At 40.7% G+C, this 60,000-nt stretch overlaps 3 protein-coding genes across 3 annotated transcripts; 1 reads left to right on the top strand and 2 right to left on the bottom strand.

Annotated features, from left to right (window-relative positions):
* Positions 1-4,190: 4,190 nt before the first annotated feature.
* cckbrb (cholecystokinin B receptor b) lies at positions 4,191-19,480 on the bottom strand. Its single transcript, XM_030786969.1, has 5 exons — positions 19,312-19,480; positions 9,650-9,898; positions 7,101-7,362; positions 5,953-6,080; positions 4,191-4,723 (listed from the first exon to the last, which is right to left on the bottom strand). The coding sequence occupies exons 1-5, from the start codon at positions 19,478-19,480 to the stop codon at positions 4,191-4,193; spliced, it is 1,341 nt and encodes a 446-aa protein (XP_030642829.1).
* Positions 19,481-23,509: 4,029 nt separating this feature from the next.
* pdzk1 (PDZ domain containing 1) lies at positions 23,510-27,236 on the top strand. Its single transcript, XM_030787600.1, has 9 exons — positions 23,510-23,716; positions 23,876-24,104; positions 24,358-24,494; positions 24,688-24,883; positions 25,638-25,834; positions 26,194-26,403; positions 26,522-26,876; positions 27,071-27,075; positions 27,174-27,236. Exons 1-9 carry the CDS (start codon positions 23,510-23,512, stop codon positions 27,234-27,236), a joined length of 1,599 nt encoding a protein of 532 aa, XP_030643460.1.
* Positions 27,237-27,867: 631 nt separating this feature from the next.
* On the bottom strand, positions 27,868-34,310 carry si:ch73-390b10.2 (Golgi pH regulator). The gene is made up of 14 exons (XM_030786190.1): positions 34,158-34,310; positions 33,850-33,909; positions 33,648-33,751; positions 33,435-33,541; positions 33,191-33,292; positions 31,860-31,980; positions 31,626-31,706; positions 31,129-31,238; positions 30,897-30,985; positions 30,510-30,602; positions 30,303-30,398; positions 29,590-29,679; positions 29,333-29,398; positions 27,868-29,018 (listed from the first exon to the last, which is right to left on the bottom strand). The coding sequence occupies exons 1-14, from the start codon at positions 34,197-34,199 to the stop codon at positions 28,812-28,814; spliced, it is 1,368 nt and encodes a 455-aa protein (XP_030642050.1). The 5' UTR covers positions 34,200-34,310; the 3' UTR covers positions 27,868-28,811.
* Between the last annotated feature and the right edge of the window lie 25,690 nt (positions 34,311-60,000).

Genomic DNA, 60,000 nt, shown 5'->3' with positions numbered 1-60,000 from the left:
CCTTTTAGATATCAGCAGCACATGGTAATGGATGTTCCCGCACTTGTTTAACTTGGACTTCTAAAAAGACATTAAAAAAAAAAAACGTCTTGGCTTTGTATCCTTTCTTTGATTCTCATCAACATTTTGACGGCGCACCGTGAAAAATATCTGCCCTAACAAGCCGGTTGCTTCTACTGTCAAATTGGTAACAGTCCTCTAGCAGGCGGCAGCTGTGATAATCTTACGACCATTGATCTTAAAAACAAGACAAGGCACATTTTACATTTCGGTCTCTTGCAGCTAAACTGTAATCTTTGTTGTAAACTATTCCATACATTTGAATTTCAGAACTTCTCTGCTGTTTTTGTTCCTGTGGGATTGTAATGAGCGCTTCTTCGCCCTGGTCTCTGACTGGGCACAGAGATGTGTGGGTAGAGAGGTCAAATTGTAGATGTTGTGCACAGCTGCACAGTGAACACAGTCACATATTACAGAAAAGCAGGAAAAAGCTTTGACCGCAGGTGCACCGCATGATGAACATGAAATGACTGTAATTCTATTTCAACACATGCATGTACATAGACTACTCGATTAAATGTGCGTCTTGCAGATGGTTTGAGAACCTTGTGGGAAGTTACAACTGACAATATATGTATATGTATATGTATGTGTATATATATATATATATATATATATATTTATATATATATATGTGTGTGTGCGTGTGTGTGTGTGTGTGTGTGTGTGTGTTTATGTGTGTGCGTGTGTGTATGTGTGGATATATATATATATCTACACATATACACACACACACACACACACACATACATATATATATATAATATTGACGATATTAGTTGTCCCTGTCTCATTTTCCATCTTGTTTAGGATATGCAGATAATTATTTGAAGACTGTTAGGGTGTCCTCTGAGCGTGTGCAGAACTCTGACCTTGATCCTGGAGGTGGGGAGGAGGCTAAGCACTTGCCGCGAGGATACTGATGGTAGCAGCGGCCAGCCGAGATGTTAGAGATGCACTGGACCGTGTAATCTGATCATCTGAGACGAGGACGGGGAACTGGCTGGGCTGGTAGGGGCTTTAAGTAATGCTGTAGCAGGCCTCAGGCAGGCCCTGCTCTCCCGCCCCATTCCCTGTTAATCAGAGTAAAGCTATAGGCCATCATCAGGAAATCGCATGTTCCGTGTTCTTGTGAGACCCGGTGACATGCTTCGGACGCAAACGCCAAACATCCTCACCGATACCTTCGGGAAATCAACATTTCCTTCTGCTCCCTACTTCCAGCCGTGGCTTCTAAGCTGGGAGCGTTGACGACAGCAGACCCGCGATAATAAGGATGCAGATGCCGCCGCTGTGTGAGCTGAGTAATACAAGTGTCCCATAGCTCATTTAGAGGGGGGAGGTTTCCAAAGGGGAAGGTATTAAGAATCTTGCTGCCTTTTTTTTTTCTGGATTTTACGTAGCAGATATTACTGCGTCTTCTGAGCCAAGGATTAAGCTGTGTAGAATGAAATACTCGATTGGTAACGCATTTTACCACACAAATAGGATTCAAAACTAAGTCATCTCTGGTTTCTGGACTTGTGTTTTCTCTGGGCATACTGTTATTTGTTGTCAGACGATGGCATACGGAGCCAAGCATTGGTGGTAAGCAGATCTTGCTTTATTTCATGATTACAGGTGAGAATAACTACTCTCTAGTCCAAGTCCAACCATCAAATATTAATTGATTATTCTGTGAGAAGAACATCCTTTAATCCAAGTAGCTGCACCAGATGAGTCTACAGATGTATTGTGAAATGTATTAAATGGAGAAATGTATTACGGACAGGAGAAAAAGCGACAAAGCGAGTAAAGTGACAATATTGCCCTTCCTGTGATGGAAAAGTGTTACAAAAAAAGTAGAGACACTTTGTTTGTTCATCTCTTTCTCTCCCACATAGAAATAACCATGAGATGTCAAACATTTATCTGTTTATTTATCCTTCTGCATGTTTGTTTATGTTTCTGCATAGAAGAATGACAGATGAACGGATAAACTGCTGAAAAATGGTTAACCTATTACAGACGAGCCAGTATTTTCCCTCGTCCACAAGGACAAGTGTACGGCAAAGGCCTGGGAACCTTTCAAGGAATGATGACCTTTACTTTCCACTGAATATGACTTTAATACTTTTTAATTCCTGTTAGTGCTATGAGTGAGGTGGTGATGTGCTTCTAAATGTCAGACTGTAATGTATTCCCATCTCTCATATGATGAAAAGAAAAGTTGAACACAACTGAATGTAACAACGTAAGTCTCTGGATGTGAGCTTGAACGCGGGCCGCCGACCCGAGCTGCGAGCGGCCTATCAAGGCGAGGTGAGACGTGAGAGAGGATTTGAAAACGGAGCCTCGTGAGCCTAACAGAGGAATTTACATTTTATTTCCCACATGCTTTCTGATTACGGCGAGCAAAACCGAATTTACAGAGAGACTGCCAAAGGAGGTGCTCGGATGAGATGGTTTTTCCTATTTAATGGAGAGTAACCCAGGGAACATATGCTCATTGGTTAGAACCTCTGTCCGGAGGGTAAAGGAAAACGCATAAACCTGCCAGATAGGGGGAGGGAAAAGAAAAAAAAAACGGATGGAGATAAAGGCTTGGAGGACAAAAACGAACTGATATTGTACCAAAGCCTCCCAAGAATTAATCTGTGCACAGAGATGTTATTGTTTCGATTCAGAGACTGACATGTTCAATACCCTTTATCTCTAAACCTACATTTTTTAGACTTTGAAGCATTTCGGATCACTGTCTCCATAGACACAAGTAACAGGAATACAGGCTTTCAGAAAAATGATGATATTGCATGAGGGCGACGTGACTCTTTGTAATGGTTAGGTTAAAAGATTTTTCTATATATTAAAATAAACACTGCCTTGACTTTAGTCCAAGTACTTATCATTATGAATCTGTGCCAGTGCAGAGAGAATATCAGCCAGGCAATAACTCATCTAGTGCATTTGCTTTACCTCTTCACTCTTTTCCCCAAACAGGAAGGATATAGACAGACGTGAATTCCCCAAACAGAGGGGATACAGAGAAACATGGCACTATAGAAAACTGGCAGGTCTTTTGTGTGCCTTTTACTCTGTTTGATGGAGCTTTAAGAAGCTTAACTGTTGTAAAGTTATTATATTACTTGCAGTACCTCACAGAAGCATCTACGTATCTAAGATGACCTGAGAGACCACTTTTTTTTCTACTTTCCAACCAGTAGACCAAGTAATTACAGAAAGTGGAGTGGATAAGCCAGAGAGTAAAGCATGAAAGACAAATGTGTTGAAAAATGATTTTTCTGAGAGAAAAAAAAAATAGAAAACGATTTTGTACCATTGTGTAGCCAGCATTAAAGCAGTATGCTGTAGTGGAAGGGATTTTTTTTTTTTTTTTGGTGACAAAACTACATATTTCAAACTAAATTGTAAGCAGAGGCATATCAGTCATCACCTTCTCAGAGCTCTGATATTAACGGTGATTCTTTGTCAATACTGCACCTATCGAATGACTCTCCTCATAAGCTTTGACGTTGAGTGTTTGAGGGCCATGGAGTGGCCCCAAGGAGTGAGATCATTATCCACTCAGCATCCTATATGTATTAATAGATTTACACAGACGTTTTGAGAGTCAAGCCTACAACCACTCCCATGGAAACATTGCCACAAGCAACGAGGGATTCTGCCTCATAGGCCAACAAATGCAACACCCACCCACACACACACACACACACACACACACACACACAGAGGCGTACTACAGCAAACACTGATTAGCAGGCACTTACAGTATATTCCACAAAACAAGGACAAATGAGAATGAGATACAGACACATACTGGATCTATTAAGGGACGATGTTATCGGCCAGTCAGGAACCTCGGCCAATCAGGAACCTCAACATTGACCTCACTGTACATTTTGATGAGGGGTCACGCTGTTGGTATTGTTTGATTCACTAAATAACAGCTTTCACCCACATTCTTTCAGTCACATCCAAGCTTAGGCATGAGGGTTGTCTCTTTACCCAGACAAAGGCAGAGGGCAGCTCCAGGTTTTCACGTGGAGCTGGGCTCCTGCCTATAACTTCTCCACCAATCCATGCACATGGGACAGCCTCATATCTCAAGCCCCCTGCCCCAAGGATGGGAGTCAGCACGGCCCCATGCTGCTAACGGTGGTGTAGGTAAATTTGGACATGGACACCGCCGTTGCCGTGACATCATCGTCCCCCTCTCTGAGTCCCCTCCTCCGACAGGGCCTACAGCAGCAGGCGAAGGTCGCTAGCAGCGCCTTTCGGAAACGCTTGTTCATGAAGCAGTAGATGATGGGGTTGACGCAGGCAGAGGTGTAGGAAAGCAGGTGAATGAAGGAGATGGGAGCTCCAGACAGAGCCCGATAGGCAGAGGGCAGGTCAAACGCTTTCCAGGTGTTGACGGAGTACAGGGGCATCCAGCAGATGAAGAACATGGCCACGATGATGATCAGCATGCGTATCACGCGTTTCTTGGCCATCAGCTTGGCCTCTGACGTGTTGCTCCGAGGCCGGTCCACCTTGGCGGGTCCAGCGGAGGTCAGCGTAGACATCTCCATGGAGTTGGGTCTCTTGGACATCTGGATGTAACAGCCGTCGCCGTCGTCGCCGGAGGAGGAGGCGGCGGCGACGCTCAGGCCGTTCTTCACACCTGGACAGAGAAATTTGAAATACGGTTTTAAAAATGACATTTAAAAGATAACCTCTCTGCAGGCAGCAGGGCAAACGCAATTATGTCCGTATGTGTAGCTTGTTCAGTACAACGTTATTCTTATCATACGCAAGGGCACCATTTGATTCAATATTTTTCGCATTCAACATTAGCACAAAGATTTTTTTTCTTTTTTTTTTTTTTTTTTGTCATGAAAAACCTAGAGGTCAACTTTATGTTCAGTGTTTATGTACTGTTGTACAAAAACGAGTAAAGATTGTGGCTGAATCACTTTGTTCTAAAGATTTGTGAAACTCCTTGCAGTTGATGTTTTATATGACTGAGCGTAACCTCCATTTCCACAAACTGTTACCAATAAAGATGTCAAAGGAAATGACATTCTAAAAATACTAATTTAAAAAACAGCAGTGGCGCTTTGATAGATCTTCCGCTGACTCACTCAATAAGTGTTTTCAGGAGCTGGACCTTCGGATCCCAGGAGAAATGGGCTTATATTTATAACCATAATAGCACCGCAGTCATTAAACCAAAGCGTCGGACAATTTGGAGGACGAAGCTATGTCCACAACAGATCCGCAGATATTAAACTCATAATAATGGAGCTGACATGCCAGCTGAATGGATGAAATGCCAAACTAGTTCTTCAGTCTCCCTCCTTGAACACTCATACACACGTATGTACACTCATGCTCTCTCTCACCCTCTTGTACAAAAATACTGGTTCAAAATTTGGGTCAAAATACAAAACACGTGCACATGTGAGGAAATCCTGGGTCAAAATTTGATTACATGGAAATGAACTCTCGTTTGGTGCATTTGAGATCATGTCCTGCGAACAGATGGTCGTGTCCATAAATACTGACAATAAAAACCCATCCTGGAGGCAGAAAATCGGCACATACGGTCCCAGGGATTTGTTCACTAATCCAGTCTTTAAATGGAAGTTCACAGGTTACATCATTTTACCTCAGCCATGCCTACTAAAACAAGCCAAATGAGTTCAGTTATAGAAGATGACTGACAATATGTGACAAAAATGTTATGTTAATGTTGTTTATGATAACTTGTAATCAATAAATTAACCAAATAAATCAAACATAATGAATGAATGAATGAATGAATTAATTTATCAATCAAACAAACAAACAAACCAAACAGCTCATCGTTCAACCATTCATTCTATCAATAAATCAATCAGCCAGTCTCACCTTCTTGTTCTTTCTTTTGTTCCAGCTCAAACTGGATACCACGGTAAAGTTCTCTGGATATAAGACCATACGCTATGATCATGACCACTCCAGGAATGAAGAAGAGAACACAAAGCAAGAGGATGCACCTGAAACAGAGAAATTCAAATGACACAAAGAAACACAAGGCAAACAAAATAATGAGCATTTCATCTCCAAGAATAAAGGCCACAAAATAGCGCCTTGAGCAGGAAAAAAAAAAAATATATGAGAGAATTAATTTGATACAGCTGAAAAGAGGAACAGGAAATGGACATGGTTTAGTGACTTTAGGCAATAAAAATTTCATTCTAAAGCCAATCTGGAAATTTATTACAGAACAGGATTACGCTGCTCTCTTAGCACCAGAATAAAACACATGTTCATTTCAAATGTAGTGCACATCTTTGTCAGAAATAACATTATCTGAGGAAACATCCTTAATTTTGGCTGCCAATCCAAATCTTACATTAAGATTTGTTCAGTCAGATGTGGTGGTTTGGTTTGAGTAGATGATAATGGACAAATATAAACGACTCTGAATCTCTCGGCTGTCCTTGTAACGTGTACGGAGCTGTTTTGAGCAATCGCATAAAAATACGAAATCAAGAGGCATTCTTTACTCCAGGGATGCTAGTGAAGAAAAAAACAAAAACAAAAACCAACATGAGCACACAACAGTATGCTGTTGTTTATCTGACTTCAAAACCTCATGAGAATGAACCGAGATGGTATTGCTACACTGAATTATAAAACTGTCATTTAAAAAGTACTGTCATAAAACAGGAATGTACCATGAGAGAGATACACAGCTGACCTCATTGGATTTGTAAGCAATAAGTATCTTCCAGTGTGAATGTAACTGTTACTGCCCCCACAGTTCTGCTGGGCTTTTCAGGACACAAACACATAAACTCACAACACCTGTGAGAGCATGGGAAAGTTCACTGGAAATTTAGCGGCCAGAGAGGCCTGCGTCTTATTCTGCAAATGTTTGTTTTTTGTTTGTTTTTTTCCCCCAGACTTTCTATTAAATATGATTATAAAGTAAAGCAATTCACCGATTGTTGGTTAAACTGTTATGGTAGGGTAACGGTCGTTTTCAACGTTCAGGCGGTTGCGTGACTCACCAGGCTTGCTCCACCTGGTTCTTGGGCCATTCGTGACGACACATGTGGGCAGTGGTTTTGTTGGTTTTGTTGACCTTGACCAGGGTGCTGAAGATGGGGTATGGAATCATGAGGAGGAAGGACAGGAGCCACGTCACGGCGATGACTTTGTAGGCATGGGAACGGGTCTGCCAGGCACGTGACTTAAGAGGATTACAGATGGCGCTGTACCTCTCAATTGCTATGGCAACCAGACTAAAGGTGGATATGCTGACGGAAATTCCTGTTATCAAAAACAAAACTGTATAAGATCAAACGTCCCCCCCCCATTATGGGCCTATTGTCAGAGCAATTTGTTCAAGTGTTAAATTTCGTCTTGTTTTTTTTATTGGGTAAGGTTTACCAGAACAACTTGAAAAGATGGGTTACTTCATGAGCATGTTTAATAAGTATTGTACTCATTGTAAACAAAAAATTATAGACAATATTCATGAGAGGAAACTGTGAGAATGAGGTCCTTCTTTCAGCACTAAGTCATCGTCTCTGGGGATAGTACCATCCATAAAGTTTTAGCAAAGAAAAACTGTAACTAGTAACTGATGTATGATGAATTACTTTTGGCCAGAGATCATAAGTTGTGATCACAACGGGTCATACCCGGGAAATTAAGTCACTTTGCAAATCTGTGTAGCCTTAATTCAGACAGAAATCCAAACATTGACAGAGAAGGTAGTCAAACAGAGAGACCACAGAGCTGGGCAATGTTTTGACACACAGTATGTGCCTTGGGGCATTGAGAGAGGCAAATGTACAACAGAGGCAAACAGAAATCTCATCACATCCATTTCCCACAAGCACACGCTCCAAAGCATCTAAATTACATTATACAGCAGTGTATGTACCCTATAGATATTGAATTTTTAGAAGATTCATTCTCCATTTATTCACTCGCCGAAACCATTTTCAAAAGGCCAGTGTTGTTTGTGCATACACCTAAGCTCCAAGAACATCACAGATATATCATCATAATAAATTGTATGTTAAATTATATTCATAGTTATCAGTGGATATGTGAGTTGTATTTAAAATGGATACCGTATGAAACACAGGTCTGCAAAGTGAAAACTGTCGAATCACGTAAGGAAATCTCCACAGTTCTGAAGAATTTTATGCTTAATTGATAATGGGATTTACCAATATTAGCTCCTTGGTTAGTCCCTGTGAGAATATGTGATCAGCCACACTGCTCCCTTTGTTTTCCCCTTCAGCATTCTCTGTGTATTTTACCATGTATCCTGCATTCTTGTCTGATTTGTATAGAAGGTTTTATTAATTAATAATAATAATAATAATAATAATAATAATAATAATGATAAAGAAATAATAAAGAAATACAGGTCTGTCTTTTCCAAATGGAAACAGAAGTTGTAAAAAAATGTAATGACATATGCGTACAGTGCTTTCAGATATTTTCTCAGAGTGTAAATGTGGACCAAACATATTCTCTAAAGAAGTCTATCAGGACTGAAACACAAATTAGACAGGCCCCTGGCATTACTGTCATACTAGATGTTAAACTGAATTTAGACATCAATATCTTACGTTTCAAAAAAAATACAATAAAACCAAATTTAACGTAGATAACAATCTGGATTATGGATCATGATTAGTGAATGTATAATTTTACAAAAGACACATTTATAACATGAGCAGTTGACATGAGTTATTGAATCAGTCGCTTGACTTACTTGCCTGCTTGTCTGTTATTTTTCATTGTTAAACTTTCATACATTTTTTTTTTGTTTGTTTGTTTGTTTGTTTGTTTGGATTTCATCTTTCCGTTGGTGTGTTGGACCACCCTTCTGTTTGTATTGTGCGCCCGCGGTCTGTTTCTTCTCCATAAATTTGAATTGCCCTGCAAATTTGTCTATTAATCATCGCTTTCCTCCTCGTCTTTAATTTCATCAGCTGCAGATGCGTGGTGTCGTCTGAATTTTAATAGCGTAAAAAACTTTCCAGGCCCTTTTAGTCATCGGTCCGTTTTGGGTTTTTTTTTCAGTGTGACCTTGGAATCACATTAACTGCGGTTAGAAGAGTTCCAGCCCTCATATAGAAACGCACTGATCCTTTGAAAGAAAAGATGTACAAACTCAAACCACTCTGAAACAGATATTTCTTCAGAGAAGTCAATTTAATTTTCTCAGACTTAGAGGCTGCATCAATTTCACTTTGTGGAACAGGGCAGACAAAGCCAGCCGAGGTAAACTACTTTTAAAACCTTTTTCGTCCTGCGTTGCACAGTTGCTGTACCCAGCCTGCAGGACACAGTGGAAGGCTGTTTTTTTTCCACTAATGTGGTCATCTATCCTTTCAGTTCATGCCAAAGATAATTACACCAACCTAAATTATCTCTCTTCAATTCTGAAACCACATGCATTGCGGTCACCTATGAAAGGTACCGAAGATCCTGTGATCTATGAATTTGACTTTGCTGGTTAGACGAGCATTACAGGCTTTGAAAGAAAAACATTATCTGCTGAGACAAAATGATTGTTCTTGTACGGTCTTACCCATTAGATAGGCCACAATTTTGCACATAGCAGCCCCAAAGGTGAAGTCCTCCTGGAGGTTGGGGATCAGCGTGAAGGGCATGCAGAAAACGGCCATCATGAGGTCGCTGACGGCCAGAGAGAGCAGGAAGGAGTTGGTGACCGTCCGCATCCTCTTATTCACAGCCAGAACCACAATAATCAGCAGATTCCCAAAGACGCTGAGCAGGAATATCAGAGAGTAGAGCAGTATCCTCAGGAAATCTATTTCTGAGAAAACAGAGAGGGAGAGAGAGAGAGAGAGAGAGAGAGAGAGAGAGAGAGAGAGAGAAGGGGGGGGGCAAGAGAGGTCCTTTGATAAGTTCAAACGTAAAAATAATTATGGACTAGCACGCTCACAACAACAGCAACAAAGACCCTTTCCCTAATTTGTGTATAGTGCATTCAGATGAGGGACTGAGCAGAGGGGGATGCTAAAAAAGATAGAGCATGGAGTGAAAGAAAGAGATGTTTGACATGAGGAAAAGCCAAACAACTGGTTCTAGTGACAAATGAGCGCAATTAAAAGTATTTGATTTATACAGCACCTGACAATGTCATTTCATTATCACTGAAGGCACTGAAAACTTTGGAAAGATTCCTGTCGTAAAGACTTTTTCACGCTTTGAATCTCCCAAAAATTGCTATTAAAAGAGCAATGCCTGCACAAACACTTCTACTTTCACCTGCCCCCACAAAAAGGGTGAAATAATCCATATTCTTTGCCCATTATCAGTTTCAGAACAGAGAAACAACCATTTCACAGTAGCGCTTTGGCAGATAGATGACCAAGAGACTTGGTACAATGACTCACTCTACTTCTAACTGAGTTCAAATGATGTCACTGAAACAGCCTCCGCCACTTAGCTGATAGCTTTTTCTTCTCTCCCTCCTTTTTTTTTTTTTTAATTCAATCATATGGAAACAGCAGTAAAATAATATGTGAACGGTGAGGCATGCCAATAAAGACTTACTCATTCTGGCCTGAACGCTGTCGTTAATCAATAGTGTTAACATGCTGATGGATATCTCAGGGCTTAGGGGGGGAACCTAATGCTGATAACAGGAGTTTTCAGCTCGTACATGTGCTCCTCACACTCAAAAGCATTTAGTCCTGCAAAGAAGCCTAATGGAGGGCATTTGATGACACGCAGCCCATAAGTTTCCATAAAATATATCGAGCCGAACGATACAGAGCACCAATTTCATCACGAAAGGTGGAGCCTTGAAGGGGCATGCTGATGGATTGGAAAGCACTCGACGCATCTCCGTGGATATAAATCATATTTCTACAGGCGAGGCTGCGCTTTTTGACACGGGCCATGACCTAATGCAAAGCAGTGAGCTATCAAGTCAACGTGTCTAACTATATAACGTCGGGGTGTAATCGGAAAATAGTTTTTCGGCCATATGATAGATTGAAGTGACACTATGAAATTCAATTACAAAGACGGACATGCTTAAGTTCAGGGAAACCATTCAGTCATATTAGTGATATTAGTAACAGCGTTGAATTAAATACTGAAGAAAAAAAAGGAAAATTATATTAGGTAACACACTCTCCCCTCAGCTGAGTAAAAAGCATCCCTGAAAAGCATGTGTTATTATTATTATTATTATTATTATTATTATTATTATTATTATTATCATTACTGTTGCAGTTATTGTTGTTGTTTCTGCCATTGTTCCTTGTTGTTATCAACTGAAGTTGAACTGAAAAATGATTATTTTTATTGTTAATTTGATGCATGACATGAATGATTTGGAACCCATTCTAATTCATTCATTCTTTTTTTTTCTTTTTTCTTTTCTAAGGACAAGACTAACTTCAAGTATTTCTATAAACTTTTAACCAAATGACAGCATCTAGAAGTGTAATGATCTCCATCCTAAAAGTTACAGAAGAGAGATATTAATAAATCATTGTTACATCAACCCAGGCGAGCTTGGATTCAGTCATTTTATGGAACGCTCTTGCAGTAATAAGCAGTTGGACAGGAATTTCAGTTCCATGGTAAATACCTCGTTCATTCATTTATACTCTTAATCCGATAATAATTAGCTGATGTGCATAAAAACACAGGTGCACAACTTAGTACTTAAACCTAATTGAATGAAGTGTGAGCTAACTAGCATGTAGAATGAGAAACTAGCCCTGGTGGAGGTTACAAAGGTTACATCTTATCTGAACAAAAGCACAGCGTAACAAATGAAACATTCAAGACTGTACTGACTGATTGGTGTAGCATTACACTCCGATTTCTGATTACTGTAATCGAGGGACACGTAGGCAAACTGGGGGGATTTGATGAAAATGCCAAGGGGCTAATTTGAGAGCAGAAGATTTGAATGATTGCGCTTTGATTTTAGGAGAAGCATTTGTGACGTGCGGCGTGGTTTACACATCAAGCCGCAACGACTCCAAACACAGAAGTCAACTTCCAAAAGTTTCACTGAAAAAGTAAAGAAATGAAACTCCAACCACAAGCAGCAGTTTGTTTTCACTGAACGGGTATGTTTACCGCTCAAAGCTTCGACGGTTCTTTTTTTTTTTTTCTTCTGTGTCTGAAATGATTTACATAAGCAATGGATAATTCTCCATTTCCCTTATGCGGATGGAGGTCCAAGTCAATATGATCCAGAGCCCAAGAGAAGGAGAGAGGGGATTATGGGATCTGTATGGCCCCATCCTGTTAGTGGTTCATTCTTCCATACCAATCATCCTATGACACCTTTAGCCAGAGTTGGATCATTCATTTTTGTCTCTGGCTGGCTTACTGTGGCGACTGTCCCTCTCTCTCCCTCTCTCTCTCTCTCTCTCTCTCTCTCTCCGAGGATTTGTTCCTCCAAAATGCTGTGGACATCAGCAAATGCCTGTGGCCTAGAACGGATCAGGGGGGACAGATCCACATCGGTGGTTGGACTAAAATCAATGCTATCTCTCCCCCTCACCCTGTTTCATATTCTCAGCAACAGCAAATATTTAACGGACTTGCTCAACATAACAGATGGAGCTGGGCAGCTGGCGGGCGTTTTTTTTTTTTTTTTTTTTGCGGTGCCGTGTTGAAGGAACCCGGATGAAACGGGTTTGAAGATGGGGAGTAAATCCTGTATGAGTTGGTAAAGCCCTGGTTCCCCTTCCCAGAGGAAATACTGGAAAATTAGGATCTCCAGCAATTAGTCTAAGCTATGAGAGATGAAGTTTCTGGAAAGACCATGAACAACCCTTCAGTCTTCAAATGAATTATATTGTAATGCATCTGTTAGCCTTGGAAAGCTGTAAACACCAGAGGAAGAGTGATAGAGATAGAAAGAAAGAATGAGAGACAGAGAAAATAAAGGAAACAGGGAGCGAGCAAGAGACAAACAGAGGAAGAAAATATTTATTCATACTTGCATGTGTGTGTATGTGTGCGTGTGTGTGTGTGTCTGTGTGTGTGTGTGCGCGCGCGCTCGCACAGAAACCAGTTTCCCTCATTTTCTCATTGCCTAATGAAATATGTTACACTGTGACTATTGCAATCAAAGCCAATTATTGTCTCTGGGTATGTACAATACCCCAGGAAGCCAAATATCTCCACAAACAAATTTTCCATTGTAATCTTGATGTCTGTCATGATTGTTAGTAGATGGTGAGCCAATCTGTCCTGTCTCATCGAGGCAAGCGCTCTGCCACTCTGAATTTGGGCCCTCGAACCCCGCGTATTTACCAAATTCAGTTCACGGTCTCTCAGTCACTCCTTCGACTGCTAAGTTACTCCCACTTACTCCTAATGCTGGGGGTTCTGCCTTTTTTCTCTGGAGACTTCCCGAGAAATCGCCGGTAATAAATGATCAAAACATCCTGAAGCTTAAGGAACTTATAATTCAAGAACGGCCTGAAAGTTTCTTTAAAAATGAATGGAGTGGTTCCTTTGTGCAGAGCATTTCCGCTTAATGCTTCCTTACGACTGCGATCATTCAAATGTGTCGTCGTACACACATTGCTGTAGTATAAACCGTTACAGTTTAAACCGTCAGGTGGACAATGTCTGCGCTTTTCCTTCAGAAATGGTTTTAAGTTGAGGTAAACTGTAAAGCATTGCTTGGTTATTTAATTTAAGTGTGGGCTTATATGGTCTTATGGTCATAGTGCTAGCATGCCTCCTGGCTAGGTGTGAGCTGACTATTCACATCTCTCTCATAAAGTCCCTCAGCCTTCTGTTTCCAAATACATCCATTTATTCTTTTGTCTGTGCTATTCTTATTAAAATTATTATTACATAGGTCTACTGGGCCACAAGGCAACATGGGAGAGAATAATCCTGAAATTCATAGATAAAGAAATCCATGAATTAATGAAAAGGACTTGAAGCGAATATTGAAGTTTGTTGCATAAATTATGAACTCGGAGCTGGAAGAAAGGTCATTAATGTTTCAGATAGGGGTTAATTATTTTCATTCATACGTGACTGTGACATTTTTATGACATTTTTCGTATAATGAGGTGACTTTGCAGCTGAGCGTTCAGATATTTTTTAATGGCGTCACAGAACGGGCGGGTGAGAAAGGACAGTTTCTGAAAAGGGGATGAATTTCTCATCAAAACTGTTCAAACGAAACTCGACTTCTGAGTTGGGAAAGAGGGCCGGGGGTTAATTTTCTCAACGTGGCTGAGATCAGATATGCCAAAAGCAGAGTGATAATTAGACTAATCAGAGGACTTGCTCTCATTTGCAGCCATAAACAGGTCAAATGTCTAGCTGAAATTGAATTAATGAACTATTTGCTCGATGACAAAAAATAACTAACACTGATAATAATTAAGAAATATAACGTTCAAACTTAAAAGAATAAGTATTTATTATTTATTGTGACTAGGAACCAGGCAAACATAAAAGTGAATCTTTGTTGATTTTGTTGGAGCCCTGTCAGTTCTTCTCGTTGACCTCTGTGCTAGGAGAAAGGAGAAACTGTCGTACAGAAGAAAAATTAAAAAAATTAAACAGGCTTTAGCTTGTTTATGATATATATTTTGAGCTGCCTGGATTAGATTAAGGAGAAATGCCCACAGGATGGAGATTAGAAATTAAATGTGAACCTTAATCTTATTACCGAACACTAACAAAACAAGGTACAGTCAGAAAAGGCATTTGGCAGAAATACACTGTATTTTTTAATTGGTTGTTCTCAGTCTGTGTGGTTCTAATGTTACTGAATGATTAACATTAATTGTAAGCATTCATTGTAAACACTCATATTGTAAACACTCATATTGCTTGATATTAACATTAATCCAGATTTAGATAGGAGATATTATACAGTTTTAAGCAAGAAATGAATCAATGTTGCATAATATTACCATTTTTACCAACTTCTCCAACATATGATCTCAATGACGATAGTTTGAAAATAAATTCAGATCATATGTGCGGGCAAAAAAAAAAAAAAAGAAAAAAAAAAACACTGAATAGAATTGAAAATTATTTTTGTTAAAAAAAACAAACAAACAAACATAAGTTTGTACTGTATGACAGAGGACAGGAATATATATATATATATATAGCACTGACTACTACTCTGTCTGGAGATTTTCCTCTGTCTCGATGTCAAAGGTCAATCGGAGTAGGATGACGGGCGCAGCAGTTCTGTAGGACACAGCTTACGGCTGTCAGTTTGAACCTCAGCACTGAGCCAAAAGCACACACGCACACGCACACACACACACACACACACTGAAAATGACCTTCTTCTTCTCCTCAACACCATGTAGACCTTTTCACAGCCTGAACTGCATCAGCACATCGTAAACAGGAAAACGGAAATCGCAAACACGTATGCCAGTAAATGAGTAGAACTATTACATTTGATCCTGTGTTGATTTACCAGCACTGTCATTAAAGGCGTTAAGAGCCTTACATTCCATGGATAATGTATCATGGAAACTATATGGATTTATACCCATTTTCCTGACATCAGTAGTAAGCACTCTACCAGGAAAGCACCGAAGACTATCAAAGTGACACTCAGTAAGTTCGTAAATGTTTATGTCTCTCTCTCTCTCTCTCTCTCTCTCTCTATGTGTGTGTGTGTGTGTATGTATGCGAGGGTGGGGATGTGAGTTTGCATCAGTGTGTGTGTGTGTGTGTGTGTGTGTGTGTGTGTGTGTGTGTGTGTGTTTGAGAGAGAGAGAGAGAGAGAGAAAGAGAGAGAGAGAGAGGAAGTTAAGGAGAGGAGTAGGAGAGAGAATCATTGTATGCCAAAACAAACTCAAATGTTGGGAGTCTGCCAGACCATTTTGAAATATTGTTTAATTCATACTTTGTTGAAATACATACTTTGTTGAAAGTTTGTGCACAGACATGTCTTTAATTTAATGTGCTGATTAAGTAACAGAAAACAGTGATGACTTAAATAAACTTTTCTCAACAATTTCTGTCAGCACTGTACAGTTTTCTTCCACTTGTGTGTTGTTCTGTGCTGATTGATTACAGTGTTGTTTTGGATATGGGCTGTGTAAATCATTTTTACACCTCTAATGCAAGTGGTTCTAACCAAATGAACGCTTTTTGCCCTGAGCCTTTCCCTGAAAAGAACTATTACACACTGTCATCTTTCTTTATCCTCTATCTATCTATCTATCTATCTATCTATCTATCTATCTATCTATCTATCTATCTTGGTAACCCAAAATAATCTGTCATTAAGCAAATGGTTCAAGTACAGTGAAAAAGCTGAAATAATGTACGGGTAAAGGCATCATTGTAATTCAGCATCAGTGTTTACCATGCACAGAATCAGCAAAGGACACACAGAACCATTCAGACCTTAAGCTACAGGTTCAGTCACATGGTGTACTACTGCAATGTGGCTAAGGATCTCCCATTTTCAAAACAGAGAGATAGATGGGCAGATAGATAGATAGGTAGAGAGAGAGAGAGAGAGAGAGAGAGAGAGAGAGAGAGAGATGATGGATGGAGAGAAAGAGAGAGAGAGATAGGGAGAGAGAGAGGGAGGGCAGCGTAGAAGACATATGATGTATAGATGCATGTACTTTGATGGTAAATGTAAGTGTTTCTTTCTGTCAGTATATCAGTCATGTGTAAATCTGTTCACTAATGTAAGCTCAGAATGAATTGGATCATAAATTTGAGCATGCCCCATGAAGGGTAACACGTTATATGTGGTCTGTGGTTTACAATGTCACCCACATATCATTAGATATAACATTGAGATTGTGTATTCTAATAACGGACCTTTATAAGCGGTATTTCGGTAAGAATAACTCTGATTAGCACCAAAGAGACAGTGACAGAGAGAGTGTCACAAACACAGGTCAAAAACAGCTTCTTCTCATCGGACACACATCATGAATTTAGCATCAATACAGAAAGTGCAGTGATTAGTAAGTAAAGCAGGAAATGACCTTTTAATTGCCTCATAAATATGTATGAGTCACATCTAAATTAGCATATTAGGATGTGTCAAGGAAGCTTGAAGTACTAATTAAAATGTTTCCAATTTGAAAGAAACCATGACAGTCTGGTTATACGTAATAACCTTTATGTGTCCTCTCAGATAATGATCTCAGAGGTAGAAATGAAGTTTGGCAGCGCTAACAAGTCAATATTCGTACAGGAAATGACCTCATCATGACTCTTCCTCTCTTTAAAACAGTCCTTATCAACCACTGTGTATAGCAGCATTAACACAGGTATCGAAAGACAATACTTTGGATGGACTTTGATTCTTCATCATCTTTTTTGGCATCATTTCACACCCCCCCCCCTTTGTTTAATTCAGTTTTAATTTATCATCTTATCTTGCTGTAAGTTCAATTTAATGTGGCAGTTTAAATCGGGTTCAGTTCAAAGAAAGCTGATTTATATTACATTTACTCCCAAAACATGTGACAATCTTTTTGTTTCAAAAACTTTTGGTCATCAAACATTACGTGATGATGGAGATGATTAAGTTAAGTTCAGTTTAAGTGATTACACAAACACTGTGAACAGTGAATTTGTCCTCTGCATTTAACCCATCCAACACACCAGTAGTGAACACACACCAGACGCAGGAGCATTGGGCAGCCTTCCTTGGTGAGCACCCAGGGAGCATTGGGGTTAAGTGCTCAAGGGCACACAGCCGTGGATGTTGGGCCTGGGAATCGAACCGGCAACCCTCCAGTCACAAGCCTGGTTCTCTACCCTTTAGACCACGGCTGCCAGTCTTGTATATCTCACAAAGTTAGTTGCTTGATAATCTTGCAGTGAGAGAATCTTACGGTATTTTGTTATTTTCATTATCTATCAAATCTTGATTCTAACAGCAATGAATTGTGTAACAAAACTCGTTTTTTCAGCAGCATCCTCGCTGATACCGTTTTACGTTGTGTTCTCTTTTCTTTGTGGTGTGAGGCAGCAGTATGGTGGGACTGGACCAGCAGTAATTCACTAATGATGGGTGATCAGCAGTAATTCACTAATGATGAAGACGAGATGCCTTTGTGCTGCTTTCATTCCATTCATCTAACCCAGGTAAAGAGCTCATTGTTAATGAGCGGTGTGCTCACGCAATGCTACACTTTCTCACATACATCTCTGTATGTGTGCGTGTTTGTTTGTGTGCGTGTGTGTGTGTATGTGTGAGTGTGTGTGTAATTTGGGCTGTGATTAAGCTCTACCCTGCCCTTATGCACTCTATATTTAGCCCTCCCCCAGGATCTAAGTGCTGAGTTCTCTGAGCAAGCCACACAGGGTCCATATAAAGGGATCAACCCAAGCAACCAGTGCAAGGAGAGAGAGAGAGACTCATCACCTACACACACACACACACACACACACACACACATATATATATATATAGAGAGAGAGAGAGAGCGAGAGAGAGAGAGAGATGTATGCATATATGACAGAACTACAGAAATGTAAGTCTGTGTGGCTGAGTACAAACCTGCCTACTTTGTAATTTAACAAGTGTCTTTTCTTCCCCGTGCACTGTTTCACTAGTTTCGCCCAGTACGGGATCGGCTCTTTTCAACAGGAAAAAGGCGCTCGGGGAAAAGATCCCCCTGACATCGCAATCAATATTGCAACCCCCTGCCCGCGAGCGGAGCGCAATTATCCCGCGGTGATTACGGAGTCCCTGTACACATATTTTGAACTAAATATTCTCGTGCAACAAAAAACAGGGACATTACGGCTTTGACTCGGGGTTAACAAGCGCTTGAAGGAACGTGTGATTTTAGGTTAGGTCTCCACAAAACTTCAACATTTTCAATCACAAGCTGACAGTCCTTACAATATGCAAAACAACATTCATTCGATTTTCTTGTGTTATTTTTTATTTGCATTACTTGTAATGTAGTACATGGTAGAAGAAAGTAAGAAAAATGAAAACAAAACAGCTGGGAATTTCGTTGCGAAGACATGGGAATTTTGTGATTTTTGTGAAATACTAGACTACAGGCTATTCTACTTTTTGTCGTATAGAAAAACTGATAACGCATCACGTAGTGCGTCCTGTCCAAAGCCAAGATAATAGCTCCTCAAAATAAACAATTTTTTAAAAAGCCCTCATTTACTTTGAACGATGTGTGCTTAAGAATCAAATCTTGAGGGTTAGTTCAATACTTCAATACTTCATCTTGACGCATGAATACTCACCTTTCGCGCGCGCTGGCTGAGCTGTAGGTATCAAGGGCGCGTCTCCACAGGTGGTGCTGCTGTTAGTAAGCTCGAGGCTCAGGTTCGAGGTCCTGTTCAAAGTTGTGGCATTCAGAGTTCCAAGACACCCGAAAAACGCAGCCGTTTCGTTCAGCCTTTGTAAATCCATCATGTATTTAGCTATTTTCAGGTTTAAAATGGTAAGGTTTTGGGCAAACATTGACTCAGTTGGTATCTGATAAGGCGTGCGTAAAACCTTCAGCAGTCATGACACCACAATACATAGTCACTGAAAACTAAACGAAATTTTTCTTCAGCAGTGAAAAAGCATGCTTTTTAATTTATGTGTAATTAAAAGAAACTGAAATAATATCTCCTGATATTTGGTTAAAGGTCCTGACAATGGCCGAGGACCTCGTGGTATTGTGTCGCGAGCGAAATCTCTCCGTCTGCGAGAAAGGATTGGATTCCTCGCATCACTGCGCGCCTGGGCTGTAGTGGTGGATAAGACTGCAGATGCAACTTATTGAGGACGTCTACAGAGGGAGTGGGTTTGGTTTTAAGGTCTTGCGCACATGAACTGGGGTGGATAGGGGGGCGGGGTAGGGTATTTAGTCCCTTTCCATTTCGTCCCCTTTTAAGAAAAGTTAATAAAATGTAAGAACTGTGGAGTGAATCATTGTCGCCCTCTAGTGGTTAGACAACCAACAAATCGAGCGTAGGCGCAAAAAGACGGTGTTTACTTCAGACATGCGTAGATCTCTCTCTCTCTCTTTCTCTCTCTCTCCTCACACACACACACACACACACACATACACAGCAATCCATGCGTTCCCATATATTTCCTGCTGGTTTAAAACATATTTTAAGACTAACCCACTGAAGCGTGTTATTACCTTTTGTGCTCCGATTGGGAAAGTACAGATCACCCTCTTTTTGGGGGGGGGGGGGGGGGGGGGGGGGCTAATAGCGGCAGCAAAAGAAATACATTAGAATGTGAGTTATGCAGTACAACATCATTCAAAGTAAGCCCCTCGGCTCTCTGTGCACCGGGGTGCAAGCTGTTCCTGATATTTTGTTACTGTCTACCCACGTCCTTACTTTCCTAATACTGTCACTGGGTCAATACAGATTCCCACACCAGCTCCAGCTGAAGTCTGAGTAGTTCGGCTAAAGCTCCACATGTGGACCAGCATGACAGTAGAGAGCAAGCCAAAACTGAGGACCGACAGAATAAAGACAAAGGGCACTTAAAATGGGTTGTCCATGGCCCTCTGTGTATAACCCCACCCCCCCAACCCCCACTCCCACTCCCCCTGTTTCTGTCTGTCTGTCTCCCTCCTTCTCTCTCTCTCACAGAGCATCCAAAGTAAGAAATTAAAATGGTTTGTCCATGGCCTTACGTGTGTAACCCCCCCCCCCACTCCCACTCCCCCAGTTTCTGTCTGTCTGTCTCCCTCTCTCTCTCTCTCTCTCTCTCTCTCTCTCTCTCTCTCTCACAGAGCATCCAAAGTAAGAAATTAAAATGGTTTGTCCATGGCCTTACATGTGTAACCCCCCCCCTCCCCCAGTTACTGTCTGTCTGTCTCCCTCCCTCTCTCACAGAGCATCCAAAAAGTAAGAAATTCAAAATGGGTGAAAAGCACTGGAGTATGTGTACAGCTCTGTAGAAAGTTTTATGTTCATAATAGGGTAATAAATACAATCGAGTCAAAATGTAAATGTAAATGAATTTGGGGGGGGGGGGGCAGGTTCTGTTGTCAAACAGGCTGTTAGAGAAAATTCCTGACTGAACTTCCAGTCCTTTTCATTCACTGTGGTCTTAGCACAAGCTGAGAGATTCTTCGATTGATGACATTGTATTTGTTCACCGATAGACTAGACCACTGAGGATCATTGACCAGCGACAGGTAAAAGAGGCACTTGAGCATCGACTCAGACAGCAATCACAGCATTTGCACATAAATGAAACAGCATTTAAACGTGTTTTGAGGGATTAAATAAAGCGCCTGGAGGTTGAATATCAAAACTACGGCAACTAGTGACCATCCTGAATGAGAACGCCCTTCCAAAAGTTGAGATAGTTCCCATTGTTCATCCTCCTGCCTGTCCCCGGCCCCTTTGGCACCTGTGCCCAGCCTGTTTGGCAGGTTTATGATTGCTTCGGTTTAAAGGGACTGGGTGGACACCCTTAGAGACGCAGTATATAATCCTCATGACACGGGACACAGTTCAATCATTTATCCGTTAGGTGAACCTTTGGCCTGTCAAAGTCCCTGACGCTCACTCCCACACCGACACATATCACCTTAGAGGAGCTGGGTAAGGAACCTCCTTTGGATTCGTGCATCGAGGTGACTGTATCTGGTGAGTAGCCTCCACCTGTGCGTCCGCCGAAGTCTGTCTCTCACATTTTACATTTTGAGACAACCTGTCAGAAATGTACTGTTTCCAACCAGTGCGCAGCTTCAGTTTTGTTACCATTTTGGGATCTGTTGAAGCTATTGTTAATGGAAATGCAGAGTGATGTTGAGCAGTAAGGTGTCATGCAGTAAGGCAGTATTGAAACATGCGTCGGTTTATCATTCTCCTGACTCTTGTCAGGATAGTGGGATTCTCCTGTTTTCAAAACTGTATTTTAATGGGTTGTACTTCAGTATTCCTTAAAAACTCATGTCATATATATAGATATATACAGATCCATAGATACATTTTCTTTGAGTCTATGGAGCATGGCTTTAGCCGGGGTTTTATCATGGATTATGATTCGGTATCAAAGACTGGTGCAGGTCGACTCTTTTGAGGGAGGTAAGTGAGATCCATCTTATGCTTGACGGCCAAGATTTGATATAACTTTTCATGCCTGACATCTATGATGTCCGCAGTGCATGTGTGTGTGAGTGTGAGGATTCTGATGCTGATTTTTCTCTATTGAGGAACCAAAGTGCAAACATTACTGCAACAAGTGTACTTTGGCTTCACACTAAAAGCCTGCTGCGGTGTTAACAATTAACGATGGGGCTCATTCAGACCGTCAGCACATTCTGCAAGTATTAACCTCACTAACCTCACTAAAGCAGACCTGCCCAGGGCCTGTCCCTGCAAAACCGGTGATATGGTCTTAGATAACAGCACAATCCATTGGCATTCAAGGACAAGTGATCGTTACGACAACAGAGAGGGCTTTCCCAGTTGGTTAGTGCTGTAGTACCTTACAATACGATCCAGTATCAACGCTTGCTATTTTTACTCAAGAGTGGGAGAAGAGAGAGCTCATTCCGAACCAGGTTTTGTTTTTTTTTCTTTCTTTTTTGCAGTTTAGAGCTTCAGGTTCTCCTCAGTACTGGCATTTTTTGTTTGTTTGTTTTGTTTGTTTTTGTTTTTTGTTTTTTTGCACAAATTTATGCTGAGTGAAATAGAGTTAAAATGGTGCTTTAAGCATTAAAACATGAGAAAATATAAAAACCCAATAAACTACAGTATCTTACTCCATTTTGAGCGACATGAGTGAATGATCTATTTTATATACCTCATTCAGTATTGTAATTGTTTTTTTTTTTTAAATTTCTTTGTGTTGATATGACTTGATAACGCATAATAACGGCATGTCCTCTATTTAACTGATAACTGACAGGTTTACATCACACTGTTTTTGTAATTTTATTGGTACAAAATAATGAATAACTAGTGTAATTGTGCAATAAGCAATATGGGTGTTCCTATGACACATTGTTCAATGAGGGATTATCTCAAATCTGAAACATCATCAACCCAACATAGTGATTATGACCATCATTCAGAGCTAAATAAAAGACTGAAATGAAAAAAAAGTAGGATATCAAAGGAAAACATAAATAAACAAATACATAAGCAATTAAGTAAATAAACTTCTTTAACTTCTGTCTGTGCAAACAGAAAGAAGCTAAAAGCTAGCTTTAGTGATCAGGGTTTTGGTTACGTCCTAAGGTTCCATACAATGTGTAATCTGTCAAACTACAATCATTTTTACCTGTAATTTACATAAGTTACTGAATGCATATATTGTAATATCTTTGAAGTTTGTATCTACTTTCTAGCGTTCCAGCTAAGGAATTTGACTCTTTAACTTTCTTCCTTGGCTTCTGACTGTGAGATTGTTGCCAGACAAGTTTTGGGCCCTCAAGCTTACCATTCTCTTCATTTTCTCCTGCAAGCAGAGATGGCTTGGACAACATCACGGGTGATTTATCTGACTAAGAGGGAGGGTCGTAGTTTTGGGTTCTTCCTCAGAGCAGAACATGGGGAAGAAGGACACCTCGTCCGCAGTCTGGAGATGGGAGGCCCTGCTGAGCTAGCCGGCATGAAAGACGGAGATCGCATCATCAGAGTTAACGGAACGTTTGTGGACAATTTGGAACATGGTCAGGTATGAGAGCTGGAGATATGGAGCGAGAACATCTGAACTGTTCTGTAGTGTCACGTTTTTTGTTTTTTTTTTTATCATAAAGACACAAGTAAAGGTGTCATCAACATAGCTTAAGAAAAGTTTAACTTTTGTTCACTTGGTTGTGCTCTCCTGGTGAAGGTTGCAGATATGGTGAAGAGAAGTGGGATGTCTGTAACATTCCACATCCTGCGGGCCGATGCATACAAACAAGCCAAAGCCAATGGAGTGGACCTGTCTCAACCAAACTCCCACCCTGGACATACCAAACCTACCTTGAACGGGGTGTCAGGACCTGTGCCTAAACCCAAACTCTGCTACCTAGAGAGGACCAGTGGTGGATTTGGGTTCTCCGTCAAGTCTTCGAAAAGTGAGAGAAATCGTGCTTAGGATGAGAGAATGAATATAACTTTTTTTTTTAATAGGATTGGGGGATTATTTGTTTTAGACAGGCTTTTTCTGGTGTTAAAACAGAATCTGACCTTCTTGGATTTGGAATGTGATAGTCAGTTTTGCATTAGATTCCCATAGATAATGATCATTTCCAATATTGAATCAGAATTCATTTAAATGGTTATCTCATTGTTTCTGATTGTTTATTTGTTTGTTTGTTTGTTTGCTAGATGAGCAAGGGATATTTATGGTGGATGTGATACCTTCTGGCGTTGCTGACAAGGCAGGAGTGAGGCTAAGGGATCGTCTTTTGGAGATCAATGGGGAAAACGTGGAGAATGCAACCCATGATCAAGTCGTCCAAAAGGTAAGTAACATGCTCTGGTTTTCGGGTTGAGCACGCCTGACACAGCTGATAGATATGAACTGCAATAAAAGAAAATAGATCCTGTGTTATATCAAGCGATAAAAATCGATTGGAAAAAAAAGAGACGGTTCTTCTAATCAGTGTTTTATGGCCCATCAACTTAAGGTTGTAACCTCTCGTCTGTCTGTGTAAGATCAAGGAATCTGGAAATAGCATCATGTTCCTGCTGGTGGATGAGGACAGCGACAGATACTACAAGAATAAACACACGAGGCTGGGAGTGGGCATGGCCACGGTGAGGCACCTCCCCCTGAAGCCGCGCATAGCCAACATGACCAAGGGTTCGGACGGCTACGGTTACATGCTAAGACAGGAGCCAAACCTGAAAGGTGTGTGTGTGTGTGGAGATGGCCGTTCATGAGAAACACCACAGGCTTTGTTACCAGAAGATTCCACGATAGCTAATTACATGGACTGTGTTTTATATACCAGTGGAACGCCGAGCAAATACCGGTTGCATTAGCCAAATAAGACGTATATTACATTATAACCTGAGGCTTTGAAAATCACGTTGGAAACTCAAGCTAAAGAAATGAAAAGGCGAGCGAAAGACTTTGAGATTCCAGAGAGATGTGCCTAATGAAAACATGCTGTAGGGTAAAAAGGTATATCCTCTATCTGGTATTAAAGGCAATCCCAGCCCATTTCGCCATGTTGCTGAGCATAATGATAATAATTCCCCAACCTGTATTTGCCAGGTAGTGGTCTCTGTCAACCACTTTCCTGTTGTTTCAAGAGAAATTTAGTGAATTTAATGGATGATGTTCATGTAAGATAGAAATTTAAGAACACGACTGATTAGCTATTCCAAACTGGATGCTGATTCAGAGGAGAGAAGAAGAGAAAAAATGAAAGAGTAGAGACCATTTTGGCACTGATTATTTGGCAGCAACTATTTTGTTGAATGATCGTGTTCAAAAATAAAAACATCAATTAATTTGATAAATCTCTCACTGAATATGTTATACAGGATATGGATAAAGGTCAGCAACATTTAAAACGTTTTGATATACCATACAGACAGTTAACTGGTCACGTCCAAGTACCAGCCTTGGTCTGTAATTTCTCTGTTTTTTTCCTCAGGACACTATGTGAGAGAAATCGAAGAAGGATCACCTGCAGACAAAGCTGGACTGAAGGACATGGATCGTATAGTGGCTGTGGATGGAGAAGATGCGGACGGCTGCACACACGAGCAGGTCGTGGCCAAAATCCGACAGAGTGGAAACAACTGCTGCCTTCTGGTGGTCGACAGTAAAACCGACAAGATGTACAAGCAGGTGAGTGATGAGATAGCCTATCGTTTTAAAGCATCTCGGAGCATTAGGAAATCCAGCTTCCCCAATTACTGAATTCTTCCTCGAAGTACAAACTTCTCCACACCCTCCAGCTGTAAACGTGTACCTTCTTAAGTGTCAGCTACATGGCATGTATATTCGTTGAAGTGTGTATATGAATTTTATGGCATCTGTAAATGCAATGATGCAAATGATGTTTGAGGTATAATAATTGAGGTATCATGTTTCATGTTTCAAGTGTATTTATCACTTATTAATAAATAATACTCTGCTGAACATTGAAAACATAGTGTTCTCTGGTAAATTATTTTCCTGTTTTTCCATCCACATTGCTCCAAAAGGGAGGAGCTTCTCCCTTGCTCTTCTGGGAAGAGATGAAGGGATCACTCCCACAGTCAGCCACGCCAGAACCGGATCTGAGACCTCCCCTTTATCCAACCCTAAATCTGGAAGATTACAAACCCAAACTGTGCCGTTTGGAAAAGACTTCTGCAGGTTTTGGCTTCCACCTCAATGGAATCCAAGGAGTCCATGGCCAGTATATCAAAGAGGTAGAAGGGGACAAAAATATGTAATTGCATAATTTCACTATAAGACACAGACATAGACGTGGTTTATGTCATTCCTCTGAATATAATAGTTGGTAAACACTCTTGTTTCTGGTCACAGGTGGTGAGAGGTGGTGCAGCCGACCAGGCTGGACTGGAAGACGATGACATGGTGATCGAGGTGGATGGAGTGAATGTGGAAAACAGCACACATGAGGAGGTGGTAAGCCTGATCCGCAGAAGTGGAGACACGCTTGTCCTCCTGGTGGCCGGGAGACGCGCCTACGACTATTTCAAAGCCAAAGGAATCCCCATCACTACGCTGCTCCTCTCCAAGGACCTGTCACAGGAGCACTCTGAGCCCGCCCTCCTGGAACAACTCCACGAGGAGGAGAGGAGAGAAGAACAGAGGGAGGAGTACGTGGAGGAGATAACAAGACCAGACACGCCACCCAGTCCAGCTCGTGAAAGGGTGAGTTCTAATTTTAACCTTTAGAAAGTTTCTGTTTTGGTTTCACTAACACCCAAAGGGCCCATCAATTCACACATGCATTAGCACTGTTTGTTCAGCTGTTTAAAGCTTGAGAAATGTTAAACTGTTGGTATGACATCAAGGCTTTCGTATGTAAAAGAACAGCTCATAAGAACAAACAATCAAACAAATAAACAGTTTCAGTGGGTGAAAACAAACTTCTGAATGAGCTGTTTTGTAAAGGCAGTTCTTGCTGATATTGACTAATGGTGAATATCACTTTTGCTTCTTATATTTGTAGACATCCTCATCCTCATCTTCATCATCCGCTGCGTCGGTCGAAAGTCTTGATGAAAGACTGTGAGAAAACGGTCCAAAAAATTGTCCAAAGGTTAATGAGACTGGTGACAAAGTTCAAATTCATCTGAATACAAGAGGTTAATATCCCACCATAATGTCAGATATGAGACTTTTATAACCAATAAATGTGAATGTATTTGCTGCCAGCAAGTCAGCATGCCAAAGACTGTACCTCTATTACAACACTATACCAAATCAGTTCATGTAACATTTTCTATAAATCTAGATTTTCAATCAGTTTGGGGTTAGAAATATGACATATTCAAGGAAATCTATCTGTCTATCTATCTATCTTCTCAACAAATCCCAAATAAGTGTAAAGAATAAAAACATATATCTTTTACAGCATATCAGGTGCTCTTATAAAAATCATACAAAATTGCAAAATGGTATTTAATGTACATTGGTGTATCACACACTATATCATCATAGGGGAAACAAAAATATCATTAAAAGAACAGAAATGTCATTTATGGAATTAAAGAGCATGTACCATGGTTTTCTCTGTTGTGATGATTGTTAATGAAAATTACATCCGAATCATCTTTGCCTTAACTCCGCAGTTAACAAAACACTCAAAGAGCATTAATACACTAAATAAGATGTTTATTTCATTCTTTCTTGTTTTTTCTCCACCATCTACACAAGCTCTGATTCTTAAAAGGATTTTCACTTGTGTTTAAACCCACCAAAGTAAACTTCACCACAGAATGCCACCGATGCAATGACATCTCAATGGCCTGGAACAATGCTGCATTTCCTTTGAAGCCTTTTCATGTCCTTGAGTGAAGCCAGTGGACGTGACATGACGTAGCCAGACAGTGTCGCATTTAGGCTGTAATACTGAGTCGCTGAGTATTACAAAATTAAAATATAACATTTCCATTCATCTCAGTGTTAAATCAGACACCACTTAAAGAATGATACATATCACAAACTGAGGAATACAAACAGAGGACAGCTTATGAATGTTTGAGCATACATGAAGCTGATGTATCTTGGGCTCTTGAGTTGTGAGTTATCACAATATCAGCCAATCTGCAGTGGTAATGCCCCTACAATAGTGTGTGTGTGTGTGTGTGTGTGTGTGTGCACATTTATTGCAGCAAACTAATATAACCCTAACTGTGGGGTGTTTGGGTCACTGGATGACGTGTTGGAACGCTGACTTGACAGTGATATTACATAACATCACATTAAGGCTCTATGCCCTGTTGGACAGCACAACTACTGTTTGGATGTTTGTACATTCAACCAGTAAAGAAAAAAAGAAAAAAAAAAAAACACGTTAAAGATTACACCGATTTTCAACTTGTCACATCACCGTCTGTTCAACCAATGAAATGCTCTGTTCTCTCTACTGACATCATATGCAATCTCACAGAGCCAATCAGCTCCATCAGTAGAACATTCCAAAGAACGTCACTGTCTTCAGGCGCCTCCTGATTCAGGAAGAACCAACTCAGAAGAGGGGCTGACCTCTTGACAGGTTACGGACAGGCAAGAGATTTTAAAAAGTTAGAGAGAGAGAGAGAGCGAGAAAAAATGAGAGTTCTTTTCTCCTGAGAGTGTGCAGATGTCATAAGGTCATGTGCTTCTCAGGAGCCTGCTTGTGTGCCAGGTAGAGGAAGAGGATGCTGGACAGAGCGCTGACGAGGAAGATCACGTCAAACCAGCGATGGTAGAAGTTAAACTGCAGCTCCCCCAGCACTTCAGTGACAATGGTCCGATACTCCAATGGCATGCTCATACGCATGAGCAAAACAGAGGAGACAAAATACATTCCCTGGTGAGGGGGAGAGAGAGAGAGAGAGATGGAGAAACAGAAATAAGGAAAAAGAGAGAGAGAGAGAGAGAGAGTGAGAGAGAGAGAGAGAGAGAGAGAGAGAGAGAGAGAGAGCCAGAGAGAGCGAGAGACAGAGAGAGAAAGAGGCAGATAGATGCAAAGACAGACAGAGAAAATGTTTTGCTTCACAAAGTATCTCCATTCACATTATCAGCATGATGAAACATTATGTAACCTTACAAAACAAGGGTGAAGTAATAGGTAGGTCTATATTTTTATATTTTCATCCTCATCACAAAGCACAATTTTCTCACCATGATTTGGGCCAAAACCAGCACTATGACGTTAGAGGACTTGCTGCTGGAAATGGCATAAAAGAACTGCAGATTGAACAGAGAACAAGCGAGAAAAAGAGACACATTAAAGACATTTCCTTCCTGTCTCTTTGTGAGTTAATCCTCTTTATAACCTCAGCTAATTCATCTTGTCATTTCTTTTTTTCATTTATTTGAAAACACACAGGTTTTAGGCTATAATGAAAATGAATCAGGTGTGGTCAGAGTCTGTCTACCTTGGTGAGCGTGATTAGTAACCCTCGGATGGACGTGACGATGATGATTCCCACTAGGATGAAGGAAATATGCTGAGACCAGAACTTCACCTGTGGATGAGAACGGACAGTGCAGTTCAGACCCGCATTAAAAAAAAAAAAAAGGATCACGACATACGCCTTAAGATTAAAATCCAGTTGTACTGAATCATCTTATTTGTGCAGGTAAAGATTAAACAGTTATTAAAAATTAGTTAACGCTGACGGGCGAGGTTTTACAGAATTATTAACTTCAGAAGTGACGACTTGCGCAAGTGCCCTTTCGCTCAAAGTGACTTGTGACTTTCACCGACGCAAACAAGCTTCCATTCACATTTCCACGTTTACACATAAACCAAACCCTGTTCAGATCTGACTGTTTATTACAGGCCTTTTAATGGAACAAGTGTGCAAATGTGACAGTTCTATGGTTAAGTGAGTTTGGGCAAAAGATCAGTACTGTCTGTTTGTAGTGTGTGTGTGTGTGTGTGTGTGTGAGTGAGTGAGTGAGATAGTGAGTGAGAGAGTGAGTGAGAGAGAGAGAGAGAGAGAGAGAGAGAGAGAGAGAGATGACGAGACATGCAGACATGTGCCAAAGTGTTTTAATGTTTTTGGGTGGAGTGGACTAGTTTGAGAAGGTATTCCTGTCTTCTGTGATAAACACCTCTGAAATGGACCTAGTGAAGTGTTCTTACATCAAACTGAATACCCAGGTAATTCACTGTGATCTCAATCCCTCGGGTGACTGGGTCTGTCTTCCCCACGCGGTCAAAGACAATGTTAATGGTGGCCTGTGAAAAATGCACACGCATCACAGAAACAGAGGGTTTCACACTGATTCCAATCTCTGTGGATTAACATTTTATTCAAACACAGGCGCGTCACCTGCAGGCAGCTCTTACCATGAAAATTTTCCATACACAGTAGATGGAGAAAAAGTAGCCCAAAAAGTTGAAATACTTTCCTTGAAAAGTCTTTGAGTACTCTATGCGCTCCTGGAGATCAGAGAGATGAAAATCCATTTTTATTCATATCAGAAATCCAAATCTTGGCAGTTGTTAAATCAAGACTTGTGCCAATCATGTCTTTTATCGGGCCCTAAAGTTTTCTTAAAGAACATCTCCAGTGGTTATGCTCAACCTTGCCATGATTAAGAAAACTATATGTTTGTCACATGTGAAATACTTTGTGTGTCTAAACTGTATAAAAAATGTATGTTTATGGAGTTACACTTTGAAGGCAGGTAAGGGAGATTGTGTGTGTGTGTGTGTGTGTGTGTGTATGTCTACCTTGGTGGCCTGCAGATCGACCGTCTCCAGGAAGAGTTGTCGGCTGAGTTCCTCCAGAGCATCCACTTCCTGCTGTATTAGAGAAATATCTGCAGCAGCTGCATTAAGGAGCTATTCAATTATACATACAGTATATTAAAACAAACAAATACACACAAACACACAGAAACAAGCCAACACACACACACACACACACACAGCACAGAGACCCCAGTACAGAAGTAAAGGATACTCTCACTTCCAGCAGGAGAGGAAGTAACACTCTTAATCATTCCCCAGAATCCTGTCTGTTTGTTCTGGTCCTCTCCACGCTGATACATCTGTCTTCTGGTCATAGCAATACTACAGAAAAAAACCCAAAACAGATACATGTTTAACACACAGCATGTCTGGAGCCCCCAGTTATGATACACACCTACAAAAGTAAAGAAACCAGATAACAAGATGCCATTCTACAATATTATGTATGGATTTTTTACATAAATTATTAATTACATATGGATTTTACATATGAATTATATACCTTTCAGAAGACTTAAAGATCATTACTGTTTTGTGACAACACAAACGTATTACGTGTGTCACAGATATGTTAGAAAGTTTTCTGCTGCTGTGTACACATACTACTGAAAAGAAGACTCTGAAAAAAGATGACTCCTAACATTAACTTACTCCCCCCCTCCCCCCAACACACACACACACACACACACTCCCCCCACGCTCTCTTACCGTTTCTTCTTGCTGACAATCATGTCCATGGTCTGAAGCAGCCTTCTCTCCAGGGCCAGGATATCACTGTCTGTCACATTCCTGTGGGGGAGTCAGTACTTCAGAACTCTTCACACAAAAGCAGACGCACGGTTTATACCAACACATGCCTCTTTAACAAGCATCTCCCTGATACTGAGTGGGAGGAAGAAGATGAAAAACGTGTATTCGTTTTATGTATTTGTGTATAAGCACCTGAGAAAGTAGGACATGTAGGTGTATGGACAGTTCACTGCACCAAAACCAGACAAGAGAGCCATGAGTGTGACGCCAATGACACCCACTCGACTTATCAGCTGCTCTATGGACAGAATACCTGAGGGATAGAGAGAACACAGCACATTTAACCACAATTCAGACATTTAACCACAATTCAGAGAGCATTACCATTTTCGTACATCCTATCTTATCGCTATCGTGTCATCCTTATAAACATTATCAGTCAACTCAACGCTGTGGCAGGCACTGGATGGCACATCAGGGACGTGCTGTTGAGTCAATGGCGGGAAAGACTTCTCAGCTAGCCAGTCTCAGCTAACAGTTCATTTGATTCAGCGAGTCAGGGTTCTGCAGCAACACTGATCTAGAGAACGAGGGGTGTTACAATGCAGCTGAAGCAGAATCCCTTAGTGAGGCATCTGTACACTGAGGTACACTGTGTTCACGAAAATAAAGCATTCGAATAGTGAGTGAGTCACACGGCCAAAGCTTGCTGTATAAAGCAGGTAGAACACACAGCTGATACGTCCTTGTCGTGCATGGGCAAAAGAAGCAGCCAGTCTCACGTGAGCTAGTCACTAGAGGCATCTGTAGATGGAAATCAATCAGCAACACTGGACAACTGAGGAGTTTGGGAAAAATAATCCTGTTTCCTGCTACATCGTGCGTATGTCAGAGTCTGGATTTGGCATGACCTCATGACCCATTCCGCCTGGATTAAGCTGTGCGTGGGTGTTACCAGTGACCCCATAACTCTGTGAAAAACGTTCTCCTGGCACACATCACATCCCCTAATACTGACTGAACAATCCTGCAATATCAAAGCATCTCTGAACTTTGCTGCTGACTAGGTCCAATTGACTAGGTTGTAAGTCACTACCAATAACACGATGCACCTTGAAACATAGCATGTATTGTCCTAAAATTATTCGGCAAGTTCACTTTACTTAACTTTCTGATACGGTCTCTAGATACAACTGAGGATTTTTTTCAATTAGATGGAACAGGTTGTTCACAGCATGAATGCATCACAAAAACCCACAACATGTGACGCCCATCACATAAGCACAGACAAACATCCTTGAGGAATGCTTTCGACACATGGTAAAATCCTTGGCCTTATTAATTCAGACTGGACACAAACAGGAGATCTGACCCAGAACTGAGTGGGTGTGTCTACTAAACTAGCTACTGAGTCTACATAAAGCAAAACAAAAAGTGAATCTGAATGTAACCACAGCGTTAGGATAAACCAGAGAGGAACATCTGTGAACAAACGTACATGAAGTTGATAAACTACTGCTTACCGTGTTTAGGACTGAGGATGGGAAATGGGTCTCCCAACTTCCAGAAAAAATACATGAAGGTGAACCATACAACACAGGCAAACAGCAGTCTGTGTCTCTGCACTAAACAGAAAAATGATATACCATTCACAGAAAGTCAGGACATATAGAGGGCCTTACTGGCATTGTACAGATTGTACTGTAATGCTGAAATATTTCAAAGTCAACAATTAGATAAGAAGGGTACGTCAACAGAAGTACTTACACAGACGTATGTTGCTAACCACAAAGTAGCCAATGTAGAATGGCACGACAAAGATAAGAACCAGCAATATGACGTACAGATTCAATTTCCAATGGAAATACCTGGACCTAAAGCAAGGATATGGCACAGCATTAAAACACACATGAACAGACGTGTTAATGTAAACGTCTGGATGAATGTGTATGCTTGACTATAAATGGCTAACACTCTTACGTGCTACTTAAGGCTCCGAGGATTTCAAAGATGAGGAGTTCAAACATGGTGCAAGAAAACGCAAACGTGACAGAGAAAACCACCTGCACCACATACTGACGTACCTAAAAGGACGTCGAGATAGTAAGATTCGAGAGTGTATCAAAACGCTTCGAACACTTGTAACGGTTAAGACGAAGAGTCTTGAGCATATTAAAATTACCTCATAATCCTTGAACAGTTGTCGCATGAAAAAGAGCCATCCAAAACCGAAAAACAGAACCTGTGAAGACCAAGTTAGACCCAGTCGTAGTTTATAACAGCAATTAGCTTTTATTTACCGTCATGGTCGTGCTTTAATAATAATGCTGTTTAACACACAAAAAAACAACCTACTACATTTAATGAGCAGCGATCGCTTTGATTAATTTTGATCAGCAGTGCCTGGCAAAACAACTCAATGTCCATAGTTCACTTGGTTTTAGCTTTTATGTTATCTCTGAAGACAGGGCAGCTAACTTGAGGGCTTACCTGAGAGGTAAACATGATTACTGAGTCTACTAGAAAAGACATCTTGATAGGAATATCAACGAACTTAAAATAACAAATGTAAGCCTCCGCTCACACAAAGACAATGATAAAATATTGACTAATCCACGAAACTGTTGCCATCTCCACTGTCAACCCATTAAAAGAAAGCTGTCAAGTTGTGGAGGGAAGTATACGTCATCATTGGTGACAGGAACACAAGTTCCGTCGCAGAATTACCGCGTTTAAGTAACGTTCGTCTCTGTTTAACATTTAATAACAAAGGTAAACATCCCACAAACCGTTTTAATCTTTGTAACTGTAGCACTGTTTTCTTATACATCACATTCTATTAATTTTATCTATAGTGTCATTTTTCAACCTTATTTGGTTACCTTCACTACCGTTGTCTGAACAAGATTAACTACAGAGGGCGACTATTTACACAAAATTACCGACGGTGAAAGTATTTTGTGTTTCCTACAGGTGGCGATGGAGTGTCGGTTAAAGTGTTCTCATTCGCAATATGTGTAACCTCAGAGCCAACGAGTAATTAGAACCGACAGCTTGCCATTTACCATGCAGTCTTAAAGAAATTAATCGGTTTAAAAGGGCGTTTAAATGCACAGAAATGTCAGTTCAGTCATTCATTTCTCCTACAAGTGCTCCCACGTAATACTTAAGTAAATTTTTTAAAAATAATTAAACACGATTTTAAATATTTTCCAAAGTCTCTCACAGACTTGCAGGTTAGTAAAGGAGAGGTCATAAAGGAAACATATGTGGAAATGAGGGATAGGAGATACATTGAAAACACGTGCCTGCACACAAGTAGTTCCATAATCTTTTTTTTTTTTTTTTAAAGAGCAGTTACCACCCTATTGTTGAGCTTCCAGTTGGCAATAATCTTGGCTGCTATGCCCAGTCAAATAGCCTTCAGTGAGGAAACTGTCATTGTTTGACAGGAGCCACAACCAGTGTAGAGTTTGCTGATGTATCTTGAGAAACAACAGCTGTTCTGGCAGGTAGGTGTGTTCCAAAGACAATTTGTTGAGATGTTCATTTTGTTTTGACAATTAAATGTACAAACTCTACCTTACACTAGTGCTATTTTATCCATGGTCAGACAAACGGACAAATCCCAGGAGTTCTAAGTCAAATTTCAATCTCTTTCATTTGCTCTCTTAGCGTGTACTCTGACATGGTACCATATGGGAACTTAAATCCTGCTGGTACCATTACTCCTCTTTAAGTAGGCTAGGATCTGGAATTCCGTTAAACATGCATTGACCTCTTAATGTTTTCCAGGAATGGATCTTCCTCGAGGAAGCAATCAGATCTGGTCATGTCCGCAAATGGGTTTCACAGTGGTGGGCACGTGCACATGCACGTAATATATGGGAGACGCAGATAGAGAGAGAGATTTTCCAGTCCTCTTTACAGCCAACTAAACACAACAGTGCCAAAACATGGGTAACATCTTATTAAGATATCAACTGAAGATGCCAAGAAAATGTCCTATTTTAGGACTTTATCACTTTTATAAAAAAATGAACTAACTAGCTATTTAACATACCTAAAAGGGATGGAAGGCAAGAAAGCATGAAACGAACAACACAAAAGGAAGAAATATGTCTTAAGGAATACAGATTTAGCTGAATTCACTGAACTTTTTTACTCAGATGGTCCAGGTATGGACCACGGTTAGGTTGTATTCCCTCGCTTAGCTGGTTATGCACTTAACTCCTGGGTAAGAGAGGAAGCAGTTTTCCGTATCCGCTGAGAATTTGAACCCTGTGTCTTTTAGGGTTGGTATGGTGGGAACTGGGCTCAGATGAGCTCTAGCTCTGTGTGGGAATTGCTTCAGGGGAAGAGAGGTGGAAGGAGGCATGCTTCTAAGTCTAAGGGCCCCGGTACTAAAACTGTTTAATAGCGTGTCCAAGAGAACACTGTAGTTGGTGTGTGCGTGCGTGTGTGTGTGTGTGTAAGTACTGTATTTATGCTCTTTGGAAGGCATGAAGGAGTCCAAGTAGCAGGGGTTTTCTGAATCAGGTCAGTTCCTTTGGGGTAGTTGGCAGTCTTTGTACAAATGCCCCACTGGAAAGACAACAAGTAATGGCCGGTGGAGAGATGTATGTGTAGCTACAAACAGAGGTTGCAACACCTGTTTCAAGTTGTAAATGGTGAGTCGTTCAGTTCTTCAGTTTTGGGCCTGAGTATATTATAGCAAAGAAAAATGATTGTTTTTCCAAAATGTTTGTATGGGTAAATTGTCTATTTGACTGCCCAGAGTAACGGTAAGAGCTCCACTGATCAAATGCTAATTGTGAGGAACCTGGTTTTTACCAAGCTGCATGTTGAGAGAGGGAGACAGAGTGAGAGTGAAAGAGTGTGTGTGTGAGAGAGAGAGAGAGAGAGAGAGAGAGTGCCGGGGGGGGGGGGGGGGAGCACAACTGAAAGCTTTGTTTCTCAGATTAAATTTCTCTGTGGAGTGAGTATGGTGCCAAGCAATAGAGGCATAAATACAGACTGAGGAATCTGTCATTACACATCTGTCCCTATGAGAAATTCTCTCTTTGTCAAAGAGCTGTGGAATCCCCACATTTATCACTGGATTTAAACAGTAACCTAAGCTCTTTATTATAGACATTTTTGTCCAACCCATTTATTTTTTTTCCAGCATTTACAAACGTGTGAAATTTCTTTGTCAAAATCTCTGGTGGTGAGATGAAGAGTGGTCAAAGAGCCAAGCACTTCATAAGCCTGCCAAATCCCACAACCTCACTGATCGATCTCTAGCCACGGAGCTTTAAAACATCTACTGGGACAAGCAAAATGTTTTTTTTTAAACTGCATCACGTCACCGAGATACAGTTAGAGTGTTTCACATAAGAGCCTTTGATTTGTGAAAAGACCTTAAAACCTTCGGGGGAGGCGATTGTTTAGATGCTTCACGCCAGTTTGAAACAAGAGTAATCTGTAACAGCTGTTTGTCATTATGACTACAAATAAATATCTGTGTTGCCCCGGGGGAAACAGTTTTGCTCTGCGGCTTTGACGCCAGCCCATACACAGAACACCTGGAACCTTGATATGTTTATTAGACTGTTGTTATACCTGTATTCTTATACCAGAATGCTGAGGAAAATAAAAAGGGTACATTGCACATCGAATTTGACCAACCAGGAGCAGCAGACTGCCTGTGCTAAGACTCTGAGGGAAGGAGAACCTACCAGTGCCATTACAGGTATGAAGATTTGGAAGTTATAAAATTAACAGGTGAGCAAGGGTAAGTTAAGTTAACTATACTGAAGCCTTAATTCCCTATGAACCCAGAGTGGCTCCATCAGGTGCATGTGGAAACTCTGAATCTATCCTAAACTAACCCTTCCCAGGGCCTGAGTCTTGGTTCGACAAACTCCACCAGCTGGGCCGGGGTTCTGTGAGAGTTAGTCGAGGGTCTGCTGCCAGTCTGTGCCGCGGTATACTCTTGTGCGCAGTTTTCCACGTCCTTTATGACCAAAAGTACCTTCCCTGACTCCTCCCCATCTCAGACTACTTTTTGTGGTCTCTGATCCTGGGGATTTGATATCAACCTTACATCTCAATACCCTGAATGACAATTCAGGGGTGAGAATCCAGGGTTTCAGCTCACCTAGTGAGTACACTTTCAAACTAGATTGCTCCATTGTCAAAAGAAAGGGTACTAAATAGAAAGTTTAGTCTGCTGTAGGTTTGTCCTCTGAGGTCAGCTCTACAAACCCTCGACAGAATCACATCCGGGAACTTCCACAAAGTGGCCAAGGTGTCAGACAGAGATGAAGATTTTGTATCTGGGGTGGCAAAATGCACCCAACTGCAATCTGCTGACTCATACTGAGACCTCGTTTGTCCTCTGCAATGGGACGGGCGGAGTAAAAGGCAAGAACAAGGCTAAAAGCAAAAGATGGAACCCAAAATGTCTTCTGCCCGTGCCTAAATGAGAAAGTAATAAGTAAATAAACTTTGCATGGATTTTATTTAAAATCAGGTTCCATTATTGTCCCTCCCCATCAGAGGGACAAGTCACCAGTTTAAAGCAACAGCAGTGGTATAAAAGAAGTAGGAGCAATCAGTGTTATTATGGGATTAAAACTCGTTCAGTGTCTTCCAGTTAATATAAAATATTAGCATCTCAGAATGCTTTACAATGCATTCTGAGGGATTATTTTAGAGCAGAATGAAACATAACGACTAATTTTAGACATAAAGTTTGTCATTAGTCCTGATCCTGTTGTTATTTATTTATTTATCCGGAGATGGAGGAGTGGACTGATGGGAGGTGACTGCTGCCATAGCATTGCATGCTGGAGATGTCATTCTGCAGCACTCCACTGAACTTCCTGGAAACAGTACTCTCAGTTAATTATGAGCAAGAGTAGTACGTGCCCTCTCTCTCTCTCTCCTTCACTCTCTCGCTTCTGTTTGCATGCCATCTTGCTGTCCCTGCCTGTATATCCCTTTCTCAGAAAAATTACCCTTTAGCCAGACAAGCTACTTGTTCCTGTGAATTCAAGGTCATCACTTTCCTACCCAATTACTGTAACATCGTAATGAAAATCTGGTCAGACATCCATGATTGGCTTTTCCCTTCAGCTCTCTCAGTGGAGACAGTGTTGTGTTTGAACTTGAAGTATCAAGAGGGGTGAGATACCAGAGAAAAATCTTCCTCAAACTCACAGAGTAACTGAACCGTTTATTGGCAAAAATACAGCTGTGCTTCAGTTACTGTCTTCTCTCAACCTGAAGAATGTTCATACAGATTTCTGGAATGAATAGATTATAAGAGACTGTTAAAGATCCTCAGAGAATATACAAACCCAATTTATTAACCAAATAACAAAAGCTTTCATTGTCCTAGAAAGGTGAATTCACGTGAGACGGACAACACATGTACATATCACACTTGTGAGATCCTCCAAAGCTTCAAAGCTATAATCTTTAACTTGTAACAACCATAGGGTTGAGAGATTTGCACCTACAGACGACAAACCAGAAGCCAAGCTCACAGACAAATTCTGCACACCTCCTCTGAGATGTTGGTTGCCCTTCAACATTTCCTGTAGTTCTAACGCTGCCAGAAGCAATTGCACCTATTCTATGAGAATTCTCTCCCAGAAGGTTTGGAAATGAGAGAAAGAAAAAACCCGTGGGTTTCTTTCTGTCTCTTCCTGTGTGTGTGTGTGTGTGTGTGTGTGTGTGTATGTGTGTGTGTTGTGTGTTGTGTGTATATCTGTAGGAGGAAACAGCTGTCACATATAATCAATGTCACATTCCTCCTCAGTGAAAGCTAAATCAAGCTTGTCCCAAATAGTATCTCCTAAAACACTCTTCCACATTACCAGTGTCATCAGCTGGTATACTCTTTCATCCCTTTCCTGGATCGAGAGACAATCCTGATGTTCTACTCTTAGAGACGTGAATTCTGGCCTGCACTTCATGTTCCAGTGCTTCAGTTCATGTTCCAGCGTGAAATGAATGTATTACTCATGCCCATGATTATTACTGTGATTCTGTGTGTGTGTGTGTGTGTGTGTGTGTGTGTGTATTTTTGTATATCTATCTGTGTCTGTGTTTATGGGACCTTGTGTTGAGGCATGTTTGCTCTGGACAGATGACAGGTATTGCCATGTGCTTATGGAGAGTGTTACCGGGTTGATGCCAAGGCGGAGGGGCCCAAACGCGGTGACAGACAGTCCAATTGGACCAGTGAAGGAGAAAAGGGGGTTGTAGGGGGAGGGGAGATGTAGAGCTTCATGCTTCACTGCAATCAAACAGTGCCCACGGCTGTCACTGCAATGCGCTGAGAGAACGGAGAAAAACAAGGCTAAGGCGGAGGTCTCTCTGGTCCTTACAAAGCAGGAAAAGCAGACTCGGACAAATTTCTATCTTACACAAAACCCATAGGAAGGCTGAAGAGTGTCACTGTATGCACACAGCAAAAACACCACTGTTAAATATACTCTGATAGTGTTAAATTAACACTGAGAGTGTATACAGGAGTTCTCATGGACACACAACCTCAGTGTTCACTCGGCGCTGGTGTTTTTGCTGTGCACTATGGAAATGTAATGTCTCTACAACGTAGAACCGCATTAAACGGCCAGAGGAGATACGAATGAGCAAACAGCCGTGGAACCTTAACCATTTCACTGTTACCACATTTGACTAGACTGATGTCAGTGTCAGACTCGCTGATTTGTTAAAAGCTGAGACAAGACACTGCTGTGTTTTTCAAAATAAAAAGACCAAATCAAAAAAAAAAAAAAGGACACTGTGCACAGGGCTTCATTTTTAAATTCTTACTTTGAATCTGCAGAGTTCTTGTTAATATTCAGGACAATATGGGTTGTGTTTTGTGTGTGTGTGTGTGTGTGTGTGTGTGCTTGTGCGTGTGCGTGTGCGCGTGCGAGCACATATCACATTTTACAAAACATTGGTCTGTAATGATGCAGAACTGGCTATTAGCAATAGTTATACCATTTGTCACTAATATAATTGTTTGAAAATGATGAGTCTAATGTTGCATTCTGTTTATTCTCTTGTGACCGTTTGATAGTCTTGTGGCAAGGTTGATTTGAGCATAAGGAGTTTTACACAACTTTTATTCTTAGCTGTGTACCCTCCAAATTGATTTCACTTTCGTTTAAAATAAACTATATATCTCCCTATCTCCCTTTCTCATTCTCTTTCTCTCTCTTTCTCTGTCCCCTTCTCTTTCTCTTAGTGAAATGAAAATGAAAATATATTTGCAAATGGAATGTACCATAATAATCCCTTCTCTCTGTCTCTCTCTCTCTCTCTCTCTCTCTCTCTGAACAAATGAATCTCACCAAATGTTACTTGTATTGACAACATCTGCTGCAATGTTTTCTTCTCTGAACCATAGCACAGAGCCAGCGGAGCAAAAGCGGTTATGACGCAAATGGTTTTACCGAAGCAGACCATAAGCGAAGCTGAAACCACTGAACACCTCGAAATGAAAGCCTCGATCATAAACACCGTAGGCCGGGAATGAGCAATGAGAGTTAGCCTGCTGACGTTTGTGATGAAAACAAGTGGAGCTGAGTTTGTTGAAACAGCATTGGGTTTTCAGGCTAAGAGCACTTCAGGTTGGTCGTTCATTTCTGACTCTTTCCCAAAACCCTCTGGTAACTAACATGGCACATTAGTGCTGTCATTAATTTACATGCTCCTTAATCCAGGTAATTCATAAACCGTCTCTTACACCTTGCCTGCTCTGTCTTTGACCACATTCAACCTCTGCAAAGTAAAGCGTATGAAACACAAGTCACATATATGTACCTTCACTTTAAAACAACTTCACAGTACATCAAGAGTCCTATTTTCTTATATAATATCACTATATACATATATTACAACATTATTCTTCACCGCTAGGTATTAAAGCCTTGACTCGAATAGTTTAAGGGAAAAGTGGTGAGAACAATGCACATTAGATTAAGAATTCTGTGTAGTGTATTGGTGTTGTACCTCAGTCATAGGCCTGCTTACGTAGACGTTAATGTACATGTTACCATGTTTGCATGTCTCTATATGTCACATGACATACACATGACACCAAATTTCCTTAAATACAAAGTTAAACCTAAATGCACCTTAAGATAAATCTGGGGTAATGTAGAGGAGTTATATGGGACATAGATGTCTGGAACGCTCTTGTTTGAGTCAGGCCATTTAAACAGATGAGGGAGAAGGCTGGCGTGGATTCAAGATATTTTACCTGTGTCTGTCTCTCAGATGGGGTCATTCAACCAGGACCTGCATTAGAGGGCATAGAAGATGAACTTGAAGTTCATAGCCGTGAAAATGTAAAGGACTCCAGCAGCTGCTGGTCACCCAAAATAACACCCTCTGCTCTGCTAGGGCGAGAGGCACTAATCTTGACTGTCATCCACTGTCTTCGGCACTCAGTCCCATCCCGGCACCCAGCCCCAATTCCCGCTCTCCTTTACTTTTTTTCCTGATAACTATGCTAGACTGCGATTTGTGCACTGCATGTGATGCACCGCAAGCTGATGCTTTTTTCTCCTCAATGTATAAAAAATTCAGTTCACTTGAAAATTGCCAGTGAATGGTTTGAAGAGTCTTGGGAAATACACATACGTTTGTTAAGTCCCCAAATCAATTGTAAAGTCACTGGTTCATTATCAAGATTCCTGTTTTTTTGTTTTAAGAAACCAGGTCCAGGCTCTAATGCTTCATTTACACAGCTGAAATCATGCAGTCATCTAAGCAGACACACCAGATGAGTTATGGCTGTGATGAACTTCCTGTCTAGGGGAAGTACAGGAGCTTGATCTCAGAGATAAGGAGTGTCTGGTAACTCCACTGTACTGCCACTGGGCATGTGTGCGTGTCATTGCTCTTAGTCTGTCTTATCTTGGCAGACACAGACCATATGGGTAATGTGTTGTGTCCTGATGCAAAAAAACAAACACACACACACACACAAACACACACACACAAGAAAACAAGGTAATAAATAGATATTGATGCTGTAATCTGGCAGAGATATAAAAATAGGTTGAACTCAAGGTTTCTAAAAAGCCAGCATAAAAGGGACATTAATGCGCGACACAGAGGGGGGGGGGGGGGGTACCCTAATTGTTCTCATTGTTGTTCAGCTTTCACAGCCGTTCTCAAAGACTGTACAAGCTGGTGAAACGTGTTACGAAAATCAGTTCTTTCATCTGATGTTTGAGGAGTGCTCGAAGAAATTTTGAAAGCGTTGCCAAAACTTTCCCAACGAGCGTATTATGCTGAATGCGCTTAGCCTACAGGTGTTTTTTTTTTTTTTTTCCTCAAGAAGTTTTCACCGAATTATAAATATTTGTATTCCGTCTCCAACCGGTGGCTAGCGTATCCATCCTCTCCATTCCGAAATCTGTTTCGAGACGCTGTCGTTTCTTTGTGAGGCCGACTTCCTTAAAAACACTGCTGATGCATAAATCCTATTTCGTCTGCTCATTGGGACGTCGGCCGCTGAGAGACTGGGAGTCATGTGATAAGACTATTTAACATTCTGGAGGTGTGCTCACTCCTCACAAAAAGGCCGTAATTTGCTTTTCACCAATTCGTCCTCGGGTTTTCTCAGAGAACAGGGCTGGGGGGGGATTGGGGGGGGGGGTAGGGGGGGTTTGGAGGGGGGGCTGTATTGAGACGAGAAAGGACGAGAGATTGAAATGTGGGTATGGTTATTCATTCCTGACATGATGCAGAGGGCACTGCTTGTGTTGGCAGAGGAGCCAACAGTTTTTTAAGGGTTTCGTGAATAGGAATAGGCTGCTAAAGAATTAGCTGTTGAACCTGTCGGTAGGCAGAACGCGCGGGGCGTTTGACAGCAAAGCATCAGATGAACAGACTCCGAAGGCACCTGTGGGTGACAGCTCTAACGAATGACATTTCGTTATCGACACCTCATCACTTCATTAACGCTCATCCTGGGAAAATGAACCCGATGGATGTTTGGTTAATGAACAAAGCACTAAATACAAGCATTCATGCAGTACATTGCAGATAATAAGATGTAATAATTGGTTGGCCTGATGGATCACTTAAGATCATTTTTTTTCTTCCCCGGATCTCTTTAATTAGATAAGTCTGTTCATAAACCTGCCTCTCATGACACAATAATGACCAAAATGAAAGCAAATTGTGTTAAAATATAACCACAGTCTAACACAATATGGCTTTAGAATTATATTCATGATAAAAACAAATTAATGCAGCTTAAGATGAAATTTATGAAAGCAGTGGAGAACAGCATATGATCATGAGTACTTTTAAGACAGAAAGTGTAACTAGATTAATTCACTCTGCAAATTTTATATTAGTGCAACACTTGGAAATTTTCAGTCTTTTGTTTCAAATAGGAGAGTGTTTGACCTAAATGAACAAATAGCACCTGTACTATTTCTAATGATCTGTCATCCAAAGACATCTTAAGAATAAAAGACATTGCAACAAGTCTTTGTTTTTACACATTGCACAAAAGTACAATTTTCACTGGAGGAGATGTTTTTAATTCTCATTCTTAATTCTTATTCTTAATCTTTAGTTTCATTTCCGCTATATTGCACCACACTCCACTCTCAAATCATAAGGATTCCCACAGTGCCCCTTCTAAGCAAACCATCCACTAGTCACTCAGTTTTTTAATTCTCATAATAGTGGAGAACTGGGCGTATAATTTTGCTTAGTGCGGCACTTCTTAAAGTCATTTTCCTGTAATAAGTCCTATTAAAGGCATCTTTGAAAAATAAATGTAAAAAGTAAATCTAATTTGGGACACTCTAGGGTAATATACAGCATATGAACAAATATGAGGGCAGATGATTGCATAGATTATGCCTGATTGAGGCGTAAATTCTACTGCTAATGATCTTTAACAGAGGAGACTAAAGGTGTTCTTTATCTGTGTCTGGGAAACCTGCCATTAGTGTTGAAATGCCAATAGTTAAGCCCAAAAAACTAAAACTTGTCAAGCTATTGGAGGGAATATGTAAGCAGCTGTTACTGATGAGGAGATAATTATGAAGGAGATTATTAAAGAGATAATAATAGAGATGTTTGGAACTTTGTAAAGAACTGTGTTGGAGTTTGACTGATCTCCAGCCAAATCTTTGGATAATTTGACTTCTTTCAGACAGTTCAGGCAGATTGTCAGGAATGCTTCAGAAAATCTCCCGTGGATTATCAGGCGCTGTCAAGCGGTGTCCCTGTGAGAGAGGGAAGTAAGTGATTTGGAGCGAACAGGTGCGGAAAGGTAAAAGTCTACCCAGGCGCAGTAGCCTTAGTATCAAGTGCACAACTTATTTTAAAACGAGTTTGAAGTTCATGAAAAAGTTGATGAGTTAGGGGTCATGGAGAGTGCAAAGGCACTAAACTTCAGGCGGCTTCTCCTCACAGCTCCATCATACTCCGTTTCAAACCAAGCCCTACAACAAGCAGCAAGTCAAACACCAAAACAGTCAGTAGGAAGAAGTGAAATGATAAGACACAGAGAAACATCTAAAATTCATTCATCCATAATTTTTTTTTTTTTGGGGGGGGGGGGGGGGGGGTAACACTGAAGTAACATTGCTCTGGAATTCACTGAAATTCACTAAAAATGTGTTTTTTCAAAGTTATGGTGATTACCTTGCACTGTAAGCCTCAACTACCAGTCCTCTCTCTCTCTCTCTCTCTCTCTCTCTCTCTTTCTCTCTCTCTCTCTCTCTCTCCAGATGTTGTGTAGCAGGAATTTAAGAGTTCACTAATGCTGGACCAGAGACAGCCCTTTGACGGGGCATAGCTCTGGGATCTCATTTCTGCCAAAACCGCTAAGCTGATCAAAAGCATGAGACAACAGAGTGAAAGTTTGAATAAAAAATAAAAAACTATACTTGACATCCAGTAACCTCCAGACAGGAGGTGAACTTATTCTGCAACTGTACAGCAGAGAACGCGATACATCCTCCCTCAAATGAACTGTGCTTTTCTCCCTGTCTCTAACTCAAACACTCAGACTGAATGCACTTGATGGAAAAGAAAGAAAAAAAAGAAAACTTTGACCATAAAAAAATACATTAGTAAATGAAAACAAAAATAAATTTGCAAATGGAATGTGCAATAATAATCCCTCATCCTTCTCTTTCAGATTGGTCTGTTTCTCGCTCTCTCTCTGTCTGTCTCTCCCTCTCTCTCTCTCTCTCTCTCTCCCTCTCACATGAAACCTAACCACAGTCTAGCACTAGGCCACCTCACACAAGCGCTGATGAGAGAGAATGCTTCTCCTAATTACAGGAAGTTAAAAATACCCGCAGTCTGCCTCTTCAATGTGTCCTTAACAACCTCCACACACTTCAGCCTCATCAAAATACACACACACACACAATCAACACATACTCCTCCATGGTCCTTACCTTGCCATCATCACAGCCGACCTTGAAGTGTCTCTTGCTTTTTCTTTTTCTTTTTTTTGATTTGCTTTTTTTCTTGATTCTCTCTGACCTCAGTTGGAAGATTGAATTGGACTCAAATCTCTCCCTTAACAATCAATGACTCTGGGGTACACTATATTACAAATTTAGAATGATTGAAAAAAAAAAAACCCTGAATATTCCTGAATATTCCCCATAATGCATTGCATCTGAAGGCCCAGGTGACTGATGCCCAAGGATCTCTCGTAAGGAAAAAAAAAAGACTTCATTAGTCCTTCTGTCTCATGCATGTTAGACCTTTGAGATATTTTAACAAAACTGCATTGTACTGCTCCTCAATTCCTCCTGTAATCAATCAGCACCGATAAGATCACATTCATTCTCTTAATAAAGAGACTGAATTTAGTCCCTTAGCATGGGTAAGGAAATTATGTTTTGTTTTTTCTTGGGCATTTATACTTTGTTTAAATAATTCATAAGTGCATGGTAATCACATTTGCTTATCTCTCTGTCCCCCTAAAGCTAAAAACTGGGGGGTGCGGAGAGCGTCAGTGTTGTCTGTGCATAAGGGAGCCAGCTTTGTTTTGTATGGACTCAGTCAACTCAGTCCCTGGAGTCTGGTGCTTCCTCTATGCCCTGCAGTGACCCATGGCAGCTCTGAGACATTGGCAGAGACAGGACTGCACCCCGGAGAAAGGGAGTGTCAGACACACACACACGCGCGCGCACACACGCATACACACACACACACACACACACACACACACACACATGCACATACATACACACACGCATGCACGCATGCACATGCATGCACACACGCACGCACATACATACACACACACACACAAAAGGGCTACAAGGAGATTTCTAGAGTCTTTGGTAACAAGAAGTCGCTTTAAATCTTTCATTTATTTAACTTGGTGGTAGTGAGTGATAGAGTTTAGCATGGATTCTGAATAGTCAAGCTCGACAGATTCCAAAAGGAGCAAAAATATTAAAACACATTTTAATGACTTAAGCTTGGCATAATGACTGATTCCCATACCATTTGGGATTTAGTCGTACTGATGAATGTAACCAGTGAAGAACAAATACTTGGCGAAGCCTTCATAAAAATCTGTGATCTCCTAGAATAGACTTCTGGCTGGTACTTCTTCGCAGGATGGGAACAACCTACCACTAAGTGTGGGGCAACTTTCTCTCATTTGTCAGCCTGCCGTAATTATGCGTTAGATGTGATTGTGGCCTGGTTTTAAACCATAAACCATCAACCAGTCACAGCTTTTTTCTGTAAAATTCTTTTTCTTTAAAACTGCAGGGTTTTTTTTTTTTTTTTTAAGTAATAAACCAGCTAAAAAGCATAGGTTGTATAATCACGTACCACCTCTGCCTTTGAAGAAGAAAGGCTCTATTTTTTTTTTTTCTGCTGACTGTACCAGACAAGTGTGTCTTTTACTGTTTTAATGGTGTTATAGAATTGACCGAGATGCATCCAGCAGCAGAGGGCTGGAAAGATTTAGATTAGTTTCCCTCCATTAACCTGCTCTCTTTCCTTTCTATCAATGCACTGAACGTAAACTTCATTTTGTCGCGTAGCGGAGCACAGTCTAATCGCTGATGTATCGTCTCACTGAAGCCCCAGCGCTGAGAGGAGAAGCTGAGAGCTTTGTTCCTTGTTCTCTAGCTACAGCTCAGGATAGTGGCTGTAATGAGAACGCAGTGTCACTATCTATACAGCTCTGCAGCTATACCTTATCATCGGCTACGCGCTATCTGCTCCGCTCCGTGCCCTCTTTGCCGTCAGACGCCGGGCTGTAATCACGCATGCCCTGAAAGGTTGCTGATTTAGTGCACAGCACAGTCAGGAAAATACAGCGACCCACTAAAAGAGAGAGAGGGAGAGTGAGAGGGAGAGAGAGAGAGAGAGCGAGAGGATGAGAATGCCCAAAATGAAAGAATAATTATGATCGTTAGGTTGGTTGTAAAATGGTTTCCATTTATTCACAGTAAACAGATCCCAGTGGAGGGCCTCTCTCTCTCTCTCTCTCTCTCTCTCTCTCTCTCTCTCTCTCTGTCAGGTCAGAGGCCATTGAGTGTGTGTGTGTATGTGTGTGTATATATGTGTGTGTGTGTGTTTGTCTGTGTGCATGTCCCTGTGTCTGTGTGTGTGTGTGTGTGTGTGGATCCTGAGCAGGTCAGTTTGCTCCGTCACACTGGATTGAAAAAACAGACCAGTTCAGGCATTCTCTCTCTCTCTCCCTCTTTCTCTCTCTCTCTCTCTCTTTCTCTCTCTCCTTTGCTCTCTCTCTCTCTCTTTCTCTCTCGCTCTCTCTCTCTCTTTTCCCTTTCTCTCTCTCTCTTCCTCTCTCTCTCCCTCTCTCTCTCTCTTTCTCTCTCTCTCCCTCTCTCTCTCTCTTTCTCTCTCTGGAACCATGTGTGCTTGCATGTTTTCATGTGTGCTTGCACCCCACCCAGTTCAGTGACTAATCATCTGCTCTGATTGAAACTCTGGGCAGTCAGGAAGTTCCTCACAAAAGTCTTATTTTGATACACCCAGTAGCAGTAGTTAGATTAGTCAGCCAGTACTAACTTACCTTGCAGCACTAAAATCTGATTAAGCACACACTTACAGGAAGGCTTACACATACACTTAAACCACAGGAAGACACGCTGAAACTTACACACTCACTGTCTCGCAGATACAAAGACCAATTTGACGACTGGACCATGAATACATCCAAACCCTCACTCAAACTCCAAACTTCATAAAAAGAACACATCAGAGTACATTTGGCACACAGAAAACACACACAACATTATTTTTCTTTCAGATAAACTGGAGGGTGTGACTGTGGTGTTTGGATTAATCGAGTGAGCCTGGCATGAACAGGTAAAGCATCTTTTTGTTGTTTTTGTTGTTGTTGTTGTTGTTGTTGTCCTTTCTCTCACTTCTGTCTGGAAAGTTCCAAAAGACCTTAAGTGATCAAACTAGATTCAGAACAAAAAGTTCATAACGTCAGGCCTCCTCTTATCTTCGTGACTCAGAGAACTCTGTGGATACACTGTCACACCACATGACAGCTGCACGTTATCAGCAGAGAAGTTCCCTGTGTGATAGAGAAATGAGACATGAGCTATAGAGAAGTCACCTGTGTGTCTTTTTACACAGCATTATCAGAGTTTACTTAAACTGGCTGACCAGATTATAATTTAAATGAGCATAGCGCTTTTAGTAGGATTATGAGAGTTGGGAATATGGGAGTTCTGGAGGGTTATTGAAATAACTCTAGTATTTATTTACAGGAGAAAGAATACAGGCATTCTTCTACTCCCAAAGGTATTGTGTCAGAGTTATGTCTTTATTATAATTCAGTAAAATCTTGATGTGTTTCATGTTTCAAGTTACCAGGAGCCAGGTTACAGTATTTGCTCATATTGGGGGGAAGTTTTAATCAAAACAATATGTCATAAGTAAGACGCAACACATCAGGGTGTGTTTGCTGTTCTTAGAAATGAGACAAAAATAAAAAAATAAATAAATAAATAACAGGAAGTGTAAAAAGAAATAGGTACACAAGGTGATGAAAATTATGAGACATGGTATAATATAATATTAATTTCTGTCACCTTAGCAGTCTATCCCCCAAAGAATTTAACCTCACGTAGTCTGTTTAAATTATGTTTAACATGTTTCACATTCTGTGCTGTTTTTAACATTTTCATTGAATTACATTTGGACTGAATTACATTGTAGACATTGCGGAGTGACACCATCTCACCTGTCTCCACGTTGGTGTCCCAGCTGAGGGACCAACTGAAATTGATTGATTTATTTATTTATTTTGGTACTTTATTTGTGGAAGACTTTCCTGTCACAGAAATAGTCTCTCATTTCCTAAGAACGTGCTCAGTAAGTGGGGTGGAAGCTCTGAAATGCCATAACCAATCACATATCTTGAGCGTGAGCATCAGACTTGACAGTATTAATACACAGAGGCACTTTCAAGGAAGAGAGAGCGGAAGGCCACGAGAATCCAACAGGAAATCAGGCAGCCCAAGAGAGACTGTCTTTCTCTTGCCCAACTGCATCAGCCTCAGACTGAGCTAAGCTGCAGCACGGGACTCAGTCACTGTATCAGAAAGAACATTAAGAGAGAGAGAAAGAGAGAGAGAGAGAGAGAGAGAGAGAGAGAGAGAGAGAGAGAGAGAGAGAGAGAAAGGAAGGAAGGCAGAGAGAGGCAAAGAAAGACAGAGAAAATGTTTTGAGAGAGAAGCAGGGAGCTAGGAGACAAAATGTTAGTGAGTGTGTGTGTGTGTGTGTGTGTGTGTGTGTGTGTGATTGAGAGAGAGAGTCGGACATCAAAATTACTCTCCTTCAGTGGGCCCACTATTTCTACTCTATAAAAGGCAGAATATAGATTACCAGATAAAACGAAGAGTAAAACAAGGAAATGTAGAAGAAAAAAAAGCAAAATGAATGATAAGGCTCTCAGACAGAGTGAGAGAGAGAGAGAGAGAGAGAGAGAGAGAGAGACTGAATGTCCCTTGTTGTTACCTTGTGTAAGGTAAAGCAGGGAATGAAACATGAAACATTTTAAAGTTTTCATCATGGTAACAGAGTTGTGGGATCAACATTGTGCAACATGACACGTCGAGACCATAACTTAGCCTGACTTCCTCTTGCGGTCAAGGGCATTGTGACATGCTGATGCGACAAGTTGAAAATTCTGTCCGGAATGTGTAATATCTTCATTTTTTTCATTTTTTCATCTAATGATTGATCTCCATGAGTGCCAACCTCACACAGACGTATATTTGCATTTAAGACGGGACCTCGTCTGATGTGTGTCCCCATTCCGTCATGTTTGTTATTTTTGCAGAGAGTGACAGGAAAATGAAAAATTTAAGTGCATTAATATGAATATCTTTACAGATGCCTTTGAGCAGTTGTTCATTTTTTTTTCTCCTGTCATAATGATGATGACGCTTATGAATAAACACACTACTCAGATCAAACAGAATATATTGAAAAGACTTAAATGTGTAAAGTAAGACTTTGCCACGATGAAAACATTTTTTTCCCCCCCGCCTCAAACAACTTGCTGACTGTGATAATCGCATCTAAACTGATTTCTGAAATAAGAAATAATAATAATAATAATAATAATAAAAATAATAATAATAATAATAGTAATAGTAATAATAATAATAAGCAGAGGGGGAACCCATGCAAGATTTGTTAATTAACACCGGATTGCTGATTGAACATATTTATTATTATACTCTTTCTTTTTTGTCACTTTAAGTTACAATAAGGTACCAGAGATACGGGCATATCAGATCTTTAACATCAAACTCAGGGCACTATCATGGAATTGATTTGTTTTATATACATGTTTTCACTCAGCTGCCTCAACAGGACTAGGCCAGGGGTTTGCAACCTGTGGAGCACAAGATTAGGAGGTTTTTAGGCGCAAACCAGCACGTGAAATGAAAATGGAGGGGAGAGGAGGGGCGTGAGTTCAAAGTGGGTGGGGGGGGGGGGGCATGTTGAAATAAGTTGAAAACCCCTGGTCTAGGTTAGAGGTGACAGAGAATGGGGTGGCTTTAGAGTTAGAGTATAAAATGTTTGTATGTTTCTTGCTTTCCTGACTTTTTTTTTTTTTTTCATCTTTTCAAACCACCTTCATCGTAAGACTTCATATTCAAAATGTTAGGTGTCCCAAATAAAATCTCCTGGCTTCCTGGCTCCGATGTTTTTGTTTGATGCGTTTATCTGTTGCCGTGGAAATCCCCTTGCTGAGTAATATAAACTTTTTCCTGACCTCAGTGTAAAAACACTGACGCTAGCAAGACATCTACAGGAAAACTGCAGCTTATCGTGCGGTTCGCTGTAAAATTGATTCGATTTTTCTCTCCCACTGCATTCGGCGAAGAAAAAAAAAAAAAGAAAGAAAGAAACGAAAAGCAAAATAAAATAAATATAAGTTGAACGCTAGACAAAGATACTGTCACCTTCGAGCGAACACAGGAGTCCTAAAGAAGGCTGAGGTAAACGTCAGTCTGAGTAATGAATGGATAACAAATGATAATTCCCCAGTTATAGTCTCCCTGTCACCTCGAAGATTAATCTCCCTGTAGCTTCCTGCTCTTTTCTTTCCTTCCCCCGTTTCATTTCGTTTCTTCCCCTGCCTTTCTTTCTTTCTTTCTTTCTTTTTTTTTTACTTTCCTTTTCTGCTCTGTTGCTCTGTTGGCTTTGACTTGAGAGGGTAACTCTAACAAGGCCTTTCCCCCTCAGGCTGTCGGCTTCCTTGTTGCTTGGTGAAGGCGCTGGACTTGGGTAAATGTTATTTCTGGGACGGCTAGTCTTTTAAGGCTCTTCACTGGCTTAGCGCCTTCCCTGGAGTTCAACCAGTGACATGATGTGCAACCATCATTCTTTGGCCCTTCACAGATGGATTAGCACTCTACTACACAAACCAAGCTTCCTGGCCAGTTCCCTGTCCCACCCCCCCACCCCTCCCATTCTGTCATCTCTCTCTAATGGTGCCCTCAGGGACCTTTCTTTGCAGGAAATCATTCAGGTGAATGATGGGTATGTAACAGTGACAAGGTCATGGGATATGTAGCCTACCTCCCGTATTAAGGTTCAAATGGATGAATGTTCATTCATCGATTCATTCATACTTTCAGACCGTATTTGTTAAACATTGCTGTGTTTTACCACTTTAATACTCTCCCTCTCTCTCTCTCTCTCTCTCTCTCTCTCTCTCTCTCTATCTTTTCCACACACACACACACACACACACACACACACACACAAACACACACACCAGCATAATCTAATGGCCACTGCACTGGATTTACCAAATTATAACTTTGTCAAAACTCTGACATGAATAGAGTGAGTTAAACTTGGACACATTACTCGAATGTCTGGTCATTCTCTACATCATTATGTCAAAGGCAGGCTTTTCACTGTTTATAGCCTATATATTTATAGTTGTGGTCGTGCGTGTGTGTGTGTGTGTGTGTGTGTGTGTGTGTGTGTGTGCGTGCATGTGTGCACTTGTTGTTTATATAGTGTAGTACCTCCTGCTGTATGTAGAGCCCAGTTGGATGGTGCACAGATTACTATGATTAGCTTTATGCTGTTTATGTTCTTTAGGGAGGACTTAAGGGCCACTGGTTCAATTGGATTACGCAGCTCTGCTTTGGATGGCCCTGCTGGTCTCACCGCAGGTCTGCGTGCAACATCTTCTCTTTATTCTTCCGTGTTGTGTCCATCACAAACAATCTGTCACCATGTATAACAGGAAATGACACAGAGGGCAAAAAATAAAGGTGTCTTGCTTTGCAGTCCACCACCGTTATGGAGAGATAATTGGCTGCCCGGTGGTCAGGGGAAACGGTCACTGCTGTAGACATCTGCTGGATGTATTAGTAGAACTAAGAGCAGTATTATTTTTTATGAACATCATGTTATGAAAACTGTCAATGTTTACCACCATGTATATTCATTATAAATCATCAGAGCAATTACAGTTCAAGAGATGCAAATTCACAAGTAATATGTTATACTACACACACACACACATGCATGCACACAAACACACATGCACACGCACACACAGGCATGCACACAAGCACGTGCGCGCATGCACACACACACACACACACACACACACACAAAAGGAGGAAAGAAAAAGGCATCAATACTTTGTGTCCACTCATGTGCTTTTTTCAAAGTGTCTCTAATTTACTGTCACATTCCTTGTCTTTTCCTATTGGCCATTTGAAATTTTGAAAATAAACATCTCCTCAAGCTATACAATAGAGCTATTGAACAGTGCATTATGGGTAAGATAATCTCTCAATATTACACTGAATGGATCTGTCTGCTGGGTAGAAGAGTATGAAGTCAATCAATCTACACCCTGTATCCAATAAGGAGATCGCTACTGGACAATTCCAAATACAAATGCATGGTTTCTACCTCAGGGCATGGTAAACCCTTCTGTTTTACCTACTGCCAATGTTCCACATGTGTAGCATCTTTCTTATAACCTACAGAGTGTTAAAAAAAAAAAGGAACAATTTTTCAAAGAACTGGCAAATCAAAGCTCTTTTCCTGGTGTGTTTGTAAGTGATGTGGGCTTGCTCACTTCTTGTTATGTTGTGAAATAAAATGAGACATCTCTTTCTTAATTTTGCCATTTAAAAGCGACCACAGTGGGACAACAATAGACAGTGATATTGTTTTTAGCTTTTTCGTCATTGCTTTTCAAGTCATAGATATTGCAGACACCTACTGTCAATAAGAATGTGTAATAGGGGTAACACCATATCTCTCTTTCACTATGTTCCATAATCAAGAGTTTCACTGGAGAAGTGAAAGTGTCTCATAAAAATATGCACTTTTCCTTCTCTTTATAATATTACATTTGAGCCTTGAAAATTGTGGGAAAACGACTGTCGTCGATTCCGGGCGGAACTGAAACTGAAACCGAAGCCATGTCGTTGAATGACTCTTGGAATAAAAGAGGCATTTGTTACATATTGGCTGAGATATGTACTCAAGCAAGAATTTTCTTGACTGAGGAAAAAAAATGATAGCTAGAAGATAAATTGTTAACACATGATCATTATGAATGAATGAGTAAACTTATTTGGGTTATTATAAAGAGTATCCAAAATATGTTTGAATAGTTTTCGTATTATCATACCAAAAACAAAAACAGAACTGTTATTAGGGGCAGGAAGACATATAAGATGATGTGTAAGGTGTGATACAGACCTCCAAGTATAAACAAATTAAGAGCTGGAGAAAATTAAGACGCCCATCCATAATTATGACATTTGGTGATAACACGTTGTTATTATAGACTCTGGTATTACTTCATTTGTAAAATGACAAGATAAAAACGGCTGCTCATAATTACAAATTGTGTAAAAGTCTGGTAATTGTAGTCTACCTCTCAACAAAATTTCACAAGACTTAAAGTGTTGCCAGCGTATTACAGTTTACAAGGACTATGATGTCTTGCTGGTGAATGGAGTAGCTGGGGGAAAAAAAGTTCACTCTCTTGATGATGTCATCACATTCAAAGAATATCAAGTCCTGTATCAGAGAGACCCCTCTGACATCGGAGACCCAGTGAACCATTATCTAGTTACACAAGACAAACCAAGATAATTTTCTTCAGAGTGCAAAACTGTGCGAGATGTAATCTTTATATCCACGACAACGTTTTCGGAATGTACTCAGAGCAAAATGTTCAAACAAACACGCGCAGTCTCAAATGACATCTCTGACATAAGTCCGACGATTACTGACAGGCATCCACTGTAAGAAAGAAAGTGCTTTAGTATTAAATTCCCGCTCAGAGATTTTTCTTTAAACTTACATCCGGTTTACAGTGTGGATGACCACTACTGAATTGTTCTCACTGTGGATGTAGGCGATGTGAGTGAGGTGATCCAAATCAGGGACAACGCGTCTGGTGATTGGTACTTTGGACCCCGGGATCACGACTCCCCCCGGCTCAACCTGATTCTGCTGGTACCAAAGGACAGCAGGGTTAATGGCTATCACATGCATATTTCATGCGCTCAGATAGTGCGCTCGGAGCTTGTTCTCCAAGCTGTATGTGCTTTGCATTTTTTATCATGACTGATGAAGTCACAGTGAACCAACGCGAAAGGGGAAAAAAAGAAGAAAAAAAAACCCTGACACTGAGGAAAACGGTTTATGCGGCTAAACGTTCTGTGTTTCACAGTGTATTCAAATCTTATAGAGTGTATTTCACATCTACGGTGCATTTACATCACAAGCTGAAGGCCTGACCCGTAAACAAATAGAGCTGTGATCTTCACCTAGGCTATGATAATTGTTTCTCGTCAGTCACAGCTAAATATGCTACACTAGTCATAAAATGCAGGTTCTCTTATTGTTTCTGATTGCTCGATGCTCGCTCTGTTCTTTCACTCTCCACCTGCTATTTTCATCTCCTTATAGCACCTCATCTCATTCATCACGTTGGCGATGAAATGCTTGTGTTTTTAAGTTTGCTTGTTTGTTTGTTTGCTTGTTTGTTTGTTTAAAAGCATATAGGCACTGAAGGATTTAAAGCAATTGAGGCGTAATGAGAAATTTTACGGTGGTTATTTCAAACCGTATCGACATATCAAAGTCACGCTGCTGCTTTCACTGGTATAAGAAGAGAGAGGTAAACAGCTAAGCTATATGTTCCTCCATGAGTCAGTTTTCTTTTCTTTTCTTTTCTTTTCTTTTCTTTTCTGCACATGCTGTTGTTTAGATGAATATATGAATTAAGAAGCACAAACTGCTGAACATTTATCTGAAAAAAAAAAAAAAATCAACTGCATTCTAAGTTTCATAAAGGAGGAAAGGTACCAATCAACACACATATCCCACAAACGCTAACTGTAATTTCTGTATCTGCAAACTGTATGTTTGATTGACTGTTTGATTTATAGAAAACATATTGAACATTTCATTCATAAACAGGGAAACTTTACCAAATGGCATTAGGTTAAATAAAGATAAGCTACACACCAGAGTTTGCGGAAAACTGAAAATATTCTGAGTTAAGGCTCCTAACACCAAAGGTACATTGCACTAAGTGCAAAGCCCTTGACATTTCTCTACGAAATATGACCTGTAAATGTAAACCTGCCAGCAGTTACTACTCAGCTTCTTCAGCAGTTACTTCTCAATATATATATATATATATATATATATATATATATATATATATATATATATATATGTATACACGCACACACACACAAACACACACACCCACTCACACACATACACATATGTATGTGTGTGTGTGTATATATATATATATATATATATATATATATATATATATATATATATATTTATGCTTTGCCTTACCACGCCAAATAGAAGCATATGTAGGAATAGTCTACATGGCTGTTCTATTCAGTCATATTCGTGAGGGTAACTGGGAAACAAACAAACAAACAAAAACAGTTCCAATCCTGTGGGGATCTGTGAAAAACAGTTCCAATCCTTTTTGCCTCTCCTCTGACAATGAGAAGCAAAAATCACTTTGAAAAAAAAAAAGCGGCTTGAAGCATGTTGTACTGTTTGTCTAGCGTATTTAGATTTCAGTAACTCGCTCTCAAGCTATTGCAGAGAAAACATAAGAGAAGCCTTAAAAGCTTCTCTCTCTCTCTCTCTCTCTCTCTCTCTCTCTCTCCCTCACTGTAGTGTGCATGTGTGAGTTTATGCACAATACTAGTAATTACCTTCCCCCTTACTCATTGAAATTCTAGTGCAGGCATCTCTCATGTTGAACTAGCACACTTCACACATACGGTTGTGTCCATCACTGCCTCTGTCGCCATGGAAACAACCCAGTTCCGGCTGGTTAAGGGACGAGCGTGCCAATGCTTTTAATGGCCAGGGGACTTAACAGGGACACGCAGGGCTGTGTTGAGGAGGTTTGTCACGCTGTAATGACTACCACCTCCCCATCACCTCAGACATCTGCCGATGAAGAGGGCAGGGACTTGAGACTCACCAAAGTGAAAACGCCCCCCCCCCCCCCCCAACAAAACCATTGTGAATAAATCAGCAAAGCCCTTTGAATGGAAGATGGCCCAGCAGGTCTAGAAGTAGTGTATATTGTATGCTATGATTTCAACAGCTGTAGAGTTTTAAGCTCACGTCATTGTGGTATTTTGATATGTCTGCCAAAGTCAGGATGTTTCGATAAGGGGATGTTAGTTGTAGTCTGGTGACTTTCTGAAATACACAAAAGTATCAAACAATGCACAGCTGTGTAAACGATGCGAACAGCCCCCATTTATCACAAGATGCTAATTAACAGAAGTGGATCAGACAAATCTGCTTTGATAATTAACACGTTGCCCTCTACAAGCCTGATAAGGAAAAAGGAACATATTTGATAAACTGGGAGGTAAGTAAGAAATGGTGTAAGACAAGGATTGTAGTGGAATTTAGTATCAGCCCGATTATGTTGATCTAATGAGATAAGACGTTATCTCCCGACATTAAGATCAAACCGCATTAAATCTTTTATCAGGGGTCGTCGTAGAATATCTCATTTGACTCAGTTCCTTTCTTTATCAAGTGTGTGTGTGTGCCTATGTGTGTGCGTGCGTGCATGTGTGCATGTGTATGTGTGCGTGCGTGTGTGTATGTGTGTGTGTGATGTAATTTCACACACAAGCATGCATACAGGCTTGTGCGTGGAGGGCGATGTTAAAATTCAGTGAAACGACAGAGAGGTTCAGACAGGGCCATACAAGGAGGAATCGAGGTATTACAGAGAGAGGCATGGGAGAATAGTCAATACAGGGAGGCTGAGAACAGTATAAAGAAATGAAGGGAAAGGAAGTCGAGCAAAAACAAAATGATAATAACACAGAGAAAGAGTGAAACAGAAGAATGAAACTAAAGGAGAGGAGAGGGAGAAACAGAAAAGCAGCACGCCGAATGAAAGTAAACGTGCAGGTTGAGGATTTTACAGAGGTCATGTGACACACAGGCAGAACACTGGAGGACTGCAGCTCTCTTGTGTGAAAATTCAAAACATGAATAGATTCCTCAAAGAGTTGCAGGGTGAGAGAGGAGGACAAGGAGACAGAGTGAGAGACACACACACACACACACACACAGAAAGAGAAATAGTAAAAGATGGAGAGTGTGATTTTTGGAAGGGGGGAGTTGAGCCTATATTACGTCAGTTGCATCGATTTCATTTAAAAATCGCAACGCCCTTGTTCATTTCTTATTCATTTGGTGTAGTCACGACTATGTTTTACTCGTCTGTGCAAAGAGAGAAAGAGAAGGAGAGCAGGACTGAGAGAGAGAGACAGTGGAAGATAGAGATATATAGAGAGATAGAAATAGAGAGAGAGGGAGGGGGAGGGGGGGGGTCTCACACAGTTCTCTAAACGTCTCCTTATCCAATTTACATATCTCAACCTGAGTGTTGCCCAGACACAAAGACTGTGAGAGCTTATACTCATAAAGCTTATACATCAGTAATGAAATGCATACTGTTTTCAGCAATGTCAGTGAGAATAACCAAAGATATTCTCTAAAGTTCATATAACTTACAGATACCATACAGTCCCAGAGTTTCAGCCTCTCATCATCACTCATTGTTAATTATCTATCTGTTTTACTTTGGTCTGTTAACGTCTGTCTCTTTTACTTCCGACTGTTAACCTTAACACAGAGCACCCAAAAGAGGGGTGTTACACATCTGAGTTTGTCATTGTTTGACTGGTACAACCGTGATATAAAAGATCAACGTGCAAACTCGGTAACAATGGTCTATCAAGGATAACTTCCGTGTGCATGCGTGCGTGTGCACGTGTGCGTGCGCATGCGTGCGTGCACGCATGTATATGTGTGTGTGTGTGTGTGTGTGTGTGTGTGTGTGTGTATTCATACCGCTTTTGCCCCTAACTTTCACCTCTAGACAGGAGGAAATGTCTGGGTGTCAGTTTGTTCCTAACAGGAAAATGAGAAGACTGAATGAGCCCAGCTGGAAGGAGATTATGTGACGATACACAATGCATTTTCAACACCATTTGGTGGAGGCTTCAGCAGTGAGGACAGTGAGAAAAGGCATGGGGGTTTCTCCTTTGCTGTTTCATCTGTTGTTAACACCAATGTCTGAAAACAGCATAAGGAAACCATCTTTTGACCGTCATCTATCACTTCAACGGGGCCATTTTTTACACAAAATATAGATTAAAAAGTTTTACGCATTAAAACACTCTGACATATCCATTGGCAAAAACGCTTTCATAAATGAAGTCTGTAT

The sequence above is a fragment of the Chanos chanos genome, chromosome 10 (assembly GCF_902362185.1).
Source record: "Chanos chanos chromosome 10, fChaCha1.1, whole genome shotgun sequence".
Classification (NCBI taxonomy): domain Eukaryota; kingdom Metazoa; phylum Chordata; class Actinopteri; order Gonorynchiformes; family Chanidae; genus Chanos; species Chanos chanos.
The sequence above is the reverse complement of the archived record's forward strand: the minus strand, read 5'-3'. Positions and strand labels throughout refer to the sequence as shown.

Excerpts from the sequence above, each read along its gene's own strand:
- si:ch73-390b10.2 (XM_030786190.1), bottom strand. The coding sequence starts at position 34,199 with ATGTCTTTTCTAGTAGACTCAGTAATCATGTTTACCTCTCAG. Across the intron at positions 33,542-33,647 it reads CTCGGAGCCTTAAGTAGCAC|GTCCAGGTATTTCCATTGGA; the intron begins GTAAGAGTGTTA and ends TCCTTGCTTTAG. Across the intron at positions 30,603-30,896 it reads TCGATCTGCAGGCCACCAAG|GAGCGCATAGAGTACTCAAA; the intron begins GTAGACATACAC and ends TCTGATCTCCAG.
- pdzk1 (XM_030787600.1), top strand. The coding sequence starts at position 23,510 with ATGGCTTGGACAACATCACGGGTGATTTATCTGACTAAGAGGGAGGGT. Across the intron at positions 24,105-24,357 it reads CTCCGTCAAGTCTTCGAAAA|ATGAGCAAGGGATATTTATG; the intron begins GTGAGAGAAATC and ends TTTGTTTGCTAG. Across the intron at positions 24,884-25,637 it reads ACAGGAGCCAAACCTGAAAG|GACACTATGTGAGAGAAATC; the intron begins GTGTGTGTGTGT and ends TTTTTTCCTCAG.
- cckbrb (XM_030786969.1), bottom strand. The coding sequence starts at position 19,480 with ATGGATTTACAAAGGCTGAACGAAACGGCTGCGTTTTTCGGGTGTCTT. Across the intron at positions 9,899-19,311 it reads TCAGCCAGCGCGCGCGAAAG|AAATAGATTTCCTGAGGATA; the intron begins GTGAGTATTCAT and ends CTGTTTTCTCAG. Across the intron at positions 6,081-7,100 it reads AACCAGGTGGAGCAAGCCTG|GTGCATCCTCTTGCTTTGTG; the intron begins GTGAGTCACGCA and ends TCTCTGTTTCAG.